The following is a 72,089-nucleotide window of genomic DNA, read 5'->3' as shown; positions in this document are numbered from 1 at the left end:
CCTTTAGTAGCAAAACAGAAAGCAAACGATTCTTACCTCAGTCTGGGATGGCCTTAAATGGAGTATCCCTGAGATTCGTAGGTTAATGTATTAATGAATGGACACATTATGCTAACTCGCTTTTCTTTGTGCACGATGTGTTGTGAGATATTTTGCTGTTGCCTGCTTTATTTTGTCAGAGGAGGGGGAAAGTATTTTGCTGTTTGTCTAGGAAAGAGATGTGGAAGATCCTTGCAAGAGAAGAAGAAGAAGATGATGATGAAGAAGAAGATATTGGATTTAAATCCCGCCCTCCACTCCGAAGAGTCTCAGAGCGGCTCACAATCTCCTATCCCTTCCTCCCCCCACCCACAACAGGCACCTTGTGAGGTAGATGAAGATATTGGATTTATATCCCACCCTCCACTCTGAAGAGTCTCAGAGCGGCTCACAATCTCCTTTCCCTTCCTCCCCCACAACAGACACCCTGTGAGGTAGATGAAGACATTGGATTTATATCCTGCCCTCCACTCCGAAGAGTCTCAGAGCAGCTCACAATCTCCTTTGCCTTCCTCCCCCACAACAGACACCCTGTGAGGTAGATGAAGATAGTGGATTTATATCCCGCCCTCCACTCCAAAGAGTCTCAGAGCAGCTCACAATCTCCTTTACCTTCCCTCCCCCACCACAACAGACACCCTGTGAGGTAGATGAAGATATTGGATTTATATCCCGCCTTCCACTCCAAAGAGTCTCAGAGCAGCTCACAATCTCCTTTCCCTTCCTCCCCCACAACAGACACCCTGTGAGGTAGATGAAGATATTGGATTTATATCCCACCCTCCACTCCAAAGAGTCTCAGAGCAGCTCACAATCTCCTTGACCTTCCTCCCCCACAACAGACACCCTGTGAGGTGGGTGGGGCTGGAAAGGGCTCTCCCAGCAGCTGCCCTTTCAAGGACAACCTCTGCCAGAGCTATGGCTGACCCAAGGCCATGCTATCAGGTGCAAGTGGAGGAGTGGGGAATCAAACCCGGTTCTCCCAGATAAGAGTCCGCACACTTCACCACTGCACGAAACTGGCTCTCAAGCATACCATTCCAAAGAGACTCCAGCATACCATTCCAAAGTGAAACATTATTTCTGAGGGAGAGTGATCATGCCAGCAAATGCTTCAGCGGCTGCAATCCTGCACCCTCAGAATCCACACATTCTGCCACTGTCTGGGACAGGCGCCTGATTGCTTTGCTCTTGTTAAGAACAGAACTGGTGGCACCAAATAAGATACTCGGCCCATTTTTGCTTTTTAGAACAGCATCCATCTCAGCTGTATAAGCTGCAGCACTGTCTAAGACAACATTTTATATTAAAACAAAAAAAAAATCGATTCACAAAAAATAATGTTTTATTACAACATAATGTTCTTGTTTTCTTGTGGCACTTGGCATGTGCAGCCTTTTAACCTGGACGCATCCCCCATCTGTTCCTCTTTGAAGAATTCCTTTCTGTGGAATTCACAAGGAGGTTCACCAATGATATCCATGGCCGATTTCATCCATTTGTTTTCTTTGCATGCATGCATATTTTGAATTCTTGAATCTACTTATTCCTGGACCCAAATTCTGCGTTCTCCTCAAATGTGGTATCCTTGGGATGTTTGCACTGAAAAAATATTTGCATGTCAAATGCCTCCATGCCAATGCTGTCATGTCTAAGGGGAGCCAGGAAAATACCTGCTCCTGAGATTATCTGCTGATTGTTGCTCATGTTTACTGTTTACAATTAACTTTTTTGTTTTATTTATAAAACAGATGGTCTTTGTGAATGTGAAATCCTCTTCCCTAAAATGTAGTTAGTGCAAACTGGATGTGTGCAGATTTGTTTCGTGGTGTAAGTAATGCAGTGCAGTTGTTTGTAGTTCAATATCCCCAACCAAATGCTCATTATGCAATATGTATTCAGCAGAGGGGGTTGGTTTCCCTAAACATCCAGTCTGCAGGTGGGTGTATAACTATAAAAACTGCAGTGTGCACAAGCTGTGTCTTAAACAGTGTTACATAATATTTATTTGTCCTGCCATTACTAATTCTGAAGTGATTAACAGACCCTGAAATTAAGCACAATGCAGAGTTCTTTCCCCATCCTTCACCCCCCACCCCCAATCCAGTCATCTAGTAACAAGTGTGCTAATTTAAGGAGCTTGTTTTTTCTATTTTTTAAATCAAATAAACTATATAACAGTCAGCTTGTTATATAAATTTGATTTGAAAATCTAATGGATGATCATCACGTGTTTTCCCATGTCTCACAATCTTAAAGCATGCTTATAACAGGTAACCAACCATCATTTGGGCCCTACAGAACTAGCACCAGGGATGATTCTCTTCTTCCATCCAACTTAATAATGCAAGCACCATAGGACATGACATCATCAGGTTGTGATATGCCCCACCCACTTCAGCAGCAGCCAATCAAGCAGAAGGGGAATGGGACCGCCTGCAATGCACCACCAGCAACAGAGTATATATTACTAAATGTTATAGGAGAGAGCAGTGGGAAAGGAGATTTTGATGGCAGCTGTGCAATGGCCATTAATGGGTAGTCCTGGAGATTGTGTTTTTCCTGCCCCTCTTAGAGAATTCTGTGGTGTTTCTAAGAGTTCACAATAACACATTGTAAAAGAAATGCGATGTAGGCTGGTGATGTGAAAGTTTTGTGGTGTTCTTTTAAAAGCATGCCAGTGTCCTGTTCGTTTGTTGTGTATGTGTGTGTGTGTGTGTATGTGTAAAGGCCCTGTTCCTACAAATCCAAAGGGGTTCTGAGTGGGGTCCAAAGCCAGGCAGTGCCAAAATCCTTCTCTCTGTCCTTGCCTCTTATGGCTCCTCCTCCCTGCTTAACACAATCCCAAGGATTAGGCATCTCTGGCCTGGGCAAAGTGAGTCTGGTCCACAGACCATGTGCTCGCAGGTGGTGACTGTACCACAATGCATACAAATCCCATGGATGCAAAATACTATCTGAGGGCCCAAGGATTCTTTAGAAGAGCTTGGTGTGTGCACCAAGATCACTTTCTATAGTGCAAGAAATGGGATGGGAGTTGAGAGACAGCTGCCCTTCATAACCTCATTGTTTCTCTAGGGACCCCCTGTGAAGAGAGGGGTTGGCATGACCTGGCTCTTTGGGATGGAAATGAGCACAGTGAGCCTTTAACAGAAATGCTCAGCTGCCATTCCATGCTGGCTATGCCAAGCCCTTACAAGGCACTTTATGGATGAGTGGGGGTAGGGGAAGAAACTAGTGTTATTGCACTGAGTTTCCATGGTGTATATTATTATATATTCATCTGTCAAGAGTAATTTATTTTTATTACTGTACATAAAGTTGTTGAAAATGATTTGTCAAGATAACATTCAAAACCATAAAAAAAAATGAAAAAGACATCATGTTGGGGCCATGTCTTTCTTTAAAAAGGTAGTTCCCTGTGCAAGCACCAGTCATTTCTGATTCTGGGGTGACGTCGCATCACGGCGTTTTCATGGCAGACTTTTTACAGGGTGGTTTGCTACTGCCTTCTCCAGTCATCTACACTTTCCTCCCAGCAAGCTGGGGACTCATTTTACCGACCTCGGAAGGATGGAAGGCTGAGTTAACCTTGAGCCGGCTACCTGAAACCCAGCTTCTGCCGGGATCGAGCTCAGGTCGTGAGCAGAGCTCAGACTGCAATACTGCAGCTTTACCACTCTGCGCCACGAGACTGCCTACGTCTTTCTTTAGAGAGCCTTTATAGTGGTAGTGTCGATATGTTTCTGTACAGCTCATGTTCTGTACAGCTAGTACTGCCTCCGAAAAACCTCAGCCCAAAGCTGCTGCCACCTGGGCTTCTTTAGCTGGATGTGCAAGGGATGCAGATCTAGCTGAGATGGGACCTTCTAGAGCCTCACAACCACTGGGCAGCAAGGTGACTGCTGTTAATCCAGCACAGCTGGTATTGGAACTGCCCCCATAGAGGCAATATTGATAACTGCTATGCTGTATAATTAAACCAGTTCCAGGGCTTTTTAAATTGGCAAGACAACCTCCCCCAGGATTCCTGAGAAGTGCTATTTGATGAGAATTTAGCAGAAGAATAATCAGTGGCACAGCCACTATAGATTCTATGAGTCTTTAGAGGAATGCCATGAGAAATGGCTTCAGAACAGTTTCCATGTGTAATGACCCTGTGGCAGGTCAGTTGTAGTTCTAGTGAATATGACATTTGAGCACATTATGAAATTGGAGAAGAGGACGGTTGTAAGGGCCTACATAAAAAGGTGTAGTACGATTTAATTCTCCCGTGAAAAGCACTAAAGTTCCTTTTATGGTGAAAAGATGAGAGACAAAGGGAGGCGATTTTCTTCAGGTTCCTCATGTTAGCACAGCATGTTTCTCCCATCTATACTGTACCAAGGGAGGGTGCAGATTTCCCACAGACTTGAGTGTTGTGTGTGAGGTTCCCCATAAACAATAAGCAATTTCTTGTATGAATGGAAGTGCTCAGCACAACGAGGAAGGGAGAGGAGCACTTTTGGCCCTGGGTGATTCCAGTTTCTTAGCTGAGAGCTAATTTTCTTCTTGAACATTTTCATCCATTGCAAGCTCCATCCGCAGAACTGCAATGGAATCAGTAAGACTCAGGCTTTCTTTTGTTGGCATTGTGCCCATCGTATGCTTAATTTCTTGCTCATCAAGCGTGTGAGACTCTAAAGTATACTAAAGTGACACAATCTATGGATGGAGATTAGATAAACTAAAATCATTCCCTATTTGATGGGGCAAAAATGAAAGTTCCCAAGCCTCACTTCCCCAATCCACCACAAGCATGCATTCATAATCAAATTCTGTGCATAAAAAAGCCAAATGGGGAAAGGAGACACATTTCAGTGCTGAATTTGAAGAACTGGTGGGTGATGATGCCACAGACATTGTAAGCAAGCAAATATCTTTGACTAGACATAAATTTATGAGGAGGAGGATTTGGAACTAGGTCCAGGTCAAGCCAAGTTAATGGGCACCAAGTGCAGCTGCTATGTGAAATTGCAGGAAGAGACAGACAAATCAGCTGTTGATCTTGCCTGATGTGCCTCTAGCTAGAATTACTCTGGGTGAGACTTTCAAGGTTAAAATCAACTCTCACCCTCCTGTAGTTGTTCCCAGTATTTGTGCCAGAGATCATATTCATTGAATAAAAGCATATGTGCAAGAGTGGAGTAAGCTAATCACAAACCAACTGGCATGCTTAGAACAGTGACTTATGCTCCCCTAAGGACATTTAATTCTTACTATTGCAAAATAATTTTTTTTAATGCAGGAGCCTATTAATATAGGAGCCTATTCTGAATGGAAAACAAAGCAAAAATATAATGAATTAATTAAATGTACTTTCAATTTTAACCCAGCACACATGGGGCACAATCCTGTTCTTTTAAAATCCTGTTTATTACAGTAGCTGCATTAAAGCATATGATTAGCTCTCCTCTATCAGAAAGAATGAGATTTTCAAGCACTTGACCATGGATCCTGGCTTTGACATTGCGATTTGCCTTTTTGGATAGGTCTACTACTTCTCAGAGATGCAGAGATGTAAGAAGCACTCCATCTTGGCTGGATTTCACCCAGCAGGCAGAAACTCGTAGAAATAAAAGTCATACAGAAACTCCAAGCAGAAACCCTCTTAAAATCTTTAACTTCTTTTTATTACCAACATGCATAAAGTGTCAACAGCTTGGGATTATGTTGTACAACATCTTTTAAAAAATAAAGGAAGGAACCATGATTAATTACTAGCAGTTTTTCAGAAAATAATAAAATTCCATTTGCAATCATTTAGCTTGGTCCTGTTTTGTCAGCATCTGGACAAGCAGAACCCACAACACTGGGAACACTTGCTTCACATTTAGCAAACTGTGTACAGTAGGTAGCTACAAGCAGCAAACATATACGGATCTACTGACCAAATGCATGTGGTTAGAACACCTCATTAGACAGTGAACTGTTGCTGTGTTGTCAGCTATATAATAAACATGAATCGTTCAAATAATACCTCGAAGCCTGTGCAAAACACAATGGGGTGAATCTTATTTCTCCTGAAGAACAGATAGCAAACATGGAAAATGATACTCTGTTCAAAAATGATATGAGCAGAAAAGACACCAGCATAGTTCCAGAGATCACTTGTTTTGCATGGGTATGTAGAGTGTTCCAGTGACAGCTATGAGTCATGTCAGTTAAAAAGAGCTTCCACTTTCACCATCCGCCTGCCTCTGAGAAACAGCCGCTGGGGTCAAACAACAGGGGAAGACTTGGGCCATCATAACCTACTCTGAGCCTCCTGGGTGGATCTGGCCAGCCATCACCGGAAACAGAATGCTGGCCTGGGTAGTCCTTCATTTGACTCAGAAAAGGGTCTTGATACTCTTTAGTATCACAAAAAAGATAACCTGCCAGAATTGCCAAAATTGCCTCCCTCGAGGATGTCATACCACAAGGAGAGATGCTACCACACATTAAGAAGACATGAGAATGGTTCTCCTCTGACTTGGAGCCCAGCTGAAATCGAAGCGTTCACGCATGATAAAACTGTTCCAGGACCGTATTACTTTGGTGGGGGGGGGGACTGTATGATTGCATGTTGCCCCCTAAAAACAAAACCCTGACCAGATCAGCAACAGAAAAGGCAGAAGGCTATGCTAATCCCACCCTTTTCGAGACAGATCAAGATGAATAGCCGTGCTAGTCTGTCTATAGCAGAAGAAAAGATCAAGAGACCCATAGCATTTTAAAGACTAGCAATATTTGTGGTAGGATAAGAGCTTTTGCCGCAACATTTGTGGCAGGATAAGAGCTTTTGTGAGTCACTGCTTACTTCTTCATCTGCCACAAATTGTATAGAATCATAGAGTTGGATAGGACTTCCAGGGTCATCTAGTCCAACCCACTGCACAATGCAGAAAATTCACAAGTACCTCCCCCCCCCCCCCCACACACAGTAACACCTGCTCCATGCCCAGAAGATGGCAAAAAAACCCCCTCCAAGATCCTTGGCAAAACTGGCCTAGAGAAAAATTGCTGTCTGACCCCAATGTGGCAAACAGCATTTCCCTGGGTGTGTAAGAAAGGACCATAACAACTAAGAACCTCCTGCCTCCATTCTCATGATCTATCCAAGTTCACAGAATCAGCATCGCTGTCAGATGGCCATCTAGCTCCTGCTTAAAAACCTCCAAGGAAGGAGAGCCCACCACCTCCCGAGGAAGCCTGTTCCACTGAGGAACCGCTCTGTCAGGAAGTTCTTCCTAATGTTGAGCCGGAAATGTCAACCTGTTGGTTCTGGCCTGACTTTCTGAGGCAACAGAAAACAATTCAGCACCATCCTCTATATGACACCCCTTCAAGTACTTGATGGTTGTCTTCTCTGCAGGCTAAAAATCCGCAGCTCCTTCAACCTTTCCTCACAGGACTTGGTCTCCAGACCCCTCACCATCTTTATTGCCCTCCTCTAGACATGTTCCAGCTTGTCTATACCCTTCTTAAATTGTGGTGCCCAAAATACACAATACTCTAGGTGAGGTCTAACCAGAGCAGAGTAAAGTGATACCATCACTTGGCGTGATCTGGACACTGTACTTCTGTGGATACAGCTCAGGCATTATTAGTCTCTAAAGCACTACTGGACTCTTGCTCTCTTCAACTTTTTCATATGGGTAGAATATTCAGTTATGCAGCTCCCCCAGCTACAGTCTGAAACCGTACAGCCCAGGCTGTTTACCTTGTGATCTGCCATTCATGTAGACCTTGGTTTGGATCCACCAGAATAGTATGTGGAATTTGTTGGTGGAGTGGATCCTTCCCCACCTCCCTTCCTCCAGCCTGCTGTATGCCCTTGAACTCTTTTGGATTGGGAGAGTCTTGCAAGCTGAATGTGCCACAGAATGGAGGAGGGCTGCAGTGATAAGGGAGAGTCTCTCTTCTTATTTTACTGCATTTATTCCTAATGGAGACCCTTCTCTCCTCCATTTTATCCGCACAACGATGCTGTGAGGTAGGCTCGGCTGAGAGGGTGTCACTGGCCCGAGGCTTGCACACAGATCTCCTTTGCTCTTCCTGGTTCAAGGATCCAACACAAGGGTCCCCAACCTTTCTGAGCCCGCAGGCCCCTTTGGAATTCTGACACAGCAGACGGCTGCTACACAAAGGCTGCCACAGGAGGCCACAGTATGGGTCCCGCCGCTTCCTTTCAGTTACACAAATAAGAACTCGGTAGTGTGGTGGCAGATGCTGCCAAAGCAACATTTTTAAAAAATCTGCACAGCCAACTGAATTTCTAATGGCCAATCAGAAGCCTTGCTGGGCAAACCCCGCACCTGGCTCCATCCATGGTCTAAGAGCACTTGGCAGCCATGGGCACAGCGTTGAGGGGCCTTGCTCTAGGATTATGAGGAAACACCACAGCCTGATACTTCAGAGTCCAGCCAGGTAGAACAGACAGAGCCAACGGCCCGGCAGTGTAAGGCAGCATCAGGCTTTCAGGTGGAAAACAGCCCACAACACCAGAGTCTCCTGAGTTTTCAAAGACTGACAATACTTTATTCCCAAAAAAGCTTCGTGGACACTGGGCTCAGAAGCTGATGCTGGAACAAACTTGTAAGTTTTTAATTCTTATTTATTTTTATCCCTAGCTTATCTCTTTGACAGGATACAAAGCAGCTTATCACATCGTTCTTCCCTCTCCCTCTTGATCCTCACAACCACCCCCCAGGCTGAGAGGCTGTGGGCACTGAGAGGGACCTAAAGTCACCTGGCTAGCTCCCACGAGGGAGCGGAGATTCAGACACAGTCGCCCCAGACCCTAGGCCAGCTCTCTCCACCGTGTTTGGTGCAACCAACTACCATGACTATTGAGCCCTCTGGACTTGGTAGTGCCCCCCAGAAAGTTGAGAGGAACAAACCCCATTCCTGTGTAGTCTAGACTCTTGTTGCCTGCTCTCAGGATCCTAATGATGAGGGAACACCCCTCAAAAGGGCTCGGCTGGCTTCAGCTGGAGCATCCCTTTTTCTAGAACCCCAGTGACTCATGGAACTGCCTCCGGTCCATTTGAGGGAAGTTCTAGAGAAAAAACATCTTCCCAGCACATGCACATCACCCATGCCTTTGTAACTCTTATGCAAACAAAGCATGCAGCCTCCAAACTGCATTTTTTAAGGCAAAAAAGAGGACTTTGGCTTCCCTATCTGCCCTTTCAGTTTAAAGCAATTCTTTCAACATCTCATCTCTGCTTTGTGCCTAGACCCTCCATTTCATCGTAACCACAGGAGAATCGGTGATGCTGGCAAAAATGGCATGGAATGCAAGGACAGAATTGTCTAAAGTGCAGGGCAGGTTTGGCGAGCTTCATGTGGAGCTGCACGTTTCCCCAAGGGCCAAGCTCAGCTCTGGCCTTTGGGGGCTAAATTCACGCACTCTGGCCAAGCCAGAAGAGAGCGCAGGACAAGCCTGTAATTCGCCAGGCACAATGTTAGAGGATCTGCAATGGCTGATAAGCAGCTGGTCTAAACACCCACACAGCAACACCCCCCCACCCCCATTTGGTTCAATACAGCCGGTATGGTGCAGTCGATACAGTGCACTTCCTTCGACTGTTTTGAGTCTATTCTGCTTTGCCTGGCTCTCCAGAGTAACTGTACTCCCTTTCCTTATTTTCCACTCCCCTCCACCTCACTGCCCAGGGTGCTGATTAAACTGATTTGGTCATGGGCATCCATTACCTCACCATGTTCAATGCAGCACTACAAAATCACTAGGACTATCCCAGCGAACCGGACTTGACAGCAGTGCGGGCAGTTGAGAGTGAGGAGGAAGAAAGACAGCATCAGAATGAACCCCGAGTGCTTGCAGCAGCAACAGACTGAACAGCACCCAAAAGGAGAGGGGCTTTTGGACATGAGTATTAAGAAATGAACCCAGTTCTGTCAGGCTCTTCGTTCAAGGCGGGACACCTGCAAGTGAGAGATTTGGCTGAGGAATCCTGTTCCCAAAGAGAAGTCCTTGAGGAGAGGTTCTCTGTAGGATTTAGGAATCTATGCGAGACTGCCGTTATGGCCCCTCCCATCACAACCCCATTACAGCTCCTGTCAGTTCCATTCCAGTCATGTGCCTTTGTAACTCTTCTGTAAACAAAGCATGTAATTCCACTGCAATCTGGTGAAGCTGGCCTTCCCAAACTTCAGATGCATCATGCAAAACATCTTTCATTTTACAGCATGGTTTTTCTCAAGAACAAGTCGTGTCAGACTAACCTGATCTCTTTTTTTAAGGAAGTGACTACCTTGCTGGATTAATGGAATGCTGTAAACATCATTTGTCTTTATTTCAGGAAGGCTTTTGATAAGGTTCCACATACTATCCTTGTTGACAAGTTGGTAAAATGGGGTTTGGATCCTGTCACTGTTAGGTGGATCTGTAACTGGTTGACAAATCGCACCCAAAGAGTGCTTGTGAATGGTTTCTCATCCTCTTGGAGAGGAGTGACAAGTGGAGTGCCTTAAGGATCTGTCCTGGGACCTGTTTTGTTCAACATCTTTATCAATGATTTGGATGAAGGAATAGAGGGAATGCTTATTGCAGATGATAGTAAATTGGGAGGGGTTGCAAACACAGAAGACAGAAACAGGATACAGGATGACCTTGACAGGCTGGAAAACTGGGCTAAAACTAATAAAATGAATTTTAACAGGGATAAATGTAAAGTTCTGCGTTTAGGTAGGAAAAATTCAATGCATGGTTATAGGATGGGGGAGACTTGTTTTAGCAGTAGTATGTGCAAAAAGGATCTAAGGGTCTTAGTGGATCATACGCTGAACATGAGTCAACAGTGTGATGCAGTGGCTAAAAAGGCAAATAAAATTTTGGGCTGTATCAATAGAAGTATAGTGTCCAGATCACGTGATGTGATGGTATCACTTTACTCTGCTCTGGTAAGACCTCACCAGAGGAGGGCGACGAAGATGGTGAGGGGTCTGGAGACCAAGTCCTTTGGGGAAATGTTGAAGGAGCTGGGGATGTTTAGCCTGGAGAGGAGGTGGTTGAAAGGAGATATGATCACCATCTTCAAGTACTTGAAGGGCTTTCATATAGAGGAGGGTGTGGAATTGTTTTCTGTAGCCCTGGAAGGTAGGAGCAGAACCAATGGGTTGAAATGAAATCAAAAGAGTTTCCAGCTCAACATTAGGAAGAACTTCTTGACTGTTAGAGTGATTCCTCAGTGGAACAGGCTTCCTCGGAAGGTGTGGGCTCTCCTTCCTAGGAGGTTTTTAACAGAGGCTAGATTGCCATCTGACAGCAATGCAGATCCTGTGAATTTAGGAGGAGGTGTTTGTGAGTTTCCTGCATTGTGCAGGGTGTTGGACTAGATGACCCTAGAGGTCCCTTCCAACTCTATGATTCTACTGTTGCAAGTTAAGAAAAGGGAGGGTGCTCTCCCCATCCCAGTGAAATGAAGGTGCAGTAATTTACTTTGGTTACTTAGGAGTTCAAACAGGTAGCAGGTCTCAAAGTGAAAACATACAGGTTCATGGTGCAGAGGGAAACACTATCATTATGATGCCTGAATCTACATATAATTCCTTCTCTTGTTTCTTAATTTAGGACTGTAAATCGGCAGACACTGTAAGATGGATAGAAAATGGATGTCAAATATTTGCTTTGCCACACTTCAGAGAAGAACTGCAGATAAATACTGATTTCATTGTCATGATGCAAATGGCGCCGGTAGCAGATGGGGAAAGGAAACCTGTCTTCCGGAAGGGAAGCAGCTCCCAGATACTTCAACAGATCAGAGAAGAAGCCTGGTAGCAGAAGATTCATTTCATTAAATATTTGTTGAGGCACAAATGCAGAATTGCAGCAAAAAGCTGTATTTAAACACCTCAGCCTATCAAACGACAGCTCTGAAGCCATAAAGGGGTTAAGGTCACACCGGTGCTTTTTTTTTTAGGACTCCTTTTCAGAACTGGCAGGAGGAAAAAAGAGGGAGAAAAGACATGCTCAGAAATTGCAAAGGAAGCCAATATCTCCTGCTCTTTTAATACTTGTTCAGAGAAGTCAACATCCTTTTGGGATTAGTGAAACTTGTCGATTCCCATATCTATGCAATATTCTTTGGGAGAAAACTGTCTAAATTCCTGCCACACAAAGCATGGATTCTTGGGTACAGATACAGATGTGTCTTCAACAAAGGCATCTTGGGGGAGAAGGTAAGAAGGATCATTGGAAATGCTAGCAGACGCCATCTAAAAGGAATCTCCGCTTCCCAACCTGCAGAGCTAACTGCCTAGGCTTTACATCAGGTTTTCCTGGATTATAAAGGTGTGCTTGGGAAACCAATTGTGTCTGCTTTTTTGTGATGTCCCTGAAGACAATAGAAGAAACCAGAAATAAGCCAGAAGAAACACTCTGCTTCACAGTGATGTGAGCTGAAGTGAGACTGAGAGAAAAGCAAGTTCTTTGAATTGCATCTTCATCCTACTATATGACTCAGGACCTGGATTCTTAAATCTATGCCGTGAAGGAGGATTCTGGGAACATCTGTCCCCTCATACATAGACATATGTTCTGTCTCTGGACTTCTCTCAGGGAACCACCACTGGGGATTTTCTTCCACAGAGACCATCACAGATAGCAACAGAGAGTCACTGCACACTCCCTGCTGTTTTCCACAAAAACGCTTGGTGCTCCTGATAGCAGTATGCAAGTTCCAGAAAAGGCAGCTGATAAATCAGGGGACACAATGCATGCAGACATCTCACGCTATGCTGAAGCAAGATTCTTGGCTGTTTGCTAGCTGAGACCAAATGAGACGATAAGTTTGACATGACTCAGGTTAGGTTCCTCCAATCTGACTTGCATTCATATATCTCAAAGTGTGCTGAGGCCTGAGGCCGCTTGGGAGCACAGCACATTGGGGGAGGGGGGACTTCTGCCTTCCTTCCTGTACCAGTTTTGCGGAGCTGGCTGCCTAGGCTTTCCTATGAAGAAAGGTTAAAACGCTTGGGGCTCTTCAGCTTGGAGAAATGTTGACTGCTGGTGACATGATAGAGAAGAAGAAGAAGACGACTACAGATTTATACCCCGCCCTTCTCTCTGAATCAGACTCAGAGTGGCTTACAATCTCCTATATCTTCTCCCCCCACAACAGACACCCTGTGAGGTGGGTGGGGCTGAGAGGGCTCTCACAGCAGCTGCCCTTTCAAGAGGTTTACAAGATTATGCATGGCATAGAGAAGGTAGAGAAAGAAGTACTTTTCTCCCTTTCTCACTCATGAACATTCAATGAAATTGCCGAGCAGTCGAGTTAGAACGGATAAAAGGAAGTACTTCTGCACCCAAAGGGTGATTAACATGTGGAATTCACTGCCACAGGAGGTGGCGGTGGCTACAAGCATAGCCAGCTTCAAGAGGGGATTGGATAAGCTTATGGAGCAGAGGCCCATCAGTGGCTCTTAGCCACAGCATATTGTTGGAACTCTCTGTCTGGGGCAGTGATGCTCTGTATTCTTGGTGCTTGTGGCGGGGGGGCACAGTGGGAAGGTTTCTATCCCCACTGGCAGACCTCCTGATGGCACTTGGTTTTTTTGGCCACTGTGTGACACAGAGTGCTGGACTGGATGGGCCATTGGCCTGATCCAACATGGCTTCTCTTATGTTCTTATGTTCAAATAGCCACAGGGAGGCCCAGTTGGCCTTGCTAGGGGGATGGAGCTGAGCATACACTGGCTGCAGCATGTGGTGCTCTACAGGGAGGCAAGGAAGGTGGAAGCCACCCACAGGGCTCCTGAGCCAAGTCAGACCCAATGGCCTGCTTGTGAGCCTTAGTTCCCCAATGGCACTTGTAGCTGCAACCCCAGCTTAATGTGTTTCCAACTCTACCAGGCTCTGTCAGGAGTTCTAAAACGTCATCAGTTCTCAAGAGCTAATTTCATCAGTGCGCTTCTACAGACCTAAATCTCGAACTATCAGTCCTTGGAGATGACCTACAGGACCTTTCCTATAAACCTGAACCAGCTGTTGTCCCTGGCCAGAAGCCCCTCTCTTCCCCATCTGACCTCCTGCCTGCTTCAGTCATCAGGAATGGAGGAAGAATGAACTCCTTTTAATTCCCACCACACTCCTGAGCCACTCAACTCAGTGAACTCTGCCTTTCATTCTGGCCCTCCAGCCTGAGCAATTGTTTTTAAGGGCACTGCTCTTTATTACCCGAACAACACACAGGTGTGTGTGTGTGTGTGTGTGTTAAACATCAGCTAATCAATACAGATGATAAACTCAGGCATCTCTCCACAGCTCTTCATCTTTTCCTTCTCTTTCCCCATTACATTCTAAAATCCTGTACAAATAACAAAAAAAAAAAATTCCGTCATTTTAAATAGATGCTTTGCGCCCAAACCACAATATGAGCAGTCTGCAACAGACAATAATTACAGGTGATGGGAACGGAAATCTCAGGGTAGGTATTCTTCCTCCACATTCCAAACTGTGTGGAAGGCTCCATCGGCAGTGTGCTCTACCTCGCAACATGGCTGATCCTGCGATGCTATCCTGGATCTCCACAGGTTATTCTACAACTCCCTTTCCAGCCATGATTGTTAAAAACGGCTGTGTAATATTGGCCTGCTGGTTTCTTTCTAAAATCCAGAGGGCTCAACAAGCAGCTCAAAACCTTTGAAAACAAACGCGACACATTATGGCAAAGCACATGGCCTTGTTGTCTTCTTCGTCTTTCCTAGTGCAACATACAAAGGCCCAGATCTCAGTGAGGTGGGAGTCCCCACTTTGGGGGAGGTAGTTTTTTGACTGACACTGCTGGAACGGGCTGGGAAGGTAAAATGGCTCAGGAGCCAAGCCAGGCTTGCTACGAGGCAGTGAGGGCAGTGCAGGGGGATGCGCAGGATCACCTGGTGCCCAATCATTGTCCAAGTCTGAGCCAAGTGACCTTGCAGCACTGGCAGGCCTCCTTCTCCCAGGCTGCCAGCCAGCCAGGGACCCTCCAGGGATGCTCAATGGCCTGCCCAACCCTGGATGCAACGAAGCCACCACAGAAGGGAAAGCCTGGCATGTCCAGAGGAAGGGGGGCTTCTTAGGCCTTCGCAGGAGAAAAACACCAGAAGCCCCTCCCCCCCATGCCAGATTTCCATAACTTGATAGAAGCTGCAGTCTTTAAAGCTGCGGTATATCAACTAATCTGATTGATATGCCTTTGCTATCACAGAGAATACAGGCAGAACTCCTTCTCTTCCTTTTCTCCCGTTCCTCTCTAGACTGCTGGACAAAGCAATGTCAGAAACCCCAGTGAGCCCCTCCAGTCTTAAGTACCTGTAGTGACTGCTGGTATCCTGGGTTCTGTTCTCAGCATGCACAGTGTTGACTGATGCAGGGGAGAGTTTTATTTTTTACACAAATATTTTCTTTTGTGCCTTTGTCAAGCTTTAAGATGGTATCCATAACATTAGTTGGTCCCAATCCAGCTACAGTTAGTCCTAAATCCCTCTGAAACCAAATGTCACCAAGTTAGCTGCAACTGACTTTTAACTGGATTGGAGCTCCTTTCTCTTCTGGAAAGCATTCTGAAAAGTGGAATCTGAAGCATGACTTTGGTTGTGTTTCTAAGGAGGTGTCTGCTTTGTTTTTAGAAGACTGAAGCTGCAATGCTTAAATCAGGGGCGACTCAGTGGGGACGGACTTGCAAGTAAATATGCCCAGACAAGACCACAGGAACCCCTTTTGGAAAGCCCAACGACTGTGGATTTGTTTATAGAACCTGGAGAACCATTTTCCCACATTTGTTAAGATTCAGATGAACTGACTTAACTGTTTTGCCATATGTACAACTGCAATCTTTTTACAGTGTTTGAGCAGTGACAGTTTAATCAGAACGTTCTAACTAAAACCTTTTGATGCATCTGACAGATTATGCATGGGGTAGGGCTGTCTTCATTCTCTGCAGTTATTAAACCAAAAGAAATGTTTTCTCTGTTGTTATACCCTGGAAAAAAATTGAGTGCAGGAACACAACAGGAATAAATCAATGAGCCTGAAACATTTCCAACATTGATGGTGTCCTAAGCTTTCCAGGCCAGAGGTGAATGCATGAAACAGTCACCTAGGTAGGAAGGTATATATATACCCTGAGTATCAAAAAGAGAAAAAGGTGTAAAAAGAAAAAAGAAGCCAAAGTGAAGCCCAAGTCTTGGTATGGGAGGGGGGGGGGAATAAAACTGCCCCAGAGCCCCACAAGGCTTAGGGGGCCCCCACACACGTTGCTTCACATTGCCTGAGGTTAGGGGGCAGACAAAGCTGCAGCCATAATTACTGGAATAAAAGATTTTTTGTTTGAATTAAGCACATTTGATATATTCTGCTCCTCATTTTAAAAATCGTAAGGTTGATCAATACTATGACGATTCATAATTTCCTGAGTTTGCAAAAAGATTCCATTAAAGTAGGTTTGCCTATCTAGTGAGTAGGCAGACATGATTATTAAGGGATTTCTCATCATTACATATATTACAGACTAAACAATATTATACATTACACTACAATATCCCATGTACTTAAATATGTCATGTGATCTACTGATGAGCATTTGGGAGGAAGGGGATGCAAAAGGATTACATTTTGCATTACATTTTGCTCCAGTCCCCGGGCTAAGCCTCTGCAGCCCTTGGCTGGGAGGGGGGGACTGTGACAAAACCAATGACTCGCGTTTCCCTAGCTGACTGCTGGGCCTCACTCTGTACAACAAGAAGTCATTTCTACTCTCTGTGCTCAGGCAATGGATACGCACCCCCTTCAGAGACCACGTCCAGAGGAAGCGAGTTCTGGTTGGTGGAAGTGTCTACAACAGCATATATCTACATGTCTTTAAAGTGCCATTGGGTCTCTCTGCAGTGGATGGCTGCGGCTGTGCCCTGGGAAGCTCTTCCCGACATGCTCAGTAATGGAGAAAAGGTATCAGCAAGTGATCTACGGTCTTCGAACTCATGGAGGCAGGGTTTGAAAAAGCCTCTTCCCCCAAGAGCATTGAAGTAGAGAAAGTGCATCTGCCAAAATCATCGGCATCACTTCCAGCATTTGATTGCTCCCCAAATCTGTGCACCACCTCAAATATAAACCATAAAATACATATATCAACCATAACTATACATATATGGTTTATATAACTCATATATAAACCATAATTCACTCAATTAACACTGGACCCGTAATTTTTTTTTCTTGCAAAATGCTTTCTGGTTTTGTTTTGTATTTTTTTTTTGTGTGAAGATTCAAATGTCATTTTTCCACAATTGGGAACTGGTGTTCAGGTTGAATCCTAGCCCCAGGGCTCTTCCAACAATGTTAACTCACACTTGCTCACAAAAAGGCCTGGATTTTTTTTTTTCAACAATGCAACATGGCACGATAGCAAAGCTCCCAAATGAGCCACAACAAGCTGCTGAATACAGCTGATACTTATGGGCAGGAAGCCACAGGTGCCTGTCTGTGGGAAAGTGACAAGCGGAACCCCCGCCCACTAGAGAATCCCACCCTTTCCTCAGTCTGACCATTCATTCTCATCCAGTTCAGAGTCATCATCTGATTCACTGTACTCTACAGCAATCCGGCGGGACAGGATCGTGGCCACATCGTTCCCCACGGGCTCCTTCTTCGCCTCCTGTTCCCACTGCTCCTGGACTTTTCGGAGCTGAATGCCTACATATGCGAAGGAAGGAAGCAAAACCTTTGAGTCAGCAACATGCAGCACGTAAGAACATTAGAAGAGCCCTGCTGGGTCAGACCAATGAGGGGCCATCTAACCCAGCATCCCGTCTCACACAGAGGCCAGCCAGGTCCTCCAAATGGCCACCAACAATGGCACACAAGCTGATGCCTTCCTCTGATGTTGCTTCTTGGCTCTGGGATTCAGAAGCTTAGTGCCTCTCAATGTGGAAGTTCCTCTCAGTCACCAAGGCTAGTAGTCACCAATAGACCTATCCTCCATGAATCTATCTAATTCAAGCTGTTTATTCGGGTGAACATCATTCCATCCGCTGCCAGCAAAGTCACCTATGGTACAAATACAAGCTACAAATACAAGTTGATGGGGTGTGAACTGGCAGAGACTGACCAAGAGAAAGATCTTGGGGTCGTGGTAGATAACTCACTGAAAATGTCAAGACAGTGTGCGATTGCAATAAAAAAGGCCAACGCCATGCTGGGAATTATTAGGAAGGGAATTGAAAACAAATCAGCCAGTATCATAATGCCCCTGTATAAATCGATGGTGCGGTCTCATTTGGAGTACTGTGTGCAGTTCTGGTCGCCGCACCTCAAAAAGGATATTATAGCATTGGAGAAAGTCCAGAAAAGGGCAACTAGAATGATTAAAGGGCTGGAACACTTTCCCTATGAAGAAAGGTTGAAACGCTTGGGACTCTTTAGCTTGGAGAAACGTCGACTGTGGGGTGACATGATAGGGGTTTACAAGATAATGCATGGGATGGAGAAAGTAGAGAAAGAAGTCCTTTTCTCCCTTTCTCACAATACAAGAACTCGTGGGCATTTGATGAAATTGCTGAGCAGACAGGTTAAAACGGATAAAAGGAAGTACTTCTTCACCCAAAGGGTGATTAACATGTGGAATTCACTGCCACAGGAGGTGGTGGCGGCCACAAGCATGGCCACCTTCAAGAGGAGTTTAGATAAAAATATGGAGCAGAGGTCCATCAGTGGCTATTAGCCACAGTGTGTGTGTGTATATAATATTTTTTGCCACTGTGTGACACAGAGTGTTGGACTGGAGGGGCCATTGGCCTGATCCAACAGGGCTTCTCTTATGTTCTTATGGTGATGCTCACCAACCCCACACACATTTCATGCCAAGGGGACCACAGCGTCTTATATTTTCTAGTGTGAAAGTTATCCCCCATGTTCAGCCAGAAGGGGGAGGCTCCCATTGGATTCGGGGCTGGGTGAGGAGTGAACTTTTCCTCTGCCCCTGCAGTTTCCTGTCTTTACAGGAATACTTCCACCCCCATTCTCCCGTTCTCCATGAGAGCAGTTGCAGCGTAAAATAGCTGGGGCAACATGGCCCTACTATCATCATCATCATCATCATCATCATCATCATCATCATCATCATCATCATCATCAGTTTAAAACTTTCTTCCACGCGGAGCTCAAGGCATCAGAGAACATAAATAAAACACACAAGATAGAGTACATAAAAATACATAAGCCAAAATGTGAAATCACAGTTTAAGACTGGTTTAATCAACGGCAGTCCTAAGTCAAACCATCTTCAGCTGCCTTCTAAAGGTCAAAAGTGAGGTGACCAGGTGCACCTTCCTGGAGAGGTTGTTCAATAATTGTGGGGCAGCCACTGAAAAGGCCCACTCTTGCGTATTCACCAAATGAGCATCTTTGATTTATGGGCCTCTCCCTGCAAGGCTTTAAAGTGGGGCGGGGGGGGGGAGGGGGAACCCTAGCACCTTGAATAGGTCAGAACCGGGGTTCATGAAGCTGCCATTTAACAGTGCGGGGAGTGATCCATTTCAGGCCTCCCAGAATTTCCTTGATTCAACCATGTGCAGACAGCCCTCATCGAAGCACCAAGATGTTAATTTTATTGTTTTACTGTTTTTTAGAATTTTAATCAATTTTTATCTACTGTTAAAGTATTGTATCATTTGTTATATTGATTAATGTTGTTAGCCGCCCTGAGCCTGCCTCGGCGGGGAGGGCGGGATATAAATAAAAGGTATTTATTATTATTATTATTATTAAAAAAGAACCCATCTGGTCTTGGAGCTCAGGGGCTAGGTTTAGTCTTCTCCAACAGCTGCTGGCTCTGGCAACACTCTTGAAAAAAGGCTCTCTTCGGTGCCCTTCCAGAGGCAGACGGTGCACAGAACTAAATCAGAACTACAGATTTGTGCAAGGCCACCCAGTTAGCTTCGTAGCTAAGCACAGATCTGAATCGTGATCTCCCTAATCCAAGCAGACGACTGCAATAGTGATGTAAGCGCCTTCCACCACTGGGTGGTGCTGTAGCACATCTGAGTGTTTGGGTGGGTTCTCTATTATTTCTAGTTGTTCTCCTGTGCTTTGGGCAAGGGAAGCAAATCATTTAATTGTCTGTGTTGTTTCCAATATGTGCCGGGGCTGTGCAGTAGGTCACCTGAAAACCTTTTTTAAAGCTGCCTTCTTGAGCAGATTTCTAAGAACATTGCTCTGGCAGCAGCAGCCGCCAAAGCACAAGGAACATCACTGTGTGACTGAAGGTCAGTCAAGAAAGTATTCTAAACGATATGTTCATTTAAAAAGGCAACCCTGTTAAACAGAACTTCTGCCTGAAATGTTGAAAAGCTGGTATTAGAGCTATGCCTAACCTGACATCTGCTATCTGGCTCTGCCTCCTATGGCAGCCAGTTTGTAGCTGGCTCTGCTTCGCGTGGCTGGCAGCCATTTTGTGGCTGTGCCCACCGTGCAGTGTCAGAATACTAAAGGTGCCCGCAGGCTCAATAAGATTAGGGACCCCTGGATTATTGAATCCACTGCACCTCGTTAACTCTGTTCCAGAGGGTTCCAATGCAGAATGCAATGCCAGGTAAGATACAAAGAGGGTTTTGCTAAGCAAAAAAGAAGCATCGATAAGCCATGGTCAAGTTCCAAGCCTCTCCAGCTGGATGGATTCCATCTAGGGTTGCCAAGTTCTAAGGACTTTGGGGGCGGAGCCAGGAGCAAGGTTGTGACAAGCATAACTGAACTCCAAAGGGGGTTCTGGCCATCACATTTAAAGGGACTGCACACCTTTTAAATGCCTTCCCTTCATTAATGAAGGACGGGGGCACCTTCCTTTGGGGCTCATAGAATTGGACCCTCTGGTCCAAACTTTTTTGAAACTTGGAGAGTACTTTGGGTATACACTGGATGCTATACTGAAGATTTGGTGCCTCTATCTCAAAAAACACCCCATGTCAAGCCCCAGTTACCTGTGGCTCAATTCTCCATTATACCCTATGGGAATTGCTCTCCATAGGGAATAATGGAGCGCCCAGCAGACATTTCCCTCCCCCCCTCTGGTTTCCGATGACCCTGAAGCGGGGGGAGGGCCTCCAAACCAAGGGATCCCCTGCCCCCACCTGGGGATTGTGAAACCTAGAGTATGTTAGAGGCTGTGAAAACCCACTGGATTTAAAATTGCTTTAAAAAGATGGAAGTTTTAATAGAACACCGGCAACAGAAGAAACATCTTTGAAAAACGAAAATCATCTGCACTTGAAATCTGGTCGGCACTGGCACTTCATTCTTCCCGCGGAGCCGGGTGAAGAGTCCTTGAGCGCTTGAAGTCTGAACTGACAAGATGAACTGAAAGGACGGTGTGAACGTGTTCTCTTGCACATTTGCCTCTTTTTTTTGGCATTTATAGTGCTGTTAATGATTATATTGTTTAGGAGGCATTTGAGTAATCACATATATACTTTAAATAATTTCCAGTCTTTTTTCGTCATTTTTCCACAGTTTTTTTGTGGCTTTATATTACGTTTCTGTTCTGTGGGACTCTAGGTTTCACTATACTCTGTAGAGTCATGGCTACTTCTGATGGTTTTTTCATGTATTTTGAACAGGATATGGAAAGGATTTTGGCTGGGAATCTTGGGTTTCTTAATGATGAGAGGGGCAAGAGCTACATGGACTGGGGACAACAGTTCTTGAGAAAAAGAGGTACAAGGTTGCAACTACATGTTTCATCCTTGACAGAATATTGCAAGAATAGTAGGGCACCCCGTGGTCTACGCATCAATAAACCCCCCGCAATGTTTGGGGATGATGACCCTTTTAAATCAAGATGGGCAGCAATTCTCAATAAATGCACACTAGACCTCATGCTTCTTATTATTGAACGCTCTAGAGAGGAGTGTATTAAGATTAAGGAGGAAGTAGAAGGGGTTGAGAAATCCTTAAAGGAAACATGCTCTGAGACAGTTTTCGACAAGAAAATTAAAGAACTAGAGGCTGAATTAAAGGAATTTGAAAAGAGTGTAAAGGAAGTTAAGGTGAAGAAATATAAGAGAGATCTTAGAGATTACTCCCAAGGGAGAGTGTACGCCTGGTGGTCTTCCTCTAATTTAAATCGCAAGAAAAGGGTCACTTGGCAAGATCAGTCTACATTCTTGGATTTGGATTCAGATGGTGATTCATCAGGAGAAGAATATGATGGTGATAACAGGAATCATCGGAGAGTCACCAGAAATAGAGGCAGAGGAAGAGGAGGGATTTACAATGCCAGAGGGGGTGCAAATCATCTTTTTTAGGTAGAGGCAAGGGCAGGAAGAATTATCGCAAGAGCTAGTGATTAATCTCTCTACACATCCGTTACCCAGAGAGTACTGAGATTGGGAACCCAAAACCTTCTCGTTGTCCCCGGGCCAAAGGAAGACCACTTGAAATCTACTAGAGATAGGGCCTTCTCCGTAACGGCCCCTTCTTGGTGGAACCAGCTGCCGGAGGAGGTGAGGGCCCTGCGGGACCTTGCCCAACTCCGCAGGGCCTGAAAGACAGTCCTCTTCCGGCTGGCTTACAACTAACCGGCACCTGAAACGGAGTGTAGTTTTATAAGACCGCTGTATGTTTCTAATGTTTTAACTGTGTAAATTGTGTAAAATGTTTAATTTTTTTATATTTTTATGTTAGATTTTATATGCTTTAAGCCGCCCTGAGCGACTTGGTGGGAAGGGAGGGATATAAATCATAAATAAACTAAAAACTAAAACTTTCTAAAACAGAACATGAAGTCTTGAGTTTGGGGTTGGGATTTGTTTCCACTCCAAATTACAATGCGTTTAGAACTAGAGTGGACGTTTTTAAAACGATAAGGCAGATTAAACTGAAAAAGTTGTTTGAGGGTGAAGGAGACAGGCAGCGTGAACCTTTTTGTGACCTGTGTCTACTTTTGTACCTAATGTTTTCGACCCCTGTATTGCAACCTTTGAGAAAATGGTGCTGAGGGATTTGAAATTGACTGAAACTTCCTTTAAATTGGGATGGAGAAATCTCAATATGAGCAAAGAATGGCATTGGAGAACTTGCAGAATGACTCGAATATTGTCGCTAAGTCAGCAGATAAAGGTGGAGCGGTGGTTGCACAGGATAAACAGCAGTATGTTAATGAGATCAGGAGACAACTAGCTGATGATGCAACGTATACCCTTTAAATTCCGATCCGACGAAGCATGTACAGAGTATTATTAGGGTGGTATTAATGGAAGCAGAACTATTAGGTGTTATTGATAATAAGACTGCCAAATTTTTGTTTAATGACTCGCCAAGAACTCCAGTCATTTATACCCTTCCAAAAATTCAAAAGGGAATTTTACCACCACCAGGGAGACCTATTATTTCGGGTTCCAACTCAGTATTGGAACCTTTGGCTACGTTTGTTGATTACTACCTTAAACCCTTTGTGTTTCAAATCCCGTCATATATCAGAGACAGCAAAGATTTTATATCTAAAATTGAAGGTTTGAATGTTCCACAAGATGCATGCATAGTCACCATGAATCCCTTTACATGAGGCAAGAGTAATAGCGGATGAGGCAAGACTAATAGTGGAAGAGCACTTGTTGGCCAGACAGGATCAAACTCCTGCAACATACTTCCTAATGGAACTGGTAGACATAATATTTGAAAAGAACTTTTTTAGGTTCTGTGAGGATTTTTATTTACAAGTTCAAGGAGCAGCCATGGGAAGCAGCCTGGCTCCCTCAGCTGCCAATTTGTTCATGGCTTGCCTTGAGAAACAACACATTTGTAATTCTAGCAATCCTTTTTTTGACAGCATATTAATATATTTTCGATTCACTGATGATTTGTTTTTAATTGTGAGTAATCAACAAGTGGTGGCTCCACTGTTAGCTTGGATGAATGAATTTATACCCTTCCAAAAATTCATAAGGGAATTTTACCACCGCCAGGGAGACTTATAATTAAGTTTACAGGCAAGAGTGATATTTCTGAATTGCCCTTCTTGGATGTTACTATATATTGTTTAAGAGGTAGTTGACTAATCACATATATTTTTGAAATGAACATATGAGGCTGCCTTCTCCTGAGTCAGACTCTCAGTCCATCAAAGTCAGTATTGTCTTCTCAGACTGGCAGCGGCTCTCCAGAGTCTCAAGCTGAGGTTTTTCACGCCTGCTTGCCTGGACCCTTTTTTGGAGATGCCGGGGATTGAACCTGGGACCTTCTGCTTCCCAAGCAGATGCTCTACCACTGAGCCACCATCCCTCCCCTGCTCTCCAGGGTCTCCAGCTGAGGTTTTTCACACCTATTTGTCTGGACCCTTTTTGGAGACGCCAGGGATTGAACCTGGGACCTTCTGCTTCCCAAGCAGATTCTCTACCACTGAGCCACCATCCCTCCCCTGCTCTCCAGGGTCTCCAGCTGAGGTTTTTCACACCTATTTGCCTGGACCCTTTTTTGGAGACGCCAGGGATTGAACCTGGGATCTTCTGCTTATCGAGCAGATGCTCTACCACTGAACCACCGTCTCTCCCCAATAATTTGAAATAATTTTCAGTCTCTTTCATTGTTTTTCCAGTTCTTTGCGGCTTTATGTTACCCACCTGGGGACTGGCAACGCTAATGCAATCTCTCAGCCATGCATGGTGGCCTTCTTGAGACAGCAGCTGTTGGAAGGTTGTGCAGTGCCTGGAAGGCCCCCCGTTTGGATAGCTGACTGCACCACCATTTGAGCATGGTGAGTTAAGGCTGCTTGCTCCCTGTCTCTCTCCGGGTACTCTGAGGGTCACCGCCAGCATGGAAACCAGAAACTCACCTCTGCGGATGGCAGCCAGCAGGTCACTCCGGGCATCACTCATGGGTATCAGGGGGATCTGAGGCTTCCGTGCTTCCACCGCGACAGCAGGGGGGGATGCCGAGTGAGCTGGTGAGGCCGTAACTGTTGGGGGACCAGGGGGAGGAGGTGGAGGAGCCACAGGGGGCCCCAGGGGGCCAGTCTGAGGGGGAGAGGCAGAGTAGGGGCAAGGCGGAGCTGGCGGAGGGGAAGGTGTGTAAGACGAAAGAGCCACAGAGGTAACAGCGCTAGGCGCCATGGCTGGTGAGGCAGAGATGGGGCTGTCAAAGGCAGTCTGAGCGGAGGGGATGACTGGGGGAGGGGGTGGAGGAGCAGGAGGGACAAAGTACTCGGCCAACGACACCTGTTGAGGGCTGCAAAGAGAATGGAGAGAGGTTATAATGGACACACAACAAAAGAAGGCTGGCAAAGATTTTTTTAAAAATAGCAGCTTCAGTAACAGAATCAGATAACTGCTCCTTCACTACTACAATCAGATTGCCAACTTCTGATTGATGAGCTGGTACAACATGGTAGAATCCTAGAGTTGGAAGGGACCTCCAGGGTCATCTAGTCCAACCCCCTGCACAATGCAGGAAACTCACAAACCCCTCCCCCTAAATTCACAGGATCTTCATTACTGTCAGATGGCCATCTAGCCTCTGTTTCAAAACCTCCAAGGAAGGAGAGCCCACCACCTCCCGAGGAAGCCTGTTCCACTGAGGAATCGCTCTAACGGTCAGGAAGTTCTTCCTAATGTTGAGCCGGAACCTCTTTTGATTTAATTTCAACCCATTGGTTCTGGTCCTACCTTCTGTGGCCACAGAAAACAATTCCACACCCTCCTCTAGATGACAGCCCTTCACATACTTGAAGATGGCTCTTAGTAATCACAGCCATTCTTTCTAAATGTTCCAGGACTGACTGATTTGTTCTAAAACTTTTCCAGGTCAAGCTGAGGGGTCGGTAGTTACCCAGACCCTCTTTCTTTCCTCTTCTTGAAGACGGGGACAACATTTGCCTGCCTCCAATCTTCCGGCACCTCTCCTGTTCTCCAAGAATTCTCAAAAATAATAGCCAGAGACTCAGAAGTTACATCCACAAGCTCTTTTAGAACCCTTGGGTGCAGTTCATCTGGCCCTGAGGACTTTGTTTCATTTAAAGAAACTAGGTGTTTATGCTGATCCCTATGCTGATCCTAGGTTGGAACTTCATACCCTCCTTATATGTTCTGTTTTTGCCGGGTTGAGCACCGTTTCCCTCAGAAGAGAAGACTGAGGACAAGTAGGAATTGAGCAGTTCCGCCCTCTCTTCATTACCTGTTGCAATTTCACTTTCCTGCCCTCGCAATGGGCCTACCATGTCCTTGCTCTTTTTCTTACTCTGAACATTAGAAAAGAACCCTTTTTTGTTGTTTTTAGCATCTTTGGCCAGCCTAAGCTCATCCTGAGCTTTAGCTTTCCTAATTTTTTCTCTACAAGCCCTGGTGATTTGTTTATATTCATCCTTGGTTATAAGGCCCTCCTTCCAATTCCTAAAGGAGTCTTTTTTATTTCTCAAGTCTTTAGAGAGCTGTTTATGGAGCCAACTCAGTTTCTTTAGGCCTTTTCCATTTTTTCTTCTCATAGGAATCGTCTGTGATTACGCTTTCAGTATTTTGCTTTTAAGAAACATCCACCCCTCCTGAGCCTCCTTCTTCCTAAGTATTTCTGACCATGGGATTTTATCCCGTACTTGAACGTGATCAACAGAGATCTCAAACAAGTATAATTAACTGAATCCTCCAGGCTGGGTTTGGCCATTGATGACCTCCACGGGCTGACAGCTGGGGATGGTGGGACACTTGATTCTCCAGGGGCTCTCAGCGGCTGCATCTACAATCATTGGATACTGCATGATGGGTGTGTTATAGCAATGACCTGCAACTGGACTGGCTTACCTCCTGAACAGTATAATTCAGCTGCAAGCAATTGCTGTTGCACAACGATAGCACAGTATTCAATGACCTGTGGATGTGTTCCTTGGTATCCTTGCAGGCATGACACAGCCAGTATTCAGAAGGTGGCCATGGGGTCCTCACGTCTTAGCTCACTCGTGGGATCCCCGCAGGGATCTACACTGTCCCTCATGTGACAGGTTACCCAGAATTCTGGAGTGGAGTGTCATCAATATGTAGGTGACACACAGCTCTGTTTCTTCTTTACATATGAACCAGGCGAGGAGATCTTCCCTTCAGACACTTACCTGAAGATAGTAAAAGGCTAGTTGAGGGTGAATGCAGAGCAAAGATCATTGGAGGGAGGCCATGTTTTCTCTCTCACTCAGTAAGGTCTGCTGGAGTCAACTGACTGGCGACCCCTCCACCCAAAGCAGTTTGCTGGGTTCTTCTGGGAAGGCTTCCTCCACTGAGCTTCCCCAGCAGTAGGATCAGCCGCCTACTGAAGCCCATGAGATTTAAGACCTTGGTGTGCTTAGCAGGGCCTTGGGTGGTCAGCATGCATGCTCCAGCTGCTTAGGATGGGCTGACTCTTCTATTCCATGCTTAAATGGTGGGTTTTATTGTTTGGCTGATGTACCTTGCTTTGAGAGCTTGCTGGAAAGTGAATCACAGATCATCTAACAAAAAAGCCAATCTATCTACTGGCAGTCCCCAGCCCAAAGGATAATCCGGCTGGCCCCGAGTAGGGCCAGGGCCTTCTCAACCCCAGCCTTGTGGAACATGCTTCTGACTGAGAACAGAGCGCTGCACGACTTATTACAGTGTGTGAAGATGACCTGACCAGGGAGGAGTTGGGAATTTTCCAAAACAAGACTGGAGGGTTTTGTTTTGTTTTCTCTACCCAAAGGAGTGTCATAGCAGCTTACAGTCACCTTCCCTTCCCCTCCCCACAAAAGGTGCCTTGTTAGGCAGGTGGGGCTGAGAGAGCTCTGAGAGAACTGTGACTGGCCCGAGGTCACCCAGCTGGCTTCATGTGGAGGAGGAGTGGGGGGATCCAACCCAGTTCTCCAGATTAGAGTCTGCTGCACATAACCATTACAGCAGCTGGGGAAGGATCTGAAATGGAAGTTGTATTGTCCAGCCAGGGGGCTAGTCAGCACGGGCTCTCCCTACATCCCTCAAAAAACAGGGCAGCAGGAGCAATCCCAACAGGAACTGGAGGTCTGTTTTGCTGCCTCTAGTGGTGAAGCTCCAGAGTGCAGGGAACTCTTAGGCTCCAGGCACTTCCCTCATCACAATTATACAAACCAAAACTGTGGAAAATAATGAACATTACTATGAAGAAGAAGAATTGCAGATTTATACCCTGCCCTTCTCCCTGAATCAGAGACTCAGAGTGGCTTACAATCTGCTATATCTTCTCCCCCCACAACAGGCACGCTGTGAGGTGGGTGGGGCTGAGAGAACTCTCACAGCAGCTGCCCTTTCAAGGACACCTCCTACAAAAGCTCTGGCTAACCCAAGGCCATTCCAGCAGCTGCAAGTGGAGGAGTGGGGAATCAAACCCGGTTCTCCCAGATAAGAGTCTGCACACTTAACCACTACACCAAACTGGCTCTCACAGAAGCTGCCCTTTCAAGGACAACCTCTGACAGAGCTATGGCTGACCCAAGGCCATTCCAGCAGCTGCAAGTGGAGGAGTGGGGAATCAAACCCGGCTCTCCAAGATAAGAGTCCGCACACTTAACCACTACACCAAACTGGCTCTAACAGGGTTTAAACTATTGAAAAGTCCATTCCTATTTCATTACAAAACACTGAGGTATATTTCATACATAAACATTCACAAATATTGAAGCGCAAATTACAATATCTCTCAGTGTCTTAAAGTCCAGAAACTCTTACAAACGTGTCCATTCCAAATCAATTTCAAACTTCATCCACAGAAGATTTCATAAACTTTCCAAGAATCACTGACACCATCTCACCCCTCAGGGCGGACCCTGCTTAGCTTCTGGGATCTGATGAGGTCAGGCTCGCCTGGGCCTTTACAGCCACCATGGTAATATTATTGTGCTACTCAACTCACTAAAAGAACCATTTGTTCTAGCATTGATTTTTTTACAGCATCAAACCCAGCATATCTTTGTGGTCATTTCTGAGGCCTCGTTTTTAAAGTTCACTAGACTTTTACAGAAGTTTGTTTTTTCTAGTATACCATTCCATGTGGATTTTATTCTTTTTAAATTGTTGACCTCTCATGACTGCATTGACATTCTGCCCCCTCCCCACCTTAACCTCCGAGCCTATCTGGCTATTAATCTATGCAGGTCTTCTGACTCCAGGAATCAACTATCTTGGGATTACTAAGGACAGCAGAGGCGAGGGGAATGCAGGGAAGAGCCAAAATCCATGTATCCATAGACTGCTGAATCTAAACCTGCTGTGTAGTGAATCAAATGGAAGGTTTACTTAAACAGTGCTCTTGGAGCCTGCTGTCCATGGTCCTGAAGAAGGAAGTTCTCACACTGTTGACATCCTGGAGCACAAGAACCAGTGGAGAAGTTGGTCTGAATTGCTTCCTACAGTAACTTCCATGCAGTTCATCTCCTGAGACACATTCTCTCCCCACATTATGGCCCTTTTCACACTTACCAGTGGAAGCTGGAAGGGAGTCAGTATTGTGCCGCCTTGCAGTAATCCGAGACAGGGATGGGAGTTTTCAGACACATGGGTTTTTTCCCAGTAGGGTTCCATGATTGAAGCAAGCCATTTCACACTGTTCCGCTTTTATCTCGCTTCCACCAGCGCCAGCCGTTTTCGCCTGCCGGCGCGCGATCTCCGGCTTTTTTTTCTTTTGGAACGTCGGGCAAAGATCGCTATAGCGCTATAGCATTGTATCACAATAGCACCACCATAGAGATGGCTAGGCTCCATTGAGATAAGTTACCAAGTTTCAGCGGCGGCGATCTCTGGCATCTTAATGCAATCCAGGCATCCCTATGGTGCTGCTGTTGTGATATGTCGCTATAGCGATCTTAGCCCGACGTTCCAAAAAAAAAAAAAAAGCCGGAGATTGCGCGCCGGCGGGCGAAAAAGGGCGCGAAAACTGCTCCCGGGTTAGATACTGGACATTTCACACAGCACCCCATAGCGATTTCAACCCGGAAGGAGGGGTTGAAAAGTGGAAGAAGCTGCTCTTTGTTTGTAATGACTCAGGCATGCCTCACTACCGGGACAGCTGCGGGAGTGTGTGAAAAGGTGAGAGTATTCCGGTAGCAGCCAGTTACTGAATCGGGTCTGTCTGAAATGCCAGCAGAAACCCGTTACTGTTCAGTAACTGACCAGCTTCCATACCGGAATACATAGACTGTGTGAAAAAGCTCTATATATTTATGCACATTTGTTTGGAGCAGGACAACACTTCTCCACTTGAGACTGAATGGCCCAGCACTTAGAAGAAGCCACCACACAACAGCTCTTTGTGCACTTCAGCCATTAGACCTCAGCCTTGGAAGGACTTAGGTCTAATCTAATTTTTACTTTGATAGTTATGGTGATAGGGGGGAAAACAAGACTGCAAATGACCAAGCACTGAACAAATTCTGCCCACAAGGATCCATGCAAATAGGGGCTGTCAGTTAATACAATGCATGGAAACTGGAGAATTAGAGGCTGTCAGTTAATACAATGCATGGAAACAGGAGAATTTGGGTCATGAGCTGATTTTTTGTCATTAGTTTATTAGATGATGACAACTACAGCAGTGTATGACAAGGGAGCTGGGAGCTAAATGAGCAACAGATTCAAGGAAAGGATAAAGAGGTCTCTCAGTCAATCAGTCTGACCTTGTGACCACCACCTTGTTCAGTTTCAAAAGGTCAAAGGACTTCTTTAGATTGGTGGGAGATGAGTGTTGATTTTACACCAGCCAATTGCAGTTGTTGTTTATAAGGAGGGTGTGAGGCAAAGCACCCCTGCCCCCCCCAAGGGTTAATGTGACTGAAAATGGGCTTGTTCTATTCTCTAGGTGTTACGAATTGATCTCTTTGCCTACATAGCCTTTATCATCATCAAGGCCAAAGCTGGAGAGGTGGTAATTAGCTTTGCAGGAGAACCTGCAGCCCACAGGCTGGGAGGGAGGAGGTCAGGAGTGATGAGGTAATTTTCTGGCGGGTTCCAGCAAGACTGTGTGCTGATTGGATGTCATCGTCACCTGATGCCACAACCAAAAAACTATAATTTTGCTAAGAACCTGGAAAAGAATGCTAGATTGGATTCTGATGGACTGAAGGCTCGGACTATAATATGCTCATATTCTCTACAGTGATGTAGAGAATGCATCCCCTGTGGCCTTTGACTCATGGACAAGTCTTGAAAATGTGTTAGATAGTTAAGCTAGTTTTCTTGTGTTCCTGCTGGGCGACTTTAGGGCATTGTGATGCCAGCAGAATAATTGTTTGCTTTGACAGAAATAAAACTTTGTAATATTTTAATAAAACAGACAAACAGAAAGGGTTAGTTACTTGTGGACAACAGTCCTGAGGAAGAAGATGAAGATATTGGATTTATATCCCGCTCTCCACTCCGAAGAGTCTCAGAGCGGCTCACAATCTCCTTTCCCTTCCTCCCCCACAACAGACACCTTGTGAGGTAGATGAAGATATTGGATTTATATCCCGCCCTCCACTCCGAAGAGTCTCAGAGCGGCTCACAATCTCCTTTCCCTTCCTCCCCCACAACAGACACCCTGTGAGGTAGATGAAGACATTGGATTTATATCTCGCCCTCCACTCCGAAGAGTCTCAGAGCGGCTCACAATCTCTTTTACCTTCCTCCACCGCAACAGACAACCTGTGAGGTGGGTGGGGCTGGAGAGGGCTCTCACAGCAGCTGCCCTTTCAAGGACAACCTCTGCCAGAGCTCTGGCTGACCCAAGGCCATGCTAGCAGGTGCAAGTGGAGGAGTGGGGAATCAAACCCGGTTCTCCCAGATAAGAGTCCGCACACTTAACCACTTAACACACTTAACCACTACACCAGACTGGAGCCTTGGGATTCCATTTTGGACTCCTTGACAGCGGGAAAAGAGACTGCGAAGTGGTGAGGATTCAACTAAGTTTCTTCCTGGAAGTCCAAACAGAACTTGAGCTAGATTCAAGTCCAGCAGCATCTTAGAGACTGATAAGATTTTCTGGCTATAACTTTTGAGAGCCAGGACTTGACATAGACACCAACCAGCCCTAACCTACAGCCCCCTCCTTGAGTCTACAGTTAGCTGATTCCAAAGAATGGAAAGCATCTTCCCAGGAGGCAAACGTGGTCCTTCAATAAACACCGTCACTCATGAGAGCATTCTGATCGTCGACCCTATAGTAGTTCTAATGATTTTTTTGCTGTTTGACAACTGCCAGTTCTCAAAGAGCAAATCCATGCCTAGCGCAGGAAAAGAAAACGTACATCGGAATGCATACCCATAATCCTTGACTATCTGAGGCCTCGGTCCATTCAGCATAGTCTCTGGTGGCTGCGGCACATGAGGCTGCTGGACCCTGCTGAGACTGTTCTGCCGGCTTCCTGCCACTGAAGGCCTGTAGATGTGGTCCTGCCCCTGGCTGGCCACCAGGATGACCTCTTTGTTGTCTGCTGAGAGGTGTGGGGCTGGCGCTAAGATCTGCTGGGCATGGTGGTTAGGACTGGCTGGGTACGAATGGTCAGCTGCATCGGACGCATAGGATCTGTCACACACAAAAACAGCAAAGGTTGTACTGCTGGGCAGCAGGGATCGGGGGGGGGGGGGACCACAGTGATAGGAGGAACATGATGGTGTCTATCAGCTACTGGGATCAAGGTCAGGGACGGGCATTAAGAAGAATACAGACGTGCAGCAGGAAGGGGGCGGGTGGGGGAAAGCAACGCAGCTCTGAAGCTCATTCCCTAACCATGCAGGCTGAAATGCTAGTTCACACAGAGGAAGTCTCATTTCTTCTCTCAGCACACATTCAAGGCCGTGCAGTTACTGCTGAAGAGGAGGTGGCACACGTGCCCATTCTCGGGAGGTTTTGTAAAGGTCCGGATTTCCCTGAACCTGCATCTACTCAGCACAAAAGCCCTTTTGCTGCCACCATCCAGAAGAAAAAGAGAAGGCAAAAACAGCAACAAAAGAAAACGATCGAGCGAAGCGTGTAGTACATAAAACCTGCCTATTATCTGGGGATAGTGATCCTTCCGATGAGGCCATGTGATATGGGGATGGTGAAAACCTGTTATCGGGTCGGAATTCTTTATCATAGGCCATCATGTTCCATTCCAGCCGCCGGTTCCGAGCTTTCCGCACTTTCTTCACCTCCCGAGTGGAATCTTCAACCAGGCGCTGTTCCTGGAAGCAAAGAAACACACACTAGGTCAGCCACTAACTTAGCAGTTGTGCAAACAGCAAAGTTAGCTTCAACTGGTTGTCAAGGCCTGGCCCACCAGCAAAGGAGGCAGAATCTCCAGGTGGGGGGAATGGACTGTACCACTTCAGGGTTGTTATCGGTGAGTGCTCCTCTTGTTTAAAAACACTCCTTGCAAAAAATCCTAGCACATCAGGTTCCCTTCCATATAAGATATTGGATTTATATCCCACCCTCCACTCCGAAGAGTCTCAGAGTGGCTCACAATCTCCTTTATCTTCCTCCCCACAACAGACACCCTGTGAGGTGGGTGGGGCTGGAGAGGGCTCTCACAGCAGCTGCCCTTTCAAGGACAACCTCTGCCAGAGCTATGGCTGACCCAAGGCCATTCCAGCAGGTGCAAGTGGAGGAGTGGGGAATCAAACCCGGTTCTCCCAGATAAGAGTCCGCACACTTAACCACTACACCAAACTGGCTCTCCATATCCCTTTTCCTGTGAGAGAAAGGCCTGGAAGAGGGGGAGGAACAGGGTTTGTGCCTTTCATCTCCACTTAAGGAACAAAAAAAATAACTGTGATATGTATAGGCTACCATACTTTTTATCATTTTCACAAAAAGTGACAGTAACAATCAATAAGAAACATTTTCAACAGAGCGCCTTGTAGTTTAATAATACAGCATACAAGTAACTAGTTATAATAATATGACTAATATAATTTGTGTTGCCACTTCATCAGTATTCTTAATGTCTTCTTCTTGTTGAGCTGTATATAAGGAAGGAGTAAGCCAGTATCTTTTAAAAAAAATCTGCAAAGCTTTCCATTTCATTACCGGCCCAAAAACTCTCCATGGATACTGGATCAAGCACTGAGATAACAATGCTCTGATAAAGTTTGTTATTAAATTAATATGGTGCATTTTGGGGACCCCGGGATGAATTCAAAACCTTATCTCCAAATTATTCAACTTAACTGTTACAGGAAACATATACTCTTAATTTTTGATGAACAAAAATAGTTGAAGAAAACTCAGCATGGGTTCTGTAAGGAAAGATCTTATCTCACTAGTTCTTTGATGGGATGAACAAACATGTGGACAAAAGGGACCCAACAGATGTCGTTTGCTTTGACTTCCAGAAAGCTTTTGATAATGTTCCTCATCAAAGGCTCCTAAGTAAGCTCAAGTCATGGGGTAAAAGGACAAGTCTTTTTGTGGATCAAAAACTGGCTAATTAATTGGAAACAGAGAGTGAGTATAAATGGGCAATTTTCTCAGTGGAGGGTGGTAAGCAGTGGGGTGCTGCAGGGCTCAGTACTAGGTTAGATGCTTTTAAACTTGTTAACGATTTGGAGTTGGGAGTAAGCAGTGAAGCGGCCAAGCTTGCAGATGACACTAAATTGTTCAGAGTGGTGAGAACTAGAGAGGATTGTGAGGCACTCCAAAGGGATCTGTTGAGGCTGGGCAAGTGGGCGTCAACATGTCAAATGAGGTTCAACCTGGCCAAGTGCAAGGTAATGCACATTGGGGCCAAAAATCCTAACTATAAATACAAGTTGATGGGGTGTGAACTGGAGGAGACTGACCAAGAGATCTTGGGGTTGTGGTAGATAACTCACTGAAAATGTCGAGACAGTGTGCAACTGCAATAAAAAAGGCCAACACTATAATGGGAATGATTAGGAAGGGAATAGAAAACAAATCAGCCAGTATCATAATTCCCCTGTAGCTTGTGCCTATTGTGAACTGTAAGAAGTCTTAACTTGACATCAATTGATTGATATTACAGAACAGAATGGCTCTATAACAAAGCATCTCTGTGTGAAACGTGATCCATTAGTCGACTGGCATGTAAGGAGAAGATAGAAGCCTTTGGAGCCTACACTTTAGGGGAATTGGATTTATCACAACATAAGATGAATGACTGTGAATGTATGTCCCAAATAAATCCTTCTGCATGTTTTTAAATGAATACTTCTGCATAATAATTGGAATACTTCAGAGAGAACTGGATACAAATTTATTGTTGTGGAACCCATCTCCTTTGGAAATAGATTGTGTGCTGTGTATGAGGTATCAAGAGAGGAGGTCCTACAACTGATAGACAAATTAAAAACTAAGTCACGAGGTCTGGATGGCATATATCCAAGAGTTCTGAAAAAACTTCAAGGTGAACTTGTGGATCTCCTGACAAAAATATGTAATTTTTCACTGAAATCTGCCTTTGTTTCTGAGGACTGGAAGGTAGCAAATGTCACCCCCCTCTTTAAAAAGGGTTCCAGAGGAGATCCTGGAAATTACAGGCCAGTCAGTCTGACTTCAATACCGGAAAGTTGGTAGAAACCATTATCAAAGAAAGAATGAGTACGCACATTGATGAACACAAATTATTGAGGAAGACTCAGCATAGGTTCTGTAAGGGAAGATGTTGTCTCACTAACCTGTTAGAGTTCTTTGAGGGGGTGAACAAACACGTGGACAAAGGGGACCCAATAGACGTTGTTTACCTTGACTTCCAGAAAGCTTTTGACAAAGTTCCTCATCAAAAGCTGCTTAGTAAGCTCAAGAGTCATGGAGTAAAAGGACAAGTCCTCTTGTGGATCAAAAACTGACTAATTAATAGGAAACAGAAAGTGAGTATAAATGGGCAATTTTCACAGTGGAAGAAGATAAGCAGTGGGGTGCCGCAGGGCTCAGTACTGGGTCCCATGCTCTTTAACTTATTCATTAATGATTTGGAGTTGGGAGTAAGCAGTGAAGTGACTAAGTTTGCAGATGACACTAAATTGTTCAGGGTGGTGAGAAGAACCCGAGAGGATTGTGAGGCACTCCAAAGGGATCTGTTGACGCTGGGTGAGTGGGCGTCAACGTGGCAGATGAAATTCAATGTGGCCAAGTGCAAAGTAATGGGGTCATGGTAGATAACTCACTGAAAATGTCAAGACAGTGCAATTGCAATAAAAAAGGCCAACACCATGCGGGGAATTATTAGGAAGGGAATTGAAAATTAATCAGCCAGTATCATAATGCCCCTGTATAAATCGATGGTGCGGTCTCATTTGGAATACTGTGTACAATTCTGGTCACCGCACCTCAAAAAGGATATTATAGCATTGGAAAAAGTCCAGAAAAGGGCAACTATAATTATTAAAGGTTTGGAACACTTTCCCTATGAAGAAAGGTTAAAACACTTAGGGCTCTTTAGCTTGGAGAAACGTCAACTGAGGGGTGACATGATAAAGGTTTACAAGATTATCCATGGGATGGAGAAAGTAGAGAAAGAAGTACTTTTCTCCTTTTCTCACAAGAACTTGTGGGCATTCGATGAAATTGCTGAGCAGTCGGGTTAGAACGGATACAAGGAAGTACTTCTTCACCAAAGGGTGATTAACATGTGGAATTCACTACCAGGAGGTGGTGGCAGCTACAAGCATAGCCAGCTTCAAGAGGGGATTGGATAAACATATGGAGCAGAGGTCCATCAGTGGCTATTAGCCACAGTGTATTGTTGGAACTCTCTGTCTGGGGCAGTAATGCTCTGTATTCTTGGTGCTTTGCGGGGGGGGGGGGGGGGCAAAGTGGAAGGGCTTCTTGGCCACTTGTAAACCTGATTGCACTTGAGGGTTTGTTTGTTTTTTGGCCCCTGTGTGACACAGAGTGTTGGACTGGATGGGCCATTGGCCTGATCCAACATGGCTTCTCTTATGCTCTTAATAAAAAAAAATAGAGACTATCCTATATTGGTTTATAAATTCTTTACTGCTTAAACACACCGCTGCTGTTGTTTTCTTCCGAAGTGCAGCGCTGACAATCACTTTACCGCCGATTGTCTGAAGGCTTCCGCCCCTCCCCGCAGAGCAAAGAAGAAAGATGGCCCACAGAAAGGGGGCTACAGAGCAAGACCAGATGGGGTGGTGCCAAAAGTTGCTGAGGGCGCGGCGGCAGCCAGGCAACCAGAGGAGGCAGCGGACGACACCCCCAGCTCGTCATCGGGGAGTGACAGAGAGAGGCCACTGCTGTCAGGAAACGAGCGAGACCTGCTGTGAAAGGCACAAAGCAGCAGGTCCGAGAACTCAATGTGCCACCTCAAGTGAGGAACTCTGTTTTATATTCCAGTTACGCTAGTGAACCCCAGATTGGGAACTCATGTCAGAGTGTGCCCTCCTAGATTTCTGGGTGTAGTCGGGGCTTGGTCACCCCCATGGTGGCCACTGGGCTGGGGGTGAGCTTGGTGAAGCTCCTGGAACCCATCCAGTTTGAGAAGATGGATGGGACCCCAATGAGGGGGGACAGAGACTTTGTTATAAGCATCATTGCTACAGCAAGCTAGCTTATCTGGTAGATATAGTAACGGGCTGGTCTGACCTTGCAAGCGAGAGGCCAAAGAAGATGCCTCGCGCCTTTCTGTACCAGCTTTGGTGAGAACCAGTGGACCAGGGGGTAGGGACAGATTTTTCCAGCGTTTTTTGATTTTATAACTGTCATCACTTTACATATTGGGTCATTCCTGGCAATGGCTTTCTAGCAGAAGGCCTCCTCTTGTATTGAACTCTCCATACATTCAAACCATAACTTTATGTGCATGGTTTCTTGGAGTCAGTAACTGGCAGAACCTTACACTTGACTCAAGTTCTCAGGGCCCTTTTGAGGTTGCCAACCCAAACTGGCAGCTAGTATAGGGCCTGCTTTGTGGGAATTGGCAGGATATAACTAAAATAAAATAAATATAAATCAACAGATCAATAAAATAAGCATTTCTCTGCGGTTTCTAGGAATCAAACTGCCTGATCACCGGACTGCAAACAGCAAAGGTGCAAGATCTTTCTTGGAAATTATTCATTTTTGCTTATTTTGATCCCATTACTCTAACTCAGACCACTGGCTCCCCCAACCTCACTGTTGCCTGCTCTGTCAGGAAGCAGGGCATCTGGGAGAGAAAGGTTTGTCCTGACACTGGCAACCCAAGAGCCAAACATTAAATAAACACCACTTATTGCCTGCAGATTTCCAAAGCTTGAGGAAGTGAATTATGTCTAAGAACTGGCACCAATTTACTTCAGTACTAAGGCCCAAACAGCACTTTATGATTTTTAACATGCAGGGTCAGAATACCCCCAGCCTGATGCTAATGCTGAAACCAAGAGAACTTGTGCCCATGGCCCCAATTCAGACGGGGACCACTAACCCACCGGAGGCTGTGAATGCAGAATCATAGAACCTCAGAGTTGTAAGGGGTCATACAGGTCATCTAGTCCAAACCCTTGCTCAATGCAGGATTAACCTAGAGCATTCCCAACAAGCGTCTGTCCAGTCACTGCATAAAGACTGCCAGCGAAGCGGAGCTCACCACTTCCTTAGGCAACCAATTCCACAGCTGAACTACTCTTACTGTAAAAAAAGTTTTTCCCTAATATTCAGCTGGTACCTTCCTGTCCCTAATTTAAGCCCATTATTGTGTGTCCTGTCTCACAATACTGTAGTGACGGACTACACCAAAGCACCATAATGCAGCAAATAACACTCCCTTCCAGCCATCTGGGGCCAGCAAGATGGCACTGTGGCAGACCAGCCCTGCATCAGCTGGTGAGCCGTGGCTCTGCCTACCCCTCCTGGGATTCTGACTGAAGGGGCCATTCCACTCCACTGCCTCAGGGCACTGTTGCCACCACTGTCCCTGTCCTGGGCTCTGGTTAGGCAGGACAGCCTCCTAACCTCCCTCCCGTGTCACTAGGAACTTGCCTTGGGGCTTCCCAGAGGTGCTCCTGGAGAATTGGCAACTGGCTGTTTTACCACTTTTTTCCTCCCTGACTCACTCCTAGCATTTCCAGGTGGTTGGGGGAACTATGTGGCAAACAGTGACTTCACTCCTTCAACAATGAAAGGATTTATTTAAAACCCACCACTATAAAAAGGCACATCAGAAGTAAATGGAAGAAATAAAATAATGTAGACAAAAATGCTCCATCTCCCTCCCTCCCTTAAACTCATGCCCTATCTAGGTGGTATGCAGGGCAGGTACCTTACTTGGTTACTCTGGGGTAAGCTAGTCAAACATACCCCCCAAAATGGCCACCGTCTCTGGCCCAGGAGCAGGGCTATACCAGCCTCTATCTGTGGCAAGCTCCAACTGAACCGACCGATGACTGGCCTCCCACCCAAAATTCAATAATATATAAAGCAGTTCCAGCTCAGGAACTGGGTCTCCTTCCTGCAGCATTCTGGGGCAGATTTCCTCAAAACTTTGATGGAGTTCCTGTCCTCTCTAGGGAGTTGGCGTCAGATTACTAGTTGAAAACAGGAGGGGAGGGGGGAATGAGAAGGAGATTAGGCCAAGGCCTAAAGTTTGATACTCTCCTCCCATCCAGACCACAAAAAGTTAAACTCACACACAGAATGGTGTTTCTCCACAGGCACAGTAAGAAGACTAAAGCGCCTTCTCCATGGTGCCATGGTTCCAATCTGAATTGGCACCAGGTCCTTGAAAAACACTCCTGACATCTGACAGTTGTCATCAAAGTCACCCTGATTCTATACGCTACAGATCATAATGTGCAATTCAGGCCTTAGTAACAGCCATTTCAGGGGCTGAATTTTCTCTTATTTCTCCTATCTTTGGACAGGGAGATTATCTGTTTCCATGCCCTAGACAGACACACTCAGATTTCCACAGACACTATACTGTGAAATATTCGCAACACATGCTCCCCCCTCCCCCTTTTACCTTCTGCCTCCGTTTCTCTTTCCTCTTATCCTCTGTCGCCTGCAGCATCTTCTCTTTCCACAAGTTGAAGAAATATGAAGGATCCGTGTAGAACTTCAAGCCATCTTTCTTGTCATCTCTGAAATGAACAAATTGGACGGAAAAAGAAGCAGAGACAATCAATTATAACCATATAGCCTGGATAATCCAATGGGGGTGGGCAGCTTTTTTTAATTGAAGGACACGCTTAGTCTCTGCCTACTTCAGAGGGCTGTAGACATTGGCTCTTCTGCTTCCAGTACTGGATTCAGATTATTTATTATTATGGTACATAACCAATAAAAACAACTGAAGAAACCAATCCATTCAAATATGATGTACAAAGTAACCAAACATTTAGGCATGGTTGTTACAGTAGAATAAAAATATTCGAAAAAGGGAGTTTTGCAAAATTTTAAAATATACAAAAAGGATAAAAACAGTCAACTTCAAAGTCCCTCCTTTACAAAATCATCTCAAGTTCTCCTGGCAGCCACCAGAAATCTGGCACAATCGTACGTAAACTGGGGATTAGAGTTCGCTAACAATATATTTCTAGTTTGGGATCCAAAAGGCCCCGGAATCTCTCTAGCAAAGGATGAATATACTTGGCATGTATGCTTTTGCATAGTCCACACTCAAGCAAAACATGATCTATCGTTTCCACTTTATCTGTACAGTAAGGGCAAACCAGTTCTGCCATTGCCACCTCTCTAGCTGCCAGTACTGGAACAAAGGAAAGCTGGCACCCAAACAGAGCCCTGCAAGGTGGGCAGAGAGCCGGGCGCAGCCCCTCCTGCCCCCTGCTGCTCTTCACAGCCCTCAGCGTCTTTCCCAGAAGCTCCTGGACTTCAGCCAGTTGAGGTTTCTAACAAATTGAGAGTAGGGTTTGTAGAATCTTTCGGGCTCAAGTGCCGTGTTCTACTGGAGAAAGTTTTCCTTCCAGACGTTTCATTCTCAGCTGCGGAGAACATCCTCAGTGGTGTTGCAGCCAAGAAGGTCTGAGCGCCTGCTCCGGCTGCAACGCCACTGAGGATGTTCTCCGCAGCTGAGAACGAAACGTCTGGAAGAAAAACTTTCTCCAGTAGAACACGGCACTTGAGCCCGAAAGACTCTACAAACCCTAATGATGTTACCAGCCGTGAAAACCTGAAATCTTTAATAAATTGAGAGTAGCAGAAGAAAATTCTCATAGGCTGAATGGCTGCAGTTCTCTAGGCACAACAGTGACTATATTTATGACCCAGCCTCCCACCTAGCATTCAATAAACGTTATTTTAACCCGTGAATAGGTTTGGCATTATTAAACCCATTTTACAGGTGGGAGGCTGGGTAAAATGTGCGAGAGCAGAATGGCAGGGGAGGTTTTCAAACCAAGGATTTCCTGATCCGTACCTCAGTCACTCAGCAGCTACCCCTCTGCTAGTTGCAGGCACGACATACACACCTCCTGGGTGAGACCCAAAGCAGCAAAAACGGACTTGTGCTCAAGCAAGGATCCCTGCCTTTCTGAGCCTGTGGGCACCTTTAGGAATTTGAGAAGAGGTGGTGAGAAATGGCTGCCACAGGAGTTGTGGCCAAGTGCAAAATGGCTGCTTCAAGAGACAAAGGCAAATGAAATGCCTTCCTCCTCACACCACTTGAGAAGCAGAATTCTCAAAGGTGGGGTGGAGCCACACACTGACTAAGGACAGACCAGATGCTTCCGAGTCCTCCAGATCCTCCAGCAGAAAACCAAACCCTTCATTTGAAACAAAACCCTACCTTACAGTGGTCCCACCCACTTTCTGATGGGCACCATGCTACCCCAGGCCACCTTGTTGAGGAACCCTCTACTAGTGGGCGGCAACTTGCGTACCTCCCCCTCCCGCTGCAGCCTTCTATGCCCCCCAGTGGTGGGTCACAGACCTCCATGAACAGTGTGTGGGCAAAGTAGGGGGTGGGTCTGCAGTGAAAGAGGCACAACAGAAATGCTGCTCCTCCTCTCCGCCTCATCTGTTGTTGAGCAGCCAGAACACCAACTGGGGATCCAAGCCACTGGACAATCCCACAAGTGCACTCTTGCAGCCAGATGAGTGCCAACAAATTCAACGCAGCGGGTTGAAAAAAGGCTCCCGATCCTCCTCCCCTCCATCCTCTCCTTGGCCTCTTTTAAATGTAGCATGGCAAGCTGGGAACGCCCTAAAGGGTTTCTCATGAGATTCCTTCCTCTGTGAGGTCAGGAAGCCTCACAGCAGGGGTGGCCAGTGGTAGCTCTCCAGATGTTTTTTGCCTACAGCTCCCGCCAGCCCCAGCCATTGGCCATGCTGGCTGAGGTTGATGGAAGTTGTAGGCAAAAAAACATCTGGAGAGCTACCATTGGCCACCCCTACAGGATTTGTGCTCTTTGCTGCACTGGGAGGGAAAAGAAAAGAAGGCTGCCATGCTCTGGGCTCAGGAGCTGGAGGGTGAGGCAGAACCCCTCAGGGAGCGCTCTGGGATGAGGCAGGACTAGTTCTCTGACTCTTGTTTAAAGGGCTTCCCGGCCACACTCGAGATGCTGGGGCACGGAACTACAGCGGGGTACAGGCTGTGTATTCCTGCAGCTCAAATGAGGTCACACTTATTGTTAGTGGATGGCAGCTGCCTCAGCAGACAGCTTGTGTGTGCTAAACAGCCATCTCAAGTGCTGCAGACACAACACCTCTTTCAACTGAGGCAGGTGGTCTTCTGGCCCTTCTCTCCCACTGTATCCTGGCCACTGACCTTCCCTTCTTCTAGCCTGACCTGTGACTGACTGGATGATGCTGGCCACTGGTGGCACTTTACAGATGATACAGGATGGAGTGCCGTTCAGCGGCAGTTCCTGCAAGGGAAGCAAGAGGCCTGCTTCCTTCAGAGTCTGGAGAGAAAAACATCAGAACAGAAAACCTCTAGATTCTATGAGGGCGCATGAGCCTTCCGGTCTGACCCAAGCTAAGCATCCGTCTCCATCTCCTCCATGGCTTTCCATGACGGTCAGAAGTCCCTTTTGCACAATGGCCTACCTGTACGGCGTAAGGATGTTAAGTGGCGGGGGCTTATCGCAGCGCTGGTACATCTCCATCACAGGGTTAGGGATAGAGTTGCGAGAGACCACCTGCTGGTTCTGAATGGTTGAGCTCTTGAATGCTTTCCGCATGTTGATGTCTTGCAGGGAAACTGCAAAGCAAAACAGAAGCGTGACAAGGGATGAGAAAAAGCAACGACGGGGAGTGCTGATGTTCTTGCTGAACCAAGGAAGATCTGTACACCAGCTCTTTTCCCTATAAATGACTCTCATATATATTCCACCAGTTCAGAGCAGGAGGGGCTGCGGCTCTGTAGACAAGACTGACAGATGGACTAAGGGTCTGATTCAGTATAAGACGGCTTGATGTGTATGTGTACATTGAAAAGTGCTGTGATTTGTTTCACCCAATCTTTAACACTAGATTAGAAAGACTAAAACTGTCCTTCGGAATCCACATCCTCGCCCTGCGCCACCCACTGTCCCCAACTGTGGAAAAATGAGGTACGCCACTGAAGGGCCACCCTACAAACTCCCACGTCAGTGAGGTGGTGGATCAAAAACCATAATCAACTGTGTTGACAACTACCGTAAGATATAGTAATAGCAACAGTGCCAACCCACCTCAATCCAACTGCCTATGGCAGGAGTCCCCAACCCCCGGGCTGTGGACCGGGACCGGTCCGTGGCCTGCTAGCGACCAGGCCTTGAGTTGTATAATTATCTAGTCCACCCCCTTACGCAATGCAGGAAATTCACAAGTCCCTCCCCCCAAGCCCCCAGTGACCCCTGCTCCAAACCCAGAAGATGGCAAAAAAACCCCAAAAACCACACCCTCTCCAGGATCCCTGGCAAACCTGGCCTGGAAAAAATTGCTGCCTGGCCCCAAAGTGGCGAATAGGGATCTTTGAAATGAAATTTATCACAGGGGTCACTTGTTTGAAGTAGTCAGTTGGGAAACATGCCCTCTTTTTGCCTTTTCAAACAAGGACTTTAAAAATAAGATTGACAGGGTTAAGTCAATGGATTTTTTTTGGGGGGGGGATAACTAACCAATCAGCCATTCATAGGAGCGAGGGCATCTGCTGCCAGCTGTCCAATGACAATAGCAGATTGTCCCTGGAGGAGGAGTCAGTGGGTGTGGCTTTGCTCAGCCAGGGCCTCTGCGGCTTATTGCTCAATGGTGGTGTAGCCCCAGGGGGTGTGGCCTTCACTTGGCATTTGGGAAGGGGAGGAATTTTGTCCCTGTAAGGGAGCTGCAGGAGGGACCTGGCAGGAGAGATTCTGAGGAGAAGGGGCATCTTGTGCTAAGTCTGAGGAGGAAGAGCCTCAAGTAGAGCTGCAGCTGAGCATCTCTTGGCATCTCTGACTCTAATTACCCATCCCTCCTTGCTGAATAATCCCCATTTATATTTTGACTTCTGCTTCTGAAGGAAAAGGTGACCGGAGAATCCAGGTATACAGTTGCTAATGTCCATGTGGCGCTTGGAGATCTCCTGGCATTGCAACTGTAGAGATGAGTTCCCCTGGAGAAAACGGCAGCTTTGGAGGAAGGGTTTTATGCTCCCTCCCCTCCACAAACCATGCCTTCCCCAGGCTCTATCCCCCCCCCCCAAATCTCCAGGAATTTCCCAACCCAGAGTTGGCAACCCTCTCAGGGAGGTGATTTGAATTGCATTTTATTTTGCTTATAGGGTAATTCTCCCCATAGTTAGAAGCAGTGGGGGAGGGGGGCTGTAAGCACTGCAACTTCCTATACCTGCAAAGAGAGGAGGCCTAGGGCCACCCTGCCGCTGGCCCAATCCAGGTTGGGGCCTTGCAGCAATTTTTTAAAGCTTAAACATTTTATTAAGTTTTACACATTAAATTTAACAACATTAATCATGACTGAAAAGGAAAAGAAAAAAATATATTACAGTCACAAATTCTTAGCAGTAGAACAATTTGGTTTCCAATTAATGAAATACAAAATCTTTATACTTTATCAGTAAAGTACAGATATCTGAATATTGTTGTGTGATGAAGAAAATTAACCATTTCCCCACAAAACAATCACTTGAATTAGGATTTTCTGACGGAGCCAGTTGTGTAGCCAATTTATCCACAGCCAACATGTCTCATATTTTTTCATACAAGTGTTTCAGAGTTGGGAGTTTACTGGTTTCCCAAACTGAGCTCTAACAGTAATAAGAGAAATATCAATTCAGCTATTGGCTTTCAACAAGAATGATCTGGCCACAAGTTAAGCAGAATGAATTCCAGCTTGTTGGAAATAGTTTGGCCTTCTGTTTCACTTATAATTAATGCTATCTTTTCCTGAATAATTATAGACTTTGGGACATGTCCACCAACAGTGTAAAAAAGTGCCAGATTGTCCACATCCTTTCCAGCAAGAAGGGTCAGGGTTCTCTTTTTTTTAACCACGACAGTTTAATTGGAAGAGGACCAAAGAACGATATGAAACATTGGATAGATGACATTTGTCCCTCCTTGGTATCAACATTTTTACAGGAACACAACAATTAGTCCGATTAGTGGAGGGGCTTAAATATATTTAAATCATGTAAAATATTTTCAAAGTCACTAACAGATCAGATGCTTGGCCAATGAACCAGACAGGAATATTTGTACACTTCATTATACAGAGACACCTGGCCATCAGTTGCACAACAGCCTCTCAGTTGCTCAGTCTTGTCCCCACCCCCCACCTCCCGCAAACACACATCACAGCTCCCTCCCTGCAACACTGTATGTCCATTCCACACACTGCAAAGAGATGGGCTTGCTCTCCTTCCAAAAAGGTGAAGAGTCTATTTACTACATCAAGAAAATCTTGTACGAACTAGTTAACCTCATAGTTAGTATTAGTTAAAAGCATGCTAGTATCCTTAGCGCTCCTTAATTAAACATGTAAATACATCAAATTAAAATTCCATTTCAAAAATTCTATGAGATCAGAGTGTCAAGACTGCGAACAAATTTAAGTGCCGTGTTCAACAATTCCCTCTCATCCTTCCACCTGTGCCGGAGTGTGCCTGCAAAATGTGCAACGACTCACAAGGGAGTACCATCCATGGAGAATCCTGAAATCTGAATGCAGCCAGAGAGTCCCATGAAGGCAAGCCCATTGCCCTTGTAGGTGCTGGAGAACAAGAAGCCTATGAAAGGGACACAAGGGGTGGGGAGGCGGCGGTGGCAGCGTCAGCATCACGGGGGCTCTCTCCCACAAGGCCCTCCAAGCTCCCTGATGAAAAGCAGTTGCACAGTCATTTCCCAGCCCTGACAGGACCTGGGCTGCACCTGTGGATCAGGTGAGATGTGCTTCGCTTAACTACCTGACAGCACAGCCAATAATGCCAAGACTTTGCAGCTGAAGGGCACAGGAAAAAGGCTGGTCACTCATTGCAGTGGAGTATGTGGAAGCCTCAGAAGAAAGCGTAGGTGACTGGGGAAGGCAATGGCAAACCACCCCGTAAAAAGTCTGCCATGAAAACGTTGTGAAAGCAACGTCACCTCAGAGTCGGAAACGACTGGTGCTTGCACAGGGGACCTTTCCTTTCCCAGAAGATGCAGAAAAGCAAGCAAAGCCACCCTGAATCCCATGGGCTGGTTTCTCCTTTGGGAGGAAATGAGTCTGCGCCGCTGGCTTCCCTTTGAGATGAGCCGAGGTCCTCTGGTGCTTGAGCAGCAAGGAGGGAGATGGAGCGCCAGAGAGCAGCTTCATTTTGCAGCATTCTGGTGGTTTGGATCTTTTTACACCACTTATGTGCGTTCCCACTTGGGTCCATCAGGTAATATCTCATGTTTGATGTGTGAACAAAAAAGGTCTTGAAGTTCTTGGCTTCTGGCCACAGCTTGAGCAACCACAGAATCTCCCCTTTCAGAACTTTGTTGACAGGGTCTACATAGCACAAGCGGGGTCCTTCGGTCGCCGGCAAGCAAACAGACTCTTCCTCTTGTCCACTGGCTCCATCTTCAGGATTAAATTATTCTCTACAAACTGGCGCCAGGGGTTTCCACCAGCCTGTTTTGCCAACAGCAACCTTTTTCCTTCTTCAGAGAACTGGAGGTTCAGCTCAAAGGAATTACTGTTGAGATCATGAATGTATTGCTCTATGTTGTTGCCAGATGGCTCCAGGGCAGACAGTGACTGGTGTTAGGGAATTCTGTTTGAAATCCTATTTCTTTATCTCAAACAGTGCGATGGATCACTGGATCAAATAATCATTGAGAGGCATTTAACATGAAAACGCAAAAACATATTTATTTCTACAGGGAAAGGGTACTGGGAGATAAATAACAAACACTGAAGAACTACATCCTCACACGAGAAGACCACATGCTTAATGGAAGACCACTTCCTCCTTCTTGAACCCTCTGCCTGAACAGAGGAAGTCACCGGACTAACTGACCAAACAGACAAAACAGATTTTCCCGCTTCTAGACCTTGATTGACAACAGTCAGTATCTTCTTCCCAGGTCATGCAGACAATAGGGAATCAGGCACAGTGTTAACCCTATAATGACCGGAACTTTAGAACATTGCAAAGGACATACAAAACAGATACATATTTCCAACAACTGGGAGGAGGTGGAGCCAGAAAATTGCAGGCAGCCAAACTGACTCAGGAGATTGTCATAATTTCTGCAGCAGTCTTCGTCATCCTCAAACACGGCAGGTAAATATGCAGTGAGGTGGGGGGGGGGAGGGGGTGTTTGGTGATGTAGATTCTCCCAGGTGATAGAACTGAAGAACGGATGGGCCTTCAGGGGCTCATTTCTTCACAGGCAAGCCTCTTGGTCGCATCTAGAACCAAAAGCTTTCCACGAGATCTTTTGCCTTGGGAAAGAACTTCTTTGGGAATTCATATCCCAATCTGATTATCCTTTGAAATATACTCATTTCTGGCTTGGAATGGTGGCCGCCTTGCTACCAGCTGGTATAGATAGCCAGTTTGGTGTAGTGGTTAAGCGTGCAGACTCTTATCTGGAAGAACCAGGTTTGATTCCCCGCTCCTCCACTTGCAGCTGCTGGAATGATCATGGGTTAGCCATAGCTCTCACAGAGCTGTCCTTGAAAGGGCAACTTCTGTGAGAAGTCTCTCAGGCCCACCCACTTCACAGGGTGTCTGTTGTGGGGGGATAAGATATAGGACATTGTAAGCCGCTCTGAGTTTCTGATTCAGAGAGAAAGCGGGGTATAAATCTGCAGTCTTCTTCTTCGTAGCCAAGAGCCCACAGATCAGAAGAGACATACTGCGCTGTCCCAACGAAGGAGTTTGCCTGTGTTTGCTTACTGTTTGCAGGTAACACTTTTGCTGTCCTAAAATCTGTTATTTGAATGTGCATTTCCCCATTGATCTAGATGTTCTCTGGCTTTAGGTCCCTCTGAATAATTCCCTTCTCATGCAAATACTCTAATGCATCAGTATAAAACCTAGTAAAGGTCTCATTAAAGGAGCCAATCTTGTGGATATATTTTAACAGCTCTCCATTTTTGGCACAGCTAAGAGCAAAATAGAGTTTCTTGTCATCCTGAAACATGAAGTAGAGCTTGTCAAAGAAAGGGCGATCAAGGCGTGACATCACATCTCTCTCTCTGGTCACATAGGGCACCTTGTTCTCTTTTATGATATGGCACTTCTCTAGAATTTTAATGGCATATTCTCTGGAGGTGGCCAGTTCTCTGGTCAAAACAGCCATTGAGAAAGATCCTTCACCCCGAATCTTCCCAAACTTGAAGTCCTCTGGGCGTTTCTTTCATGGCTGCAAAGGCTGCTGTGGCCCGTGGCTCAGCTGTGGTGCTCTCCATGTTCCGCCCCAGCTGGCAGCAACAGGCAGAGAACTGGAATCTGCCTGGCTCCTCACCATCGATGGGGATGGGCAGGAACACAGAACCACGCTGGACTGGATGCGAAAAACATCATACAGAAGGCTGCCAGTGCTGGCCATGGGTGCTGCCGCTGCCGCCAGAGCCCCCTCCGGCCAGGCCGACCGACCGACTCTGGTGCTGCTGCCAAAACAGCCCAGAGACCCAATGGGATGCCCCAAGGGTCAGGTTTGAGATTATGAAATAGCTTAAGCGGTGTCATAAACCGACGAGATAATCTGTTATCGTTTTGGAGCTCATTGCTGGGGAAGCATATAAAATTGTGAATTTTAATTGAGCACCTAGATAATATTTTTTCTAGATAGGGATAAGCAAGACCCCCTAATTTAACTGGTCCTGATAAAAGCTGAAAAGAAACCCATGGTTTTTATTACACCATTAAAAGTGAATTTAATTGTGATTGCCAATTGTGTAAATCTTTCTGAGCTAAGGTCAATTTTGAAGTAAGAATATGAACAGGAAGGAGGAAGTTTTTGAGCCTAGCTGGGTTGTGACCTCCTGTTGAGCAGAGGTGGCAGTGGTGGAAGAACGTAAGAGAAGCCATGTTGGATCAGGCCAATGACCCATTCAGTCCAACACTCTGTCACACAGTGGCCAAAAAACCAGGTGCCATCAGGAGGTCCGCCAATGGGGCCAGGGCACTAGAAGCCCTCCCGCTGTTGTTCCCCCCCCCCAAGCACCAAGAATACAGAGCATCACTGCCCCAGTCAGAAAGTTCCATCATTTTTTCCTTAAGAGGATCTATTTTATCCAATGGAGTCAGATTTAGTTTTGACCAATGTAATAAAGAATGTTTTATGGTATGGAGTAACAGTTTGTAGTTGTATTGGTATAATTCTAAAATTCTCCAAGTTTTGCCTACACATTTAAAAGAGTAGGGGTTTTTAAATAATTTGTTTTATGTCAAGAATTATAGAATCATAGAGTTGGAAGGGACCTCCAGGGCCATCTAGTCTAAACCCCTGAACAATGCAGGAAACTCACAAATACCTCCCCCTAAATTCACAGGATCTTTATTGCTGTCAGATGGCCATCCAGCCTCTGTTTCAAAACCTCCAAGGAAAAAGAGCCCACCACCTCCCGAGGAAGCCTGTTCTACTGAGGAACCGCTCTAACGGCCAGGAAGTTCTTCCTTATGTTGAGCCGGAAACTCTTTTAATTTAATTTCAACCCATTGGTTCTGGTCCTACCTTCCGGGGCCACAAAAAAAAATTCCACACCATCCTCTATAGGACAGCCCTTCAAATACTTTAAGGTGATGATCATATCACCTCTCAGCCGCCTCCTCTCCAGGCTAAACATGCCCAGACAAAGCAAACAAAAAAAAGGAAGAATGTGAATGGAATAAATCTCAGATTTTGAATAGCTGATGGGTGAATCCAGAATGAGTGCTAAAATTGCCTATAGTTGTTTTTAGGTTTTGTAACAAGAGCAGTGGATTGCAAATATAGAATACTGTATCAACTGCAAATAGATGGAGCTTATATGACTTTGATTCTTGCAGCAATTTTTAAAGAACGACAAATTTTTTTTAAGTGGCTTGGTGCTTCACCCATTAGACTGCTTGAGAAATCCCCCCCCCCCCACTTTCTATTTTTACTTATTCCAGCTTTCCTTCTCTCCCTTTCTCTGCTCTCTCTCCCACTGTCCACATTTAGATTGCCAGCCTCTTGGTCTGACTTCTTCTTCAGCTGACATTTAAAGCGCAAAGCACCATGTCCATTTATGGTGCAGGAGTAGCAACTGTCAACAGCTTACAAGATGGCAGTCTTCCTTAAACAAAAGCGAATGCATTCACAAAAATCCATGATCTGGAAAGCCTTTTTTAAAAGGATGGCTTATTCCTTTGGTTGGGATATGGCCAATGTTGTAGGACCCTTACAGCGCATTCCTATGCAGAGTTGCTCCAGTCTTGAAGTTAATGGGCAACTGGAGTAACTCTATGTAAGTTTGCACTGTCAGAAAGAGTTCCCTTTCCCCTGGACTCTCTTTAACTTGTCAAGCTAGTCTTATGATTATTTCCTTGCAAGTAAACCAAATACAGCAGGTAGGGATGCCAGCCTCCAGGTGAGACCTGGGGATCCCCCGGAATTACAGCTCATCTCCAGATTACAGAGATCAGTTCCCCTGGAGGAAATGGATGCTCTGGGGGATAGACTCTATGGCAGTATACTCTGCTGAGGTCCCTCCCCTTCCTAGGCTCCACCTCCAAATCTCCAGGAGTTCCCCAATCTAGAACTGGCAACCCTACCCCACCCCACCCCCCTCAAGCAGCTGGTGGGACCTGGTAACCCTACCAGCTGGTTTTGTTAAGTAAACACGCACAGAAGCGCACTCCAAGATGTTTTATTAAAAACAAAACTTACTGCTATTATGTGTAGGAAAGAAATTAAGAACAGAACCGAGAGAAGCCTAACAGTTGGGCAGAGGTGGTGGTGGTGGAAGCCACACCACTTTCCCCTTCAGAAGATCAAGAAGGACAGGACACAAGGCTACTGAACCAAAGTAAGAGACTCTGCTTAAGTTTATTTGCATTGTTAAGAAACTGATTACTGTGCTTGAGTGTTCCAGCTGTTGCAAGGGACAATAATGAATGAATCAGGGGGGGAACGAATCAGAGTTCATTTGCTCTGGCTACACCCACCATTAGCTGCCCTGCTCTCTGCTTTGCCAGCCTCACTGGGCACCAGCCACCACTGATTGAAAGACCTCTGCCTGAGACTCTGGAGAAGTCACTGCTAGTCAGAGTAGACAAGCCTGACCTGAACAAATCAAAACTCTGACTCAGTATAAGGGAGTCGTGTGGATGCTCCAAATGAGAGGGGAGGGGGCTTTTGGCTCAGTGGTAAAGCATCTACTTCGCATGCAGTTATAAAAAAGATCTCCAGTTATAAAACAAATAAACAGGTAGTAGGTGATGTGAAAGATCTCCCTCTACCCATCTCCCCCTGGAGAGCTGCTGCCAATTTGAGTAGACAACACTGGCCATGATGGACCAAGGATCTGAGTCATTATATGGCATCTTCATGGGTATCTGTGTGAGAATTCTTGTGGATTTCCCTATCCCATTTCTCACCCCATGCTGTTCCTGCAACAATAAATGGGAAACAAGTAGGTCATTTGCCTGGATGTGCCGGTAGTTACCTTCTTCCACAGTGGAGTCTAACTGAGTGACCTTGATCACCAGCAAATCCACCCGCTCCTGCAGGGAGTTCATCCGCATGTAGAAACTATTGGCTTCATTGAACAGTTCTCCAAAAATGTCTTCAGCATGTCTGCCTGAAAGAACACAACATAAAATACATAACTATATCTGGTTAATAAAGACATAAGGCTAAATGGATGCAACTCAAAAAAGGGCTTTCTTGGTTGTGGCACCAAAACTTGGGAACTCCCTCCTCAGGGAGAGTCGTCTGTCTCCCTCAGTCAGGGCCTTCCACCTGCAAGTGAGGACTCCTTTGTTTTGTTGGCATACTCCAATAATAGCTATTGATTCTCTTCCTTGGTACTGGTGTTGTTTATGCATTTTTACTGAATTGTTTTATTATTTTAAATGTTCTTTTTAAGCATTCAAGTGTTTACTGTTTTTGCTGCTTTGGGGACCCTGACTGGATGGAAAAGTGGCATAAAATGTTTTAAATGAATAAATAAGGTGCTTGAAGAGCTGTCAGAGGCAAAGGAAAATACTTTCTCCAACATGAACCAGAGGCAAATGCAAACAGCCAAGGGCACCATTCTCATCTCATTTTTACTCATTCTTGATGCTTTTTAAAGAACATCAGACCAATGGTCCATCAAATCCAGCATCCTGTCTCACACAGGGGGCAGTGGAACGGGCAGGTGCCACAGCAGTATCTCAGCTTTATAAAAGCCACTTGAGTTTCGGGGGGGGGGGCCCTAATCACTTCCTGTGTAAAGTAGTATTTCCTTTTGTCTGTCTTGAACCTACTGTCCATCAGCTTCATAGTTCTAGTATTTTGGGAGAGGATGACTTCACTGAGAACAAGCAAAGGTAGTGGAGAGTGAGGGTAAGTGAAGGCCATGACATGGCAACTGGTTTCCCCATGTGGTATTCCAACAATGGCTGAGGCAAAAATACTCAAGCCTTTTGCAAACATTTTTGGAAGTGCATAGAAACGTCACCCTTTTACGGAGGATTCTTTCCCTGTCTATCTACATGGCCTTCACTTACCCTCACTCTCCACTATTTTTGTTTGCTCTCAGTGAAGTCATCACACAACCATATCGTTCCATCTTTCCCCATATGATTCTCGACTGGAAGGGGTTACCTGGGTCACTGCACACACTCTCAGTTAGCCACATTTGCCCTCATTTGCCACATCATGATGTCGCCAAATCTGGCTCTGCAGTGGCATGACTTCATCCCGTTCCTTAATTAGCTGAGATTTGCTGTATGTAGGAAAGAGAAGGAAGCAGCAGCTACAGCGGGAATGGGGAGGAGCAAGTGATGACAAGGTAGCCATTGCTGAAGGAGACCAGGGAGTAGATGCACCATTTGAATGCTTTTGAGGAAGTGTTTCGTCCCAGCCAAGTAACCATTTTCAACCAGGAAAGTGAAGCCAGAGGATATTTATTGATCAAAAACATGTGTTAGCTAAGCTGCTTTTCTTCCACACAGAACTCAAGGCAGGGATCCTACCGCAGGGAACCCTGAGAAATAAACACCGAGGCACCTGTGAAGGGGAAGTACAATCCAAGATCTGAAGGAGCCAAACCAATTTTACTGTGTCATGTTGCCGCAGTTCAAGCTGATCCATCTCACCCCAAGCAAATCAGTCCCATGAAGTAAGGCCTGGTTCACACATGCAGGAGAATGAGATGGCCAAGTGCAGAGCACAGCTTCCAACTGGCAATGTAAGATCACAGACAATCACATTTCAGAATGCTTCCCTAAGTTGTTTTTTTTTTAAAAAAAAAAACTTTACTGCAAATAGGAAACCTGAAAAGCAGAGGGAGGAAGCAGGCCCCTTTTCTCTGCTGTGCTAGTTTTCTGTCCAAATGGGAGTACTTGATGCAAGAGGTGCATTCCAAGTTTTGCTCTACCACCTGCAGCCCAAAGTGGAATAGTCCTTTCTGTCTCCTCATCACTTCCTCTATCTCCTGAATGTGTGAACCAGGCCGGGTTTGATTCTCCACTCCTCCACTTGCAGCTGCTGGAATGGCCTTGGGTCAGCCATAGCTCTTGCAGAGCTGTCCTTGAAAGGGCAGCTTCTGGGAGAGCTCTCTCAGCTCCGCCCATTTCACAGGGTGTCTGTTGTGGGGGAGGGGAGGTAAAGGAGATCGTAACCTGCTCTGAGACTCTGAGATTCAGAGTGTAGGGTGGGGGGGGGATAAATCTAATATCTTCTTCTTCTTAAACTGATCTAACAATCATTCCCCTTCACCAGGGAATCCTAGGCACTGTCGTTTTAGTCTCTAAAAAAGAATTCTCAACAACTTCTTTAAACTATATTGCCCAGAATTTGGGTGGGGGAGCTATGACAGTTAGACTCTTACAAAAACAGAACAAGTTTATATAAGCATCTGCCTCCAGGCCAAGACGATCTTGCACGAAGTCAGGGCCGGGTGCTCTTATTTAATACGACAACCTCTCCAGGTCAGACACCAACATCTCTCACAATCCTCTGGGTCTGGAGACAGAGCCTTATCACACAGAGCAGGATGGTGCTTGTATGTCTGCCCCCTTTCATCTTTGGCCAAAGAAGCTTTTGTAATGCTTTGGAACACGAAAAACCTCTGACCAGAGATGAAAACAGGAAGTCAGTCACGAGTGAACTCTCTGTGACATAATAGTTGCCACCGCCCCCCCCCCCCCTTATGTGGTGCTCTCTAATGTGTTCCTTGGCACCACCTGCTTCTCAGCCAGAAAAATGAGGGAAGCTTTGAGCCACTGACTAGAGCAGTTCTGAGCTCCTGGGCTGGCGTTTCACAGACACACATCCTCAGCTGGACCACAGATGTAGGCTTTGCACATTCGGAGTTGGCAGCCCTGCCCTGCGGCTGTACAGGAAGCAAAGGTTCTTGTTTCCTTGGAAACAGAAACCAAGTTGTGTCTCGTCACCAAAGCAAAGAGCCGATGCCAGCTTTTCTCTGCCTCCTCTGCAAGATGGCCCTTCAGAAGAGCCCCAGAGGCATCACCATCACGCCACCAGGGCACCATTCAGAATGTCAGGTGGACTGCCCAACATTTTGACTTGCCCCCCCCCCCACCACCATGGCAGCCATTTTGTGGTGGCACCCCACTAGCTTTTCTGAGCATTATAAGGGAGTCTGCAGAGAGAAGGCCTTCTTACTGCCTTCAGCTTCCTGAAAAAAGGACTGCCTGGCTCTGTCCTCAGTCCCGGAGGGCAACCCAAGACTGGCAACTTACTGAGACTCCCCAGCTGCTTAATGATGGCAGCCAAAGTGCTGTTGGTCACACACTCCAACTCGCTGGTCACACCATCGGGGAGAGCTCCGCGGCAGAGGTGGCGCGGCTCGATGTTCCTTTTCACTAGCGGCATCTTGGCTTCACCTTAGGAAGAGGCTTCACCTTAGAGAGAGAAAGAAGGGAAATGTCAACCATCAGGGTCGTTTCCTTTTTGAAAACTTTACTGGCACAGGGCCATCAATGCACATGGCATTTACGAAGCACTGCAAAGAAACAAAAAAAAAAAAGGGGGAGGCATACTCTTTATCCTGAAATAAACAGGGACGGAGGGGAGAGAGACCTGGCCTGGTGGGATTCAAGGTGGGATTTGTAGGAGGGTGAGGGGGACCACAGACTTCCTCAGGAAGGGATTTCTAAGCCTGACAGGCAACAAAGGAGAACTAAAGAATCCATAGAGAATCACAGATGTAAACGCCAATAAACTAAACCAATAAACAGAAACCATTTGGTTTAGTTTACTGCAGCGAAGGAGAACTAGCAACTGCCTTGAATGCTGGTGAAGGAGGCCCTACGCATCTTACCCTGTCCTCATCTCTGCAGATAGATCAAGATGGGTAGCCATGTTAGTCTGTCTGTAGCAGCAGAAAAGAGCAAGAAACCAGCAGAATCATAGAGTTGGAAGGGACCTGCAGGTTCAATCTGGTCAAACCCACTGCACAATGCAGGGACTTCACAAATACCTCCCCCCCCCCACACACACACATCCCCAGTGACCCTTGCTCCATGCCCAGAAGAAAAGCTTGCAATGCCATTTCATTGTTTTCCCCAACTCAGAACATTTTATCTTTTTCGTTTCTGCTGTGTGCTTTTCCTTGATGTTTTATTTTTTAAATTGCATTGCCAAATCCCACTATTCCCCCATCTTTCAATTTAAAAAAAATACTGCAAGGGTTTTAAGCATGTTTGCATTCTAAGTTAAAATTAATATCTTTAATTGTGTTTGTCTGAATCCTTTATACAGTTTCTATCTCTTCATATTACATTGTATGACATGTATGTCCTGACCCCACAAAGTTGCATTTGTGTCAGATCCTAACAAATTACGTAGTTTGATACACCCGCTAGGGTTTTCAAAGCAAGAGACATTCAGAGGTGGCTTGCCACTGCCTACCTCTGTGTAGCTACCTGGAGTTTTTTGGTGATCTCCCACCCTGGCCAACTCTGCCTAGCTTCTGAGATCAGAAAAGACTGGGCTAGCCAGGTCACGGTAGGGTAATTCTTAGCTAATTAAATTTTATGTGGAATAAAAGAGACGGTGAGCCCACTTCAGCTGTAAATGTGGCCATCTAGTTACTTGTGCCAACTGGTGGCCCTTGATGGAGATGCTCCACCCCATTCATAACAAAAGATGCCCTCAGTCATTTCTGTCATTTGACGCAGAAGGAAATGTGCCTCAATATCCAAACCTGCTACACGCAAGAAAGATCTTGCATAAACTAGTTGCAGGACCAAACGCATAAGAACCAGTGCAGATTGTGGTGCCTGAACAGGAAGAGAGATATATGAGTTCAAATCGCCATTCAACAATGTAACACCCTGAGTAATCTTGGACAAGTCACTACTTCTTGGCCTAATCTATATCAGAGGGTTCTGTGAGATTCAGATGAGTGGCCATGTTGGTCTGAAGAAACAGAATAAGGCTTGACTCCAGTGGCACCTTCGAGACCGACAAAGTTTAATTCTGGGTATAAACTTTCATGTACATGGACACTTCTTAAGATTTCAGTGTGTCTGAAGAAATGCACATGCGCATGAAAGTTTATGTCCAGGATTAAACTTTGTGGGTCTTAAAGGTGCCACTAGACTCAAACTTTGTTCTAAGATTGTTGTGAGAAGCCAATATTGACATCACCTTGCACTAACCTGAGGAGAGAACGATGCTGTAAGAGAAGCACAGAGTACACCAAGATCCATTTAAAAACACATGGGTATCACCAACTGACACCTCAGAATGATAAATGGGATTTCTAGTGATTGGAGAGCCAGTTTGGTGTAGTGGTTAAGTGTGCGGACTCTTATCTGGGAGAACCGGGTTTGATTGCCCACTCCTCCACTTGCACCTGCTGGAATGGCCTTGGGTCAGCCATAGCTCTTGCAGAGGTTGTCCTTGAAAGGGCAGCTGCTGTGAGAGCCCTCTAAGCCCCACCCACCTCACAGGGTGTCTGTTGTGGGGGAGGAAGGGAAAGGAGATTGTGAGCCGCTCTGAGACTCTTTGGAGTGGAGGGCGAGATATAAATCCAATATCTTCTTCTTCAATATCTACATTCTGCATAGTTCCTGGCCCTTTCATGGTCTAGCAAGACCAAGATAAATGATGTAAAACAGTAAATGCGGGGGGGGGGGGGGGTGGCGTTGGAGCCTTTCAATATGGACGCCTAGAGTGTTTGCTCCGATTCCCCCTTTCTCCACAACCCATCTAACTGACGCAAACCAACACTATATCTTAAATAATAAACATGGGCAAAATAACATCGGGAAAGTCCACAACAATCCCTGTTAATAATAAGGGGATCGAAGACTTCTTCACAGTAAAACCACCCGTGGCAACACAGAACACAGACCTGACAAGCGAAGACAAAATGGCGGCTGAGGGAGCAACAGCTTTGCCATCCACTTCTGTTTCTAATGAGACGACACTGGAGATGATGTTTAACAACTTTGAAAAGAAAATAACAGATAATAGGTCAGCAATAATCAAACCTCTGACCGATCAGTTCGCTTCCTTTCAAATCGCACTTGAAAACGTAAGTAAAGCTGCAGGAAGTGCAAGGGAAATTGGGCTGGCTTTACAAGACGACGTTAAAGCACTGAAGGCTGAAAATATTACTCTTAAAGAGAAAGGGCTCTCACCTGAAATATCTTCCTGTCGATCTAACCTGAAATTTAGGGGTTTCAACGGGACTTAAATAATATTCAAGATCTCCCAAGTTTTATTGCTGATTGGCTAGCCAGTGTGTTAGATCTAGAAGATGAGCAAAACAACATTGGGAAAGTCCACAACAATCCTTATATTTCTACCACCCGAGACGTCTCAGTTCCCCCTCACAAGCAGCAGAGGCCCAAGAGACATACCTGATCAGAGGCCCATTCCTGATCAAAGGGTCAGACAAAAAATACTTGAGTTGGCAAGGAGTCGAGGCGCTCTGACCTTCTTGGCTGCTGTGCATTCAGTGAGCACTCAATGCACAGCAGCCAAGAAGGTCAGAGCGCCTGAGATTCTACAAACCCTAATGATGATGCCAGCTGTGAAAACCTGAAATCTTTGATGAGACTTAACTCTATTACAAGAAACCCATCTACACTCTCCTACACAACCAACTCTCAAAGCTCCTTGGATCCAACATCAATATCATGCAAATGGAATTCCAAATCACGAGGAGTCTCGATCTTAATATTCAAAAACATCAGATTCCAACATCATTCGTTAAAAATTGATCCCAAAGGCCATTACATCTTCATTAAAGGCCTACTTGATAAAGAACTCGTTACAATTGGTTCTATATACAATTGTCATTTCTGGAGGACACACTACATATTTTGAGAAACTTTCAAGAAGGTAAGGTCATTTTAGGAGGCGATCTAAATCACATTGCTAACTCTGACCTTGATCGATCCTACAATCCTTCCAAACTATCCAAGAAAAAGCAAGGTCCTACCAGATTATCCTCAATATTCGAACTTATTGATGTCTGGAGAGCTACTCACAGTGAAGAAAGAGACCACACATATTTCTCTCCAAAACACAACATTCATACAAGAATTGACTTTATTCTTTTATCCAAGTCCTTGTTATCTTCAATGACTTCTGTCAATATTGGTCCTGCTTTGTAGTCTGACCACTCCTGGGTGAGTTGCACTTTAACATCTTCTTCTGACTGTCATGCACAATTTCACTGGACTCTAAATAAATCAATCCTGTACAATGATGATTGTACTACACAAATTGAAACAAACATTAAACATTATTTGGAGACAAATTGTACTGAAGATGTTTCAGCTTCAGTTATTTGGGATGCTCTCAAATCAGTCCTTCATGGACAAATCATATCCCAGACAACACAACTCAAACATAAAAAGGAAGCCTTTTGCCTAGAGTTGAAGAAGAGAATCTCCTCTCTTGAAAAATCGCACAAAGACTCTGGATGCCCACTCAAATACAAAGAACTCATTTCTGAACAGAAGCTATTAGAAACCATTGAAAGTTTTCATATTAAGAAAAACCGCCTTTTTGTCAAACAGAAATACTGGGTAAAGTCTCCAAAAACTTTAAGACTTCTCTCCTGGAAAGTTAATGAAAGGAAATCTTCAAGATATGTGACAACTGCTGGAGACCAAATGGGAACTCTTCATCACAACTCCAGAAAAATCAATGAAGTTTTTACTCAATTCTATCATAATCTCTATTCCTCTAAAAATCCTTCAACAGATGACATAATTGATTATCTCAACTCACACCCTGACATCACGAAAATTGAGGAGCAACATCGCTCAATTACGGAACAACCAATGGAACCTCAAGAAGTCATTGCTGCTATTAAAAATCTAAAAAAACCCCCAAATCTGCTGGACCAGATGGTTTTCCATCAGAGTTTTATAAAAAAATTGCACATCAACTTGCTCCACCACTCACCAAAGCTTGCAACGAAATACTCTTTGAAGGCAAACTACTACCATCCTGGAACTCGGCCTCGATAATTGTTCTACCCAAACAAGGCAAAGACTTAACTAACCCATCCTCCTACAGACCAATCTCCCTTTTAAATCAAGACTACAAGATTTTCACGGCAATAATTACCAAGAGACTAAACTCTTTTGTTATACAATATATTCATCCCGATCAAGCGGGTTTTATGCCGGGAAGATACTTAACACCAATATACATAAAACCATAAATATTATTTCTAATAGTAATATCAAACAATTGGAGGAACTTCTACTGTCCTTAGATGTGGAGAAGGTCTTTGATTCTTTTGAGACATCATACCTAGTGAAGCTTCTCCATCACATGAATTTTGGTGAGAATTTCTTGAGAACTATCAAAACTATATATTCCGCATCTTCAGCACAAATCCACATAAATGGCCTAACATCAGAATCATTCAAGCTGCATCGGGGAACCAGACAAGGCTGCCCACTATCTCCAGTCCTTTTTGCTCTGGCTTTGGAACCATTGGCATTGGCATCGGCAATACGCAATGACTCTGAGATTCATGGAGTAGAACTTGGCTCCTGCATATCCAAAATTATTTTATTTGCAGACGATATGCTGTTATATTTAACAATTCCTAAAACTGAAGTCCTTTCTACGGTCTCACATTATCATACCCGCCTGAACAGAGAAGCTATTGAGATTTAGCCACTTGTGGGAAGGGCGGGATATAAATCACGAATAAATAAATAAATAAATAAATTTACAAACACCAGCACAATTTTAACAGAAAGGAAGAAGGCATTTTCATCCACCAATCTTGGTACCCAGCTCTGCAAAACACCCTACAGACTATAAATTGCAGAAAGTCTCAGAACAACCAGCACAGACAACAACCATCTTCCTTATCTTCAAACCCCTTCCATCCCTCCCAGCAATTAACACAGAACAATGGTCACATTCAACAGCCAGTTTCCTTATCACTACCCTTCCAGGAAGCCCCACCAAACAATGGGCACATCCACAAACCAATTGCCCTTTCATCACACCCCCTCCAGCCTAGAAATAGCAGCTCTCCAGCAGCCCTGGCCCCACTCAATGCACAGCAGCCAAGAAGGTCTGAGCGCCTGCTCCGGCTGCAACGCCACTGAGGATGTTCTCCGCAGCTGAGAACGAAACGTCTGGAAGGAAAACTTTCTCCAGTAGAACACGGCACTTGATCCCGAAAGACTCTACAAACCCTAATGATGTTACCAGCCATGAAAACCTGGAATCTTTGATAATTCCTAAAACATCACTGAAGAATCTGGAAATTACCCTCAAACATTTTAGCAATATCTCGGGTTTATGTATTAATCCAAATCTTCTATTCTACCTCTACAACTTACCTCAGATACAGAAATATATATTTGTCAACACTATAGACATCAATGGTCATCAAAATCACTTACTTATCTAGGAGTACAGATTCCTTGTAATCTCAGCAATATTCTAAAATTCAACCACCTACGCATCTCTCAAGAAATCCAGCAAACTACAAACAAATGGAACAAACTTAATACATCTTTTCATGACAGACTGCAACTTATTAAACCATTCCTTTTTCCTAAATGGCTATTTTTATTTTGTACACTTCCAGTGCATTTACCTGCTAATCTACTTAAATCATGGCAAAAAACCCTAAATGAATTTTTATGGCAACACAAAAAACCAAGAACTAGTTTTAAGATTCTTAAAAGACAGACTTCTTGAGGAGGCTTAAACTTTCCAGACTTGTCTAAATACTACAAAGCTACAATATTAGCAACTATAATTAAACTTCTTCAGAAATCAGAACAGGAAGATTAGACTACCTCATTGTCAATGTATACAGCTCCAGCATCTCTTAAAGAAATCACCTGGTCAACAGCAAAATCGCGACCTCCCTCTGTAAGTAACAGCACTTTTCTAAAACCTTTACTTGAAGTATGGGACACTCTCAAGAAAAAATTACTTTCGACTATTCCCAGATTCTCATCATTTTTATTCCAAAACTGGTTTCCTCCAGGCAATGAAACAAAAGCATCAGAAATCTGGAGACAAGCGGGACTAACAAAACTAGTAGATATAGCTAATAATTCAGGATTATTACCTAAAAACATATTGGAAAGAAAACTACGACAGATTCCTTGGTACTTTTATTTGCAGCTTCAACATGCCTTTTCTACTCTCAACTTGAAAAAAGTTATGTCATTTCCTCACTCTGATTTTGAACTGCTTCTTAAACAATCGGACTATAATCTCAAAGGCATAATTTCTAAATCCTATGCTATATTGATTTCTCTGTATAGTGCTCAACGTTTACCATGCCAATCAAAATGGCAACATAATTATGGGATAGCTCTCAGCGATGACCAATGGAACAAGATCTGGTCATCTAATTTGTTCCGCACTAAACTGATCAGTTCAAAATTAATATCATACAAAATTATAACTCAGTGGTACCTCACACCTAAAAGACTATCCTTAATATCATCTAACCACTCTCTGTTATGCTGGAAAAACTGTGAAGTTGGTGATTTTGCCCACTGCTGGTGGAAGTGTCCTTAAATTACTATATTCTGGCATGAGATTTTGCATCAAATCAAAATTATAACGGGATATGAAATCCCATTTCTTCCTCAACTGATCTTCCTGGATACCTGGCAAGATCCAACAATACCTCAATTTAGGTGAACACTGATATCTAGCATGCTGATAGCAGCAAAAACCCTAATTGCATCAAAATGGAAATCACCTCAAGTTCCAACAATCTCCAGCTGGTTATCCAAGGTTTGGGACATTCTCATACTATAAAAAATAACAGATCACATCCAACATTCAAACTCAGACAATGATATCTCGAAATTCACAGAGAAATTATTTCTTTTTATTGAGTTCATTACAGCAAATGATATTCATCCACACAAACCAGAATATCTTGATCTTCTCTACTTATAAGTGTTTAATATTTTTCTTCAGTTTTGTTTTTTGTTTCTTTTCCTTTTACTAGTACTTTTTCATTTCTCTCTTTTTCTACCTACCTTTTCTTTTACTGTGCTAGTCATGGATTGCACCTAATAGTAATTACTCGATAGTAATTTTTGGAATAATCTGTAATAGTTTGCATAAAAATTATTTAGGCAGTTAAGAATTCTTCGCAATGCTTACTTAATAGTTTAATGATAATATGGGTTCAATTAGATTGATTGTATTTTGATGCAGGAATTATTGCCTTAACTTTAATCTTGTTTTCATCTTGATCTCTCTCCTTGGCTAGAACATGGTTTACATATCTAGACACATCTATATAACTTAAAATTCTTACTAGATATTTTATTGTATGTATGTAAGTATTTATGCTTATTTATAACCTGATTCCATAAGATTAATTGTTTATATTAATATTGATATTAACGTGTATATTTTCAAAATTCAATAAAATATATAAATGGAAAAAAACAGTAAAGACTGCAAAAATATTTGTGTGGAAAAACAGAAAACATCCAGATGTTTCATTTGCATTATTTATGCAGGGTTCCAGAATGGAGCTTTTCTTGATGCAGCCTCTTTGACTCAGGAATTTAATTTCTTTTGAGCACAGAGCAAAGCTAAGTGATGACAGAAAAGGGAAACCTTCAGTTCCACATAATGCAGTTATTTCTATTTGTAGCAAAACACCTGTTTTTAACCGGGTTTTGCCTCAGTACATCAAGAGTGGCTTTCTCTTGTAACAAGGCAGTTAAACAGGCATTTTTCTTTTTCATAAATTATTCTTTTAAATGAAAGGGGGGGTTTTGTGCATATCTCCACATTCCTTGAAATCATCTAGAATGTGTTTTGAATCTAAAAATGCTTCTCTCTTTTTGCTCATTTGGAAGCGGTTTATTGTCTGTCACTAACAAGGGCCCAGCTGCTCAGAAAGAAGAGAGGCATGTAAATTGCATTCCCATGGTTTGTCAATGCGGCCATGGCCTGTGGCAACAAACACACTCTATTAGCTGTTATCATGATGCTCTGGCAAGTATGCTGAGGGCCATGGAAGAATCAAGTGACATTTAATTTCCTGATGGGTTCCAAGAGATCCTGGGGACCCTTGTGTTGAACAAACTATCATGAACTCGTTTCCCAAGTTTTCCTTTCCTGGGCCTCCTGCAAAACTTTTGCTTGGATGAATGAAGCACCCTCATTCTGTGCGCCAAGAGGACAATATTAAGATGCCGAGGACTGCAAAAAGAAAGTGCAGTTATTTATAAACCTTTTCCTCCAGAACAGGTCACAGAGCTCCTGGCCTGAGGTTGCCTGGCATACTGACGTCCAGCAAACACTTAGCTGGCACCTGGAAAGGTGTCAACAGGCACTGTGGTGCCCAGGGGCAGTGTGCTGAGGACCCCTGATTTAGTTGGATGACGCTTTTCACCTGACTGTGCTGTGACTGCAAGGTCAGTTGGCTGGCAGCATCAGAGGGGAGGGGAAGGAAATCAGGCTGCCACCCCTCCCCAGCCAGAGGACCAACAGGCTGCAAAGAAGACCGCTAGCAAAGAGGCGCTCAGCTCCAGCAAGACCCAGAAATTCCAGCTAAAAACTCACCTCTTCAGCCAGGACAACCCAAGAGTGGACCTCCTCCTCCTCTCTATGGGCTTTTTCACACAGTCTATGTATTCCAGTATGGAAGCTGGTCAGTTACTGAACAGTAACGGGTTTCTGCTGGCATTTCAGACAGACCCGATTCAGTAACTGGCTGCTACCGGAATACTCTCACCTTTTCACACACTCCCGCGGCTGTCCCGGTAGTGAGGCGTGCCTGAGTTGTTACAAACAAAGAGCAGTTTCTTCCACTTTTCAACCCCTCCTTCCGGGTTGAAATCGCTATGGGGTGCTGTGTGAAATGTCCAGTATCTAACCCGGGAGCAGTTTTCGCGCCCTTTTTCGCCTGCCGGCACGCGCGATCTCCGGCTTTTTTGGGGGGGGGAACGTCGGGCTAAGATCGCGATAGCGCTATAGCGCTATAGCGATGTATCACAATAGCATCACCATAGGGATGCATGGGCTCCATTAAGATGCCAGATATCGCCAGTGTGAAATGGCTCGCTTCAATAACGGAACCCTACCGGAAAAAAAAACATGTGTCTGAAAACTCCCATCCCTGTCTCGGATTACTGCAAGCGGCACAATACCGACTCCCTTCTGGTTTCCACTGGTAAGTGTGAAAAGGGCCATAGACTCACTTTTTAGCACACACCCCCCACCCCCCGGATTTTAGATCCACTCTCTATATCATGGACTTTATGTATATTTTGTTAAATGTATGGAGTGCTCAGTTTGAATTTTACTGCTGAAGAAGTCTAATTTTAGCTGAAACGTGTTTGGTATTGGTTCTTGTATATGGATATAATTTGTACCTTTTAAGTGTTTATATTATTGAACATTTGTCTTACTATTAGAAATAGGTACTTACAGTATATGCAGGACCATAGGACTGTGGTTTTTAGCACCTTTGAAAGTATAATTAAATTATATATGTTATTTTGTACATTAGCACTACATGCACAGCATAACTATATTTTAGTTTGCTGCTGCTTCTTTTTTTTGTCTCAACCTTTTTGGTTATCTCCCCAGTCACAAACCACTGCACCACACCGGCTCTCACACATCCCTTTTATTTCAGGGGACTGGAAGAGCTCCCTCTAAGGGCAAAGTGGTCTCCATAAATTTAATTAGTGCTTTATATGCCTTACACAAGAGCTCTGTGTGGTAGAGGAGCTCAATTGTTCAGAGAGGAGAAACTGAGTCACAGGCTGGATGTGGGCTCATGTCCACCATCGTTGCCTTTAGGCTGCAGATGGGCGTCACTCTTCTGAAGACAACACAAGGGCTCTGCATCCCTTGGTGATCCTGAGAGCAAGGGGAAAGGTCAGTCATATAAATATTTCATTTTAGATATGTCACATTTCTGAACATCTTGGAGCCATAGGGAAAAAACTGAGGGGGTTTCCCCTCAGAAAAAAAATGCCAACATGGAAGTCTTGCGGAAAACTGAAAAAATAGGCGGTACTTATTTTCTTATCATACCTAAACTTGTTTTACTGATTTAACTACATTAAAAAATCAAAAACGCACAAATTATAAGTTACTTAGCATATAAACCTGTACAAATTGGTATGCTTATGATATTTAAAAGAATAAATGCCTCACAGTGCAATCTTCTGCAGAGCTACTTAGGCCTTAGATGGGAACAACTTCTACAATCAAAACAGAAATTACATCCAGTATCACAGGCAGGGGGAGGAAGGAGAGAGACGAAAACTGCTGCACCATATGCTCACGTATAACACAAGTATCTTAGTTTTTGCAATCCAAGGGGGGGGGGGGGACAGAAGTTCAAAACAGAGAACACAAATGTTGTAGTACACAAAAGAGGGCATGGTATCTGAACAGAAAGAATAGGATTAGCAGCACATTTTATATTATATATACATGTATTATTTATTTCTGTAAATTTATAGTCCTTCCTTTTCCATAATGGTCTCATGGTAAAACAATTAAAACAAACCAGCAATAAAACAGACAATCAAACGGTTAAAACAGTTAAACTACTAGATCAAAATTAATTTAAGGCAGCAGGGATGGTGGTATGAGCACATAAATTGAGACATAACCATCACAGGCAACTTAAATATCCAAAAGATGTCAACTGTATTGGCCTGATTTTTAGCAATCAAGATGGCAGTCAGCGCTGGGAGACCAATTAAATGGTATAATAAAATGATGCCCAGCTGCCTCAGCCATAGGCCTGGCAGAACAGCTCCGACTTACAGGCCCTCCGGAATGGTAACTAATCCGGTAGGGCCTGAACTGCACTGGCTGCCAGTTGAGTACCGGGTTCGTTACAAAGTGCTGGTTATCACCTTTAAAGCCCTATATGGTCGAGGACCTGCCTACCTGAAGGACCGTCTCTCCCCGTACGAACCCCAGAGAGCACTGAGGTCAGCGGGAAAGAACCAACTGACTATCCCCGGGCTGAAGGAGGCAAAATTAAAGGGGCCTTCTCTATTGCAGCTCCACACCTATGGAACCAGCTCCCGGAAGAAGTGCGGGCCCTGCGGAGCCTTGAACAGTTCCGCAGGGCCTGCAAGACCATCCTCTTCAGGATGGCCTTTACCTGATTGAATAGTGATGGATTGCCTTAAGTGATTTCCGCCATCATACTTACATTTAACAGAATAGCACCAGAAATGTTAATTTTAAATTGGAATGTTTTAAGTTGACTGTTGATTTTAAATTTATGTATAACCTATTGTATGGATTGATATGTTGTTAGCCGCCCTGAGCCTGCTTCGGCGGGGAGGGTGGGATATAAATAAAATGTTATATTATTATTATTATTATTATTATTATTATTATTATTATTATTATTATTATTATTATTATTGGAAGCTGATTCCACCAGGTCGGGAAGCCAGACATCCTTTGGGCCAGGAATGGTCAGAAGATGTTGGCTAGCCGATCGTAATGACCTCCGGGGCTCATATGGGGAGAGATGATCCTGCAGGTATGCCGGTCCCAAGCCGTGCAAGGCTTTGAACATCAGCACTAAAACCTTGAAGCAGATCCGGTACTCAATTGGTAGCCAGTGCAAACTGCGCAGCATCGGCTGACTGCTTGCCCGTAAAGTCAGCAATCATGCTGCTGCATTCTGCACCAGCTGGAGTGTCCGGATCAACCTCAAGGGCAAGCCTGCGTACAGCAAGTTACAGTAGTCCAGCCTGGAAATGACTGTTGCATGGATCACTGTAGCTAAGTCCCGAGGAGCCAGATAGGGCACTAGTTGTTTGACCTGCCAAAGATGGTAAAAGGCAGATCGTGCAACCGCTGTGACCTGGGCCTCCATAGAGAGGGAGGCATCCAGCATCACACCCAAACTCCTCGCCTTCTGAGCTGGCACAAGAGATGCACCATCCAGGGTGGGGAGCCAGATGCCCGAACTTAGCCCCCCATGACTCATGTACAGGTCCTCCATCTTGGTTGGATTAATTATCATGATAAACATTGCAACATAATAATTGTGGATAAAAGCAACCATTTCTAAACAACAAATATATGCTGAAAAATATCATTCCATTACCATCATTTAGCATCTGCCTGCTGCACATTCTGAGAAGGGCCTTTCCAAACATTCCCCTCATCCAGAAATGTTCACATTTTCCTGCTGGAGAAGTTGACCACAGTCGGGAGAGGGGGGGACCTTTCCTCCTGAATTTCCCCCTCTCCCTTCCTGGCTTTCATCTCTCTCTTCTATTTCTGCATTAGAGCATCCACAGAACTCTGCACAAGGAGTTCTTTACACAGAGCCATTCAGATTCCTGGGTGAATGGAAGGCAAACATTTCCAACTGCTAATCTGGCAACAAACCATTAACTATCCCAACCATTCCCATGGTTCAGGCAGCCTTGAAAACAATCAATTAATTTTTGAATTTCAGATGGGACAGCATTGGGGGGGGGGGAAACAGGCAGGGTGACAGAGAGAAAAGAAATTCAGGAAGTGCTTGAATGAGCAGAATGATTAAGAGAGCTGAACAGAAGGGCTATTTTTCTCCAATTAAATAGGCACACAGTGCCAGCAGCTTATTTTGCCATCCTTGGACCATGAACTTGCAAATGGCAAGAAGATGCAAGACAGAAAAAGAATTGGAGCTGACCAAGAGTTAGACAAAGACAAAAGGTGCTGATCTGGTGTTCACCCAGCAGCATCCACTGAACTCTCCTCAAAGAGCTGTGAGGCCAGGGACACTGCTGAAGTGCCGCCCGCCAGTCCGGGACAAAGAAACAGCCCAGGCAGCCACTGCTGATTGACTGTCAGGGACTAACGCAGCTACAAACCCAGATGCTCTTCATTCATTGGCTTGGCCACACACAGACAGACATGATGGCCCACGGGGCGAGGCATATCTTAGCAAATCAATGCCCACGCTGCGGCTATTGACATTATCTTCTTTTCCCTCCGGTTTGCAGGCATCTGACTAGAGCTCTGAATCTTTGGTACCTGGACGCTCTTCAAAAAAGGTTTTTGATTTGGAGAAACTGGAAAGACTCTGGAGGACAGAAGTGACAGGGGTCATTTTCAGGAGACCGTAGGGCTGGAAACCCAGGAGGGCTCCAGATGTCCATTCAGCCTCCTGAAATCACATCTTGAAGGATTAAAACCATGAAATACAAGGCTAAAGAAGAAAACGTTTACAAACTGGGCACATACGCAAAAGCGGAACCTTCTTAAGCTGAAGCTCTGACCTGGGACTTGGATGGCCCAGGCTAACCTGATCTTGTCAGATCTCAGACGCTAAGCAGGGTCAGCCCCGCTTCGTACTTCAGTGGGAGACCAGCAAGGAAGCTCAGGGTTGTTATGCGGAGGCAGGCAACAACACACCATCTCTGAACATTTCTTTCCTTGTGGGGTCACCATCCGCTTGCTGCAACTCGACAACAAATTATATACAGCACGCTGAAATGGTTCTGTGTGGCATAAACATTCTGCCAAAACTGAACAGTCTCCTGAGATAATTAAGCCACAGAATTCAGCCACGCATCCATCGCCAGTGATCATTAATTCCTGCAATTAATTAACTAATGGATGCCAATACACTTAACCTGCAAATCAGGCCCAGAGAACAGTGATGCTTACTTCCACGTAAACACGTGTATAGAAATATATGAAATTGCTTTATAGTGAATCAGACCACACATCTGTCTGACTTCATATTCTCTATTTAGTAGGCTTATATTCTGCCCTTTCCCATGAACAGGCTCAAGGCGGAATATAAGCCTATTCTGACTGGTTGTGGATCTCTAGGAACCTGCAGGGTCCTTCCGGCACCTGCCACATAAAATCCTTTACCCGGAGATGCCAGGGATAGGACACCTATCCTCCTGCATACAAAGGAGATGTTCAGCCAGTGAGCAATAGTGCTTCATTTTCTCCTATATCAGTGGAGGGCTGGCCTTCGCTTCTGTGTGAATAAGCAAAAGAGTACCACTGAATTCATTGTTGTGGGGAAAGCACAGCCTGCCTCTTGCACAGTGGCCTAACCACCACTGGCAAAGTCCCCACTAGAGGTACACAGACCAGTTCTCCAAGTCCTCTCCATCCATCACAGAGACGGGCCTTCCATTAGTAACCACGGGTACTAGAGGAAGGAGCCATAGCATAGGGACAGATCTGGGTCAGAGACCAGGGAGCAACTTCCAGTCTGAGCTGACAGCTCTGGTTCATGGGACAGATCCATCAGTTTTTATGCGCAGTGTATAGTCACCACAAGAGGATGCAATCCAAAGAAATGCTGGTCCACCTCAGCAGACAAGTGGTTCTTCTTGTGCAGAGACTGCTCTATGCCTGACATCCAGAGTGATTTCCAGGTTGGCAGTGTCACCTGACACCCATCCACCAAGTTTCCCCTAAAGATTTCTCTGCTTGCGACAGAACCAGGTGTCCGTGTTTACCTTGAAAGCCTCATTAACATGTCTGACATGGAAGCTGCACATAATGGGTGAGCTGATTAATCAACACCAGAAGTTGCTAAACAAAACACAGGCATTTTGGGGTGGAAATGGAGCCTCCCCTTATGCAGGAGAGATGATCCGTGGGAAAGACAATGAGGACAGCGCAGATGGCGCTACATCCCAGTCTTTGCGGAACATAAATGACACAGTGAAAACACAACTGATGAGCTAAAGTCCTACTTCCATAGTCAATAATCTTGCCCAAGTGATTTAAAAAAAATGGCACATATTTTTAAAGCAAATGATGATGAAGAAGAAGATATTGGATTTATATCACGCCCTCCACTCCGAAGAGTCTCAGAGCGGCTCACAATCTCCTTTACCTTCCTCCCCCCCCCAACAGACACCCTGTGAAGTACATGAAGATATTGGATTTATATCCCGCCCTCCACTCCGAAGAGTCTCAGTGCGGCTCACAATCTCCTTTCCCTTCCTCCCCCACAACAGACACCCTGTGAAGTGGGTGGGACTGGAGAGGGCTCTCACAGCAGCTGCCCTTTCAAGGACAACCTCTGCCAGAGCTATGGCTGACCCAAGGCCATGCTAGCAGGTGCGAATGGAGGAGTGGGGAATCAAACCCAGTTCTCCCAGATAAGAGTCTGCACACTTAACCACTACACCAAACTGGCTCTCCAGCTCAAACTGCATTTGAGCCTCAATAATTATATTTATTAGAATACAAAGAAAAAACTTGGTCTCTGAGGAACACAACTATGAAGACAGGCCTACCAGAGAGGTGAGGGGCCGTAGCTCAAAGGCAGAGTGTGCACTTTGGATACAGAAGATCCCAGGTCCAACTCCAGGCATCTTGAGTTAAAAAGGATCTCAGGTGGCCAACCACAAGACACCACTGGCCAAGACCTGACAGAGCCACTGCTGGATAGGACAGACACCAGTGAGCAAGTTGGAGCAATGGCCTGACTCTATAGGAAGCCCAGGCACCACAAGTCAAACCCAAAGGATGAGACGGTGCATGTTACAGTGCCTACCCCGCCTCCAACCCTTTCCTACACCTTGGGATGCTGTTGCTTCTAGCATCCTTAGCTGGGAAGCATACAGTGTGGGAAAGACAGCCCCCAATGCGGCCCTGACCAAGCCACATCTAGGCTCCACAAAAGAGATCTAGCCCTGATCCTTTGCCTGAGAGACAGTGAGTAGCCCAAGGTCATTTGCCTCTGCATGTCCAAATCTACCTAAACAGACAGCTTTCAAAGAGGATTAGATAGATTCATGGAGGATAGGTCTATCAGTGGCTGCTAGCCATGGTGACAAAGGGGAACCTGAGCAGTTAAGAGACAGTAAACCTCTGAATCCCAGAGCCAAAAGGGAACATCAGCTTCTATGCCCTGTTGTTGACCCATTGGCCACTTAGTGAAACAGGATGCTTGACTGGTCTGATCCTGCAGGCCTTTTCTGATGTTCTTAAAAGAGGAGAAAGGCAGCCCTTTGGGGGGTGCTTCCATAAAAGGAGCTTAAGAAATGACCTGTTGGCCCACTCACCCCGGAGGGTCAACAAACAGG

The 72,089-nt window shown here is 45.2% G+C and overlaps 1 protein-coding gene and 1 pseudogene across 1 annotated transcript; both read right to left on the bottom strand.

The window, feature by feature from the left end:
* Positions 1-17,378: 17,378 nt before the first annotated feature.
* LOC132579583 (actin-binding protein WASF3-like) lies at positions 17,379-55,419 on the bottom strand. The gene is made up of 8 exons (XM_060250046.1): positions 55,287-55,419; positions 52,040-52,174; positions 43,004-43,157; positions 39,960-40,077; positions 33,110-33,225; positions 32,321-32,584; positions 24,891-25,282; positions 17,379-17,761 (listed from the first exon to the last, which is right to left on the bottom strand). The coding sequence occupies exons 1-8, from the start codon at positions 55,417-55,419 to the stop codon at positions 17,604-17,606; spliced, it is 1,470 nt and encodes a 489-aa protein (XP_060106029.1). The 3' UTR covers positions 17,379-17,603.
* On the bottom strand, positions 46,907-49,017 carry LOC132579649 (3-phosphoinositide-dependent protein kinase 1-like; annotated as a pseudogene).
* Positions 55,420-72,089: the final 16,670 nt, after the last annotated feature.

Source organism: Heteronotia binoei, chromosome 11 (genome assembly GCF_032191835.1).
Source record: "Heteronotia binoei isolate CCM8104 ecotype False Entrance Well chromosome 11, APGP_CSIRO_Hbin_v1, whole genome shotgun sequence".
Lineage (NCBI taxonomy): Eukaryota > Metazoa > Chordata > Lepidosauria > Squamata > Gekkonidae > Heteronotia > Heteronotia binoei.
The sequence above is the reverse complement of the archived record's forward strand: the minus strand, read 5'-3'. Positions and strand labels throughout refer to the sequence as shown.

What these genes read in the sequence shown, in the direction of transcription:
- LOC132579583 (XM_060250046.1), bottom strand. Translation starts at nt 55,419, where the DNA reads ATGCCGCTAGTGAAAAGGAACATCGAGCCGCGCCACCTCTGCCGCGGA. An exon ending in TAAGCAGCTGGGGAGTCTCA is followed by an intron (nt 52,175 to 55,286) that starts GTAAGTTGCCAG and finishes GTGTTCTTTCAG; the next exon opens with GCAGACATGCTGAAGACATT. An exon ending in CAGATAGTCAAGGATTATGG is followed by an intron (nt 25,283 to 32,320) that starts GTATGCATTCCG and finishes TTCTCTTTGCAG; the next exon opens with CCCTCAACAGGTGTCGTTGG.